General features: G+C 37.0%; 3 protein-coding genes and 2 non-coding genes across 5 annotated transcripts in view; all 5 read right to left on the reverse strand.

Moving 5' to 3' along the window:
- Window positions 1–10,688: 10,688 nt before the first annotated feature.
- Window positions 10,689–10,794, reverse strand: LOC150063912 (U6 spliceosomal RNA). The gene has a single exon (XR_016535293.1). It is a non-coding gene; the product is annotated as a U6 spliceosomal RNA (small nuclear RNA).
- Window positions 10,795–20,790: 9,996 nt separating this feature from the next.
- On the reverse strand, window positions 20,791–20,895 carry LOC150063913 (U6 spliceosomal RNA). Its single transcript, XR_016535298.1, has one exon. It is a non-coding gene; the product is annotated as a U6 spliceosomal RNA (small nuclear RNA).
- A 14,814-nt stretch (window positions 20,896–35,709) lies between these two features.
- Marcol (MARCO like) lies at window positions 35,710–45,836 on the reverse strand. Its single transcript, XM_090332185.1, has 5 exons — window positions 45,788–45,836; window positions 40,060–40,310; window positions 39,391–39,714; window positions 37,229–37,350; window positions 35,710–35,755 (listed from the first exon to the last, which is right to left on the reverse strand). The coding sequence occupies exons 1-5, from the start codon at window positions 45,834–45,836 to the stop codon at window positions 35,710–35,712; spliced, it is 792 nt and encodes a 263-aa protein (XP_090188311.1).
- Window positions 45,837–52,068: 6,232 nt separating this feature from the next.
- On the reverse strand, window positions 52,069–57,754 carry LOC150063915 (serine protease inhibitor Kazal-type 12-like). Its single transcript, XM_090332187.1, has 5 exons — window positions 57,736–57,754; window positions 57,571–57,651; window positions 55,543–55,568; window positions 52,556–52,683; window positions 52,069–52,114 (listed from the first exon to the last, which is right to left on the reverse strand). Exons 1-5 carry the CDS (start codon window positions 57,752–57,754, stop codon window positions 52,069–52,071), a joined length of 300 nt encoding a protein of 99 aa, XP_090188313.1.
- Window positions 57,755–67,359: 9,605 nt separating this feature from the next.
- The window catches only part of LOC150063916 (serine protease inhibitor Kazal-type 6-like), a 13,757-nt gene continuing 9,027 nt past the window's right edge, over window positions 67,360–72,089 (reverse strand). The window contains exons 3-5 of the mRNA XM_090331082.1: window positions 71,529–71,600; window positions 69,155–69,270; window positions 67,360–67,405 (exon numbers count right to left, since the gene is read on the reverse strand). Of these exons, the coding sequence (XP_090187208.1) occupies window positions 67,360–67,405; window positions 69,155–69,270; window positions 71,529–71,600 (234 nt within the window). The remainder of the gene's footprint in view (window positions 67,406–69,154; window positions 69,271–71,528; window positions 71,601–72,089) is intronic.

The following is a 72,089-nucleotide window of genomic DNA, read 5'->3' on the forward strand; positions in this document are numbered from 1 at the left end:
AGCTGGGGGCAAAATGAGAAAGAACAGTGACGTCCTACTCTTACCAAAAAGAAAAAAAAACGTCTATCTAGAAGCTTCAATGAAAGAGATAGCTTAAAAAAAGAGAAATCTGGGCCAGGAATTTTGCCTAGTGGTAGAGTGCTTGCCTAGGATGTATGAAGACTGGGGTTCGATTCCTGGGTACCACACACATGGAAAAAAGCCCAGTGGTGCTGAGGCTCAAGTGGTGGAGATCTAGCCTTGAGAAAATCCAAGGACAGTGCTCAGGCCCTGAGCTCAAGCCCAGGACTGGAAAAAATAAAAAAAGTGGAGGGGGGATCTGAAATTGAGTCTTCATCATGCTAATCTGAAAGGAGGAGAGAGGGAATTTAATGATTCCATGACTGTAATCTCTTGATTGCCATATAAATTTTTATAGATTTGTCAAATAAACACTGAGTCTTGACTATGCATGGTAGATGAAATTTGAACTGAATACTCTAGTACTTCATTCAATTGGGGTATGAGGCTGATTGGTTAGTCAGAAAGAAAATAAAGATTTAAATTTCTCCATTATTCTAGAATTGTTTAATAATAATTGCTACTATTTCTTGTCCCTTTGCTTCAATTGTCTTCATCTATTCCAACTTACCTGGTTGCAACAAGTTCACATGTCTTATCTATCTTAGGATCTGTGACTATACCTGTAACTTCTCTCCCTCTCATACTTGGGGGTACATGAGATCAACCTGTTCCTGTACCTCCTGCTGATGGAATACCTGATGAGAGGTGTGTGACAGTCACTTCTTGTTTTACTATTACGGGGAAGGTACAGACGATCTGTATCTAGTCAGGCTTGTTCCAACTATCTTACTTCCATGAAGTTCTTCACTCAAAGATTGAAAACAAAGAATCAATTGGAAGACCAGGGCTGAAAAGGGAATGCAAAAAGATAGCTAAAGTTTCGGAGCTGTTAGGCTTTAACCAAGCATCTCTTTGTGGGAGGAAGAGCAGGAAGAGGGAAGGGCAATTAAAAGATAGCCTTAGTGGAATCCATTGGCATGAGTAGTATTCCAGATTAGCCCTTTCTAAGGAAAATACTCTTTCAAATCATTTTGTTTTTTCAAATATAGCCAGGGTTCTTGTGTACATATTCAAAGATTTGGGGGAAAATGTAGCTGCATCTCAGGTCTTCACAGAAGCTCCTATCGGTAGGCTTTTCATTGATATTTGATATCTTGATGCATACATTGTGGGGCTGGAGTTCAAAAAGAGAGAATCCTCTACCTTAATTCAGAATCTGCAGGATTGGTGAAATTCAGTGTGAGTAAGATATTTCCAGAATTGGACTCTGGGCAATTTTTGTTTACAAACTGGAAATAGGCAATGTGCCATGTACAACTGTAATAAGAAATTCTGACAGATTTCTTCTGCACATTCCATCTTCATTGTCACTGTGAATCAAAGGCATTTTCATCAATGACATTATGTCTTTACTCTGATGAGTACATTTTCCGGTCCTAGATAGAATATATCACATATATCCCTGAAGTGCAGGAAATTGTTTTGACATAGGAGTGGGGGGATTGTTTTTTATGAACTTTACACTTCTTAAACTTGTTTTTCCATATTATAAATGTCTTCTTAATATTTGTCATTAAGTGTCTTTTATTCATTGTATTAGAGAAATAGATTGATGGCTTGCAATGAATTGTAATATTTAATATTGTCTCTACTGCTAAATTATAGGTGTCTGATTACTTTTCATTGTTAATAATTTTGAATGCTTCACTTCAATAGGCAAAATGTAAAAGTTAAACACAGAATCTATTCTGGAGTGCTGATAGTTATTATTCATTCAGTTTATGAGTCTGTGTCTGAGGAAAGAACTCATTTATCCTCTGATGTTGTCTTTTTTTCTTAAAGCTTGATTGGCCATGAATTCCAAAATGAAGTATCTGAGGTTGAAAAAGGCCATGATATTAGAGCAAAATATTTTCATATGTCAAAAACTTAAGTCAAATCATTTTCTTTCATTCTGAAAAATCATTTCTTCAGCAATTCTGTATTTTTAAATTAAGTTTATCTTAAACTAAAAGTAATATGGGCACTATCTTTTATTTCACTATGGATTGATTTTTAAATAAATCTAATTCATTTGGATATATTTGAGAATATTTATTATTTATTATTAGCAAGAAGTTTCACTTAAATAGTATCAATTCCTTCATAAGTCTTGCATACATCTATGCTACCTTTGTGGAATATACATTTTTATAACTAAAGAATTTATCAACATTGACTTTTACATCATATTTCAAATGCCATGTTTAACAAACAAGTATTCATGAAGGGAATTTCTATATACAATCACTGACACTTAGATTTTAGAACATAATTAAAATTAATCTGAGGGTTTGTATGTCATAGGTACATATTAATGTATGTAATAAAACATTATTTCTACAGATTATATAGCCCATTATAAATTTTTATGTCTATGTGGTGTTTATATCTCCAAGAGTATGTCTCCTACACTGGATACCCAAATATTGAGTCATCTCTCTTGAACTGTTCGGATCTAATATCCAAATATTAAGGATACCATGTGCCTTTGATCCTTTAGTCTTGACTTATCTCACTCAACCTGATTCACTCTGGCTTCATCCACTTTCCAATGAATGCCATTATTTTATCTTGTCAGTTGGCTATGTAGAATTCATATATATATAAATAAATATATATATATATATGGCATTTTTTTGTATCCATTCATCTGTAGTGGGGCCATCTGGATTGTTTCCATCACCTGGCTATTGTGAATAGTGAAGAGATGAACATGGCTGAGTAGGTGTCCTTATCATATCCTGGGTTATGATGTTCAGGATAGATGCCCAGGAGTGCTATGATGGGAGGGAAGGGAAGGTCTATTTTCAGTTCTTTAAGAAACTTCCACACTGCTTTCCAGAGTGGGTAAACTTGTTTACATTCCCACCAGCAATACAGTAGGGTTCCTCTTTTCCACATCCCTGCCAGCATTTGTTGTTGTCTGAGTTCAGAATATTGAACATTTAATTGTGGTAAGGTGATATCTTAGGGTTGTTTTTGCATTTCCTTTATGACCATGGATGTTGATAATTTTTTCATATGTTTTTCTGTCACTTTAACCTCTTCTTTTGATAAGTCTCTATTAGCCTTGCCCATTTAGTGATTGGTTTGATGGGTTTAGGGGTAGTAATGTTTTGTGTGAAAATTACATGTATACATATAGGATATTTTAAGCAACTTTATCCCTTCTATTCTTCTTTTTCCTACATTTTCCCCCCATTACTCCCATCCTGTGGGTCATGAGGCTTGAACTCTGGGCCTGGGCTCTGTCCCTGAGCTTTTCAACTCAAGGCTACCATCCTACCCCTGAGCCACAGCCCCACTTCCTGTTTTCTAGAGATTAATTGGAGATAATGTCTCAAGTTCTTTAGAGCCTGGGCTGGCTTTGAACAGGGTTCCTCAGATCTCAGCCTCCTGAGTAGGCCAGCTTTTCCTACCTTTTTTAAAAAATATATATTTTAAAATAATTTTTTATTGTGATTAATAGAAGGTGCATTACTTCATAAACATTGATACCCTTTCTCATGACATGGTCCCCATTTCCCTCCCCCCCTCCCCCCACTTATCTTGATTTCCCCCCTTCCCTATTCAATTTCAAATAACCAATTAAGCACATATAAAATATATCAGATAACAAGGTGAAATATTGTAACAATATGAGATAACCAAGGGATGGCAAAAGAGGTGAGAGATAATACAATACATTAAGGACAGCAGTCATTCATTATATGGCTTTTGTTTCCTTATCCTGGAGGTCCTTACATTTAGTGTCATACTATATGGCCTTATGTATCTAGATTTTGTTCTATTGTAAATCTCTGCTTAGGAGAGCCCAATATTTCTACTGCTTATGACAAATGAGGGAGACTATTGGGCCTATGTTCCTTTGAGTCTGGCTTCCTTCACTTAATATGATTTTTTCTAAGTCTTTCCATTTCCTTACAAATGGGGTGATGTCGTTCTTTCTGACAACAGCATAGAATTCCATTGTGTATAAATACCACATCTTGTTGATCCACTCATCAACTGAGGAACATCTGGGTTGGCTCCATATCTTTGCTATGGTAAATAGTGCTGCAATGAACATCATTGTGCTAGTGGATTTAGTATGCTCTTGTTTCTGGACGATTGGGTAAATGCCAAGTAGTGGAATTGCTGGGTCATAGGAGAGCTCTATGTTTAGTCTTTTGAGGAACTGCCATACTGCTTTCTATAGTGGTTGAACAAGTTCACACTTGAAATCAACCTTGTGTAGGATATTTTATGTTGTCTTTCTGCACATATATGCAGTCTACCTCCATTCTATAAATCAAATATATATATATATATCCGTATAAAACACAACATTTAAATAATCTAATATTCTATGTAATTATTAAAAGCTCTGGTATGGAATTTGTTCTTTTATAATTTTATTTTATTGTCGAGGTGATCTACAGAGAGGTTATAGTTATACATATAAGGTAGTGAGTACATTTCTTGTTGAATTTATCCTTACACCTAGAGTAAGGAAGTTGTGAGTTAGAAAGTCTGAATATGCTATCAGGTCAATCAGTGGTAGGGTTTTCAGATGCCAAAGGCCTTTCCAGAAATCAGAGGAGAGAAATTTAAGAAACTTGAACATATCCCACCTCCAAATCCTGCAGAACAGGTAAATTTATTTAACATAGAATTTGTGACATTACACAATGTGGTCTTTATCACTGTGGAGTCTTCCTCTTCTCCTCTTTCTACGATTTTCTTCTGCATTCTAGCCAGGATTCTTTAGTCTTAGTGTGATCTTGAACACTCATTCAGGTGATTTTCAAGTATACTATTTTCTAAAGAAAACTCATTGTTTTGGTAGTGGAAGTGGACAGTGGTAAAAGATCTCCATCTCACATATATTTCTGGTAGTACATTTATGCTGTTGGTTCAGAAATATTTTCATTTGGGGAATGTGTTTAGAAGGAACATGGTAATTCTATGTATGTAGTTAAAAGCTTTTGTAAACCTACATTTGCCCCAAAATAAAAAGCTTAATAAAAGTGAAACCTTCAATTCAATTCATTGTTTCTGGTGTTCCAGAATAATAATGACTAAGGATCTATCCTGTAGGGAATTGCAGTTCTCTAAAATAGGTTTTGTTTTGTTTTGTTTTTAGAAAACTATCCTTTTGTCCTTTCCAGCTCAGTAGTTTGAAAAGCTTTTATATCTCTTCTTCATCTTAGGATCTCTAAGTACACATTGCCTTCTCTCTTTGTTCTTCATATGTCTAGATATGTTAGATTAAATTGTTCCAAGCCTCCTATGGAGAAATAAGTGAGGTATTTGAAATCCTGCAAGAGGAACACATTATAACTTGGTCTTATCTCTGATGGGCAATCAGTTGTACAGACATCCAGTTCCTAACCAAGCAATTAATAAAGGAGGCAGGTTCCTCACCAAGCAATTAATAAAAGAGGCAGCTTAGCTGAATGGAAGAAACTGAGGAGGCAAAAAGCCACTGCATCCAGAGCTGCTGCTCTTTCTCCTCTCGTCTCCAAGTAGGTGAGATGGAAACTTTAGAGGGAAACGTAGACTATAACAATGCTATCAAGATTTCTCTATATCCATTCTTTACATAATAGATTCCTAAGTGTGTGTGTGTGTGTGTGTGTGTGTGTGTGTTTGTTCTGAGGAAAAACTGAGACTCTACTGTGAACATTGTCTCAATTACAGTCCAGTGGCTAAGCCAAGGGTTGTGAGAACACACAGACTTTGCTGACATGTATGATGAGGACTTTTCATGGCATTCCCTTCATATATCCAAGATGGTTTCTATGCATATGTTGTTTTCTTTGCTGATGGGGAGAATTGGAGGAAGAGGTTATCATAACTAAAAAATCACTCTTCTATGAGACAGCCAGTTTCTCCATCTGAATCATTTTACATAGAGAAAGATGGTCTAAACATTACTAAAACTTTCTTCCATAGATTTGTTAAAAATGACTTTTTCCTTGTGCTGGATGAGATTTCTTTACATCATTGCTCTGATGTTTCCTCTTTATTCTGGTGAGTGAATTTTCTAGTCCTGGAGGGAGTGGGGGTGTAGGACACATCGAATATACTCCCGAAAACTTGAGCCTTTTCAGGGATGGGAACTGGAGGTTCGAAGTCAGAGCCAGGTATGTGCTTGCTAGGCAAGCAGTCTACCACTAGAGTCACTCCTTGTTGGGTTGGTTATTTTCAAGATAGGGTCTTGCTTTATTTCCAGCCTGGATGGTGGTTTTCCTATTTGTGCTTTTCTGAGTCAGAGGCTCACACCACTAGGTCTAGCCATTAGTCAAACTGAAGTCTCATGATTTTCCCCAACCCACTCCCATGCCATGCTTGACTGATTTCAACATACATTCTCCTAATTTTCACCTCTAAGTAGCTAGTATTACAGATGAGAACCAGACCAGCTGGATCTACTGGATCTATATCCCCCCCTCTCATTTTTGCCTGTTCTGGACTTGTTTTGTGGGCCAGAGCACTCCTTTTCTTCAATGCTGATACTCCACCACTTGAGCCACAGAACCTCTACCAGCTCTCCTATGATAAAATGGATGTAAGATCTCATAGACTTGCCTATCTGAGCTGACTTTGAATCATTCTCCTCAAATCTCAACCTCCCAGGTAGCTAGCATTACAGTCTTGAGACAATTGAGCTGAGGTGGATGTCTTTCAAATTTGAATTTTAAATATTAACTTGGTAGGTTGAATCGGGCATGTCTTAAAGCTTCTTAAGCATTGCAATAGTGAATTGTCTTTTGCTCACTTTCCATTTGAGAGACCTGTGGCCAAAGAAGTGAATTAGAGTCGATAGAAGAAGCTTTTCATGATGGCACATACTTAGAGACAGGAGGACTGCTTGAGATGATGATGAGTTCAGTGTGGTCACCATAGTAAGACCTGACTCTTCAAAGAATAAATTAAAAAGTAGTAGGTAGTGTTTGATACACTTTATCATAGAATAAAGATAATTTATTTTGTTTCACTTTAGAAGTCAAAATCCATAGTCGTTGAGAGGCATGGGAAGTAGCAATGTCTTATAGTTCTAGAATTCCTGCACACACTGAGTTGTTGCCAGCTCTGAGTAGCCTCTGTCAAGAACTTGCAATAAGGAAAGAAATAGTTGATTCTTCTGCTGACAAGTTATCATTCTTCCAGTTCAAGCTGGCTCTCTAAGTTGAGAATAAAGTCACTGGCTTGGTTCTGGTGACCTACACCTTTAATTCTAACTACTCAGGACACTGAGATTCAAGGGATCATGCATGGTTTGAAGTCAAAATTATTTGAGAAACTGGGCATGCTAGGATCACACGTGTAATCGTAGCTACTCAGGAGGCTGAGACATGAGGATCTGGGTTCAAAGCCAGTTAGGACATGAAAGAATGTGAGACTCTTATCTCCAATTAATCACTAGCAGAAAAATCAGGGCTGCAGGAGTATCTCCATTGACAGACTACTAGCCAAGCTGAGAAAGTAGCATGTTTGTAAACTTCTAGTCCAATAATTATGCAACATATAGACCTTTGCTATTTGGAAATGTGAGAACATCTCACAGAGGCTATATTATTCTCATGCTTCCTTTCCTGTTTTGTGCTGTCTGCAGACACTTCTTTCTCCCGTGCAGTACGTCCACGTGAAGGGGTAAGTTAACAGAGGATCTTGGATATTGAAAAGTGTAAACTTCTAGTTGTCTTATAATGTCTTATAATGTAAATATTAATAGCAAACATCACCAAATAAAATGTACAGTAGAATGGTCATGAGAAAAAGAAAATACCAAACAAAATTAAAACTCATTTTTGTATTGCTCTTGTATAAACATGAAGAAATGGAATTAAGCTTCTATAATTCTATAGCAATATATGTAAGGTAAGATATTGCATTATTAACAACTCCATTAGTGGGCATAATCAATTGTCAAAGACCTAAAATAGTTTAGAAAGTGATGGGATATGTAGAATTATTATTTGAGCAAAGCAAGAAGATTTAGAATAAAATACCTAATTATTAGTGATGAATTCTATGATATTCTCATATGTTCATATACTAGATATATTATACAGTGGGGAAGGCAAGGAGTTATATTTCTCAGCAACTGAAAAAGCTCACAAAGAAGTTTAATGTCATATTTAGCAAAAAATACACATTTTTATATATTACCCATAGTGCCAGGACTAAATTAAGATCTACATCTATATATGTATATGGTTTTACATGTATATGCATGTATATATAAGTAGTGACAGAAAGACAAAAAGAATGAAGTCTCATGATTAATTATATTCTAAAGTAATGGGGAAGATTTCAAGAAGAGAAATAGAAGTGCCATATCTCAATGATCAAATTGCCCTCATCTTGCTAAGTAGAGGTTATTTATGCAACTGAGGAGGCTGAGATCTGAGAATCATAGTTTGAGGCTAGCCAAGGTAGGAAAGTATGTGAGAGTCTATAATTGTGAAGAAAAACCTAAAAATTGAGGAATGGCTTAGACAGTAGAACAGTAGCCTTGTGCATAAAAGCTAAGTTAGCTTGTGAAGACCTAAGTTCAAGTATTGGAATAAATAAAAAATAATTACCATCATCCATTCGTATGAGTAAAATAACAATTTTTGTATGGCAGGTAACTCAACTACTTTTAAGCTTTATGATTGAATATGTCCTACTTTAAGCTTTATCATTGAATATGTTCTACTTTTATATATAATATGTATGAAAAGTGACAATACTTTACATCTATCTCTCTCTCTTTATGTAATAGTTTATGTAAAATCATCTGATAAGCCTGGTGCTGGTGGCTCATTCCCATAACCTTAGCTACTCAAGAGGCTGGGAGCAGGAGTACTGGGTCACAGCCAGCCCAAGCAGAATGTTCCTCAACCAACCAAATTGATAGAAGTGGAGGTATATGGGAAAAGACAAGTAAGAGCTCAAGGTTTAGAGATCAAGCTCCAGTACATGCACGAATATGAAATAATATAATAAACTAAGCTGACAAATCTTGTGTTGCTTCTCTATGTTTAGCGTATGGATTGCTCTGTCTATGAAACCCACCTCTACGCATGTACCAGACAATATGACCCAGTCTGTGGATCCGATGGCAGAACCTACAGCAACGAATGTATTTTCTGCAGCCACAAGTTGTAAGAACATGTTATTAAGCGCTGATCTTCAAATGTACTAAGGAACCAGCAGGAAATGATAGGAAACTAAGATGATCTAGGAATAAAACATAGACTAAATAACTACTGTCTCTAAAAGTAAACTATTTCTAAAAGTAAAAGAGCTCACTTCTACCTTCCATTTAAATTGCCACTTTTACAAGTCATTTGCTGCTTGAATTTTCTGTAGCACATGGTCTGCGCATGTATAAAATCAGTTCATCAAACTTACTTTAATCATTATGACTTATGAGAGGCAGGCTAGTAAGATTCCAAGACACTTTGTATTCTCCAATCTCCACATGCCGTGACAGATAACAGGAAGAATAATTGATCAGGAAACCTGAAAACTCTGAAATTGATCACAGTGGAGTCTAGTGCTGTGACAGGGCCTTGCTGGTGATGTACTTTGTCTCCCAAGCTTGGTGGTAGCTTAATGATATTCCTTCAGATTCAGACTCTGAGACTCTTCCATGGGATCCCAGATGAGGGGAATGAAGTCCAGCCAGAGGGCATAGGAAGGCTCTAGCAATTTGGAGAAAATGAACAGAAGTCTGCATTTCTGCCCCTGCAAACCTCCCCAATACGAAGCATTGAAGTAATCTCTATGCCTGTTTCTCTTTCTTTATAGAGATGGCCAAGGAGATTTAAAAGTGACTCAATATGGTCGTTGTTGAATTTTGCATGGCCTACACATTCTTAGGGCTTTGATTGTAATTCTATTTCAACCTGGATCCTACCATCAATCAGCTGGAATCTTCTCAAATCAACACGTTCAATTCCTAAACAACTAGTGAAGGCACCTCTGTGACAAGAGATGGGATATGCATTTACAGAACCTTTCCAACCCCAAAGCTGGTGATTGTGCATAGATTTTTGTGGATCTTCAATGGTTTGATGATAGTCTGAGAACTAATCCTAAATTTCTGTTAGACAAAATAAAACCTAATATAACTGATAATCACAGACATTTCATCCAATAAAATGGAAAAACAATCCATTTTTTATGAATTTAATTTTATTTTCAGAGTGATGTACAGAGGGGATACAGTTACCTATGTAAGGTAGCAAGTACATTTGTTTTTTTCTAACATTATTACTACTTCCCATGTTTTTCTTCCTCCCACTCTACCCCCACATTCCTCTCCCCTGCCAAACTGTCAACTTCATATTTTTTTAATCTTTAAGTAGGTGTACAAAGGAATTGCCATTTAACAGAGAAGTTCATGAATACAATACATGGCAAATACCAATTCTTTCTACATTCTAACTCTTTTTTTCTCCCAATCTATGCCTCCCCTCCCTTTTCTTATTTTTGGAACATACATACTGACTGCCTGACACAATTTTCAACTGCCCTCAAGTGTATTCATCTATACCTCACTCCTGACCCCATTAGCACCACTGGGTTTTTCTTGAACATTGGCTTAAATTGTTGGATGCTTCATGAATTCATACTGTGTCATTGTGCAGAAGCCATGTGAATCTTCTCTGTATCCTTCCAGTTTTGGTTATGTGGTGCTTAAGTGAGCACTCTGTGTTTGGTAAACATCCTTTCTCTGTTGGACAGTTAGTTTGGAAAGATGAATACTTTTGATAACTTTAAATAAAGGATGACTTAAATGAAACATATTCAGAGATGAGTAAATAATGCATAAACATTTATCAAAAGAATATACCCCTGGGATCCTCTTTCTCCTAAAGAGTGTGACTCTCAGGGCTAGATCTGGGAACTTAACTTTTTTCCCCTTTTAATTCCCTGTCTTTGGTACTGCAAGAATATTTCATTATTATTCCATTATCTTTAGTTAGTTGCCCAAAGAACTTTCTATTTAACATGTCAGTTTGTGAGTATAATGTATCTTGCTCAATGTCATCTGTTTCATCATTTTTCCCTCTCTCCCAACCAGACTTTTCCCTCCATTTAACTGCTTCCTTTCAAACCAAATCTTTAATTTTCCTTCTTTATTTTTGATATATAGTCACTTGTTGACTGCATTCTCCCCTACTTATTTCTCTATTTGACCCCACAGCCCCCCTTTCAATTAGCCATTACTTGGTGGTTATTTTGCTTTGACTTAAGAATGTGGAATGCTTCATAAGTTTGTAGTAGGTCAGTGACATCATTGAGCAGTGGCTAAGTTTGGTGTCTATACTATTGAAGCTAGCATTCCATGTTTGTTAAGTGACCTTCATCTTGGACAGTTAAGATAAATGAATACTTTTTTATTGTATTTAATAAAAGGGTAACATGATATTTGCCAGATAGAAGGTGCATTAATTCACATACATTGATACCCTTCCACATGTCTTGGTCCCATTACCCTCCCCCCCCCACCTCCCTCTTGGTTTTCCCCCCTTCCCTGTCCAATTTCAAGTAACCAAATACAAATGTATCCAATATATCAGATAACAAAGTGAGATATTGTGTCAATATGAGATAACAAAGGAACAGCAAAAGAGATGAGAGACAACATAGTACATTAAGGACAACAATCATTCATTATATGGCTTTTGTTTCAATATCCTAGAGGTCCATTCAATTAGCTTCACATTATATGGCCTTATGTATCAAGTTTTTGCTCTATTGCAAATCTCTGCTAGTAGAGCCCAAGGTTTCTACAGGTTATAATGAATGAGGGAAACGATAAATGAATACTTTTAACTATACCTAAAGAAATGTTTATTTAAACAAATGCATTCAAAGATGAATTAGAGAGATAATTATTTATGAAAAGTATATACCCATGTTCCTCTTTCTCCTATATTGTCTGCTAAGGAGCAGGAAGGATAGTGGGGATTTCCAAGTGTTTCCTGTCTTCCAAGATGGGTAGCCCTGGGGAATCAGCTTCCTCCAGCGAATCCTCACAACACTGCCCACCTGAATCAGCTCTCTCAAAATGGGGACTATTGGAAGTGCCCATCCAGACTTCAAAACCACAGAGCTTGTGTATTTGGAGGAAGATCTTCCTCTGGTCGCCATACCCACTGTGTCTGGAGGCCTTTGCGGTCTGGGAGAGCAGGCTTCGTGTTGAGCAGCTCCATCTGGACCGTGAAAGGACTGATTGTCTACCCAGATGTCATTGAGAATTAGCACACAGGAGATTAGAATCCTGGCTGGGCTGGAAAAAGGACCCTGGCTTGTCACTACCCACACTCTACTGCTCATTTGATTTCACTTCCTTTGGTTCCTCTTTGTAATGGGTCTCCTCCACCTAACTCGGCTCCATGGACAAGGCCTTATGACATCAGAGAGTTGGAAGTCCACACAGGAGGGAAGCCTTTCATAGACTTAATTGACACTGAGCTGATGTTTCTGTTTGATCTGACCTACACTGGCCCCCTCCTAGCCAAAAGGAGAAGACTGTCCTAGCTGCAGGTTGTAGGCATGCCTAAAGTTACTCAGAAAAGTGTTGCCGTGCTGAGGTAGTTGCCCCAGGTGCATCATTTGGGCATCTTTCAACTCTTTGTCTTGCCTGACCTTGCCGCAAACCTGTGGGACTGTGACATGCTAGCTCAGATGGGTGTTACATGCATAGTGCCTGCCCAGTTGTAATTCAACATATGATTTATCAAGGGTGTATGATGGGATGCTTTATCTGGCACTCCAAGGGAATGGAAAGTTAGAACCTTACCAACCTGTTGCAAGCTCAAACAGACAGGGGTTGGGTTTTCCATAGTGTCACTGATAATGACAGCTTCAATGCAGAATCTCTGTGTTGGAAGGCCTCAACACCTGTATGGGTAGATGAGTGGCCTTATCTAAGAAAAACTTGAAGCTGCCAAGGCTCTGGTTCATGAGCAATTGCCACAAAGCCCTTTTGAACCTTCCACTAGTTCCTGGAATACCCCTGTCTTTGTTATTTTTTTTATTGTAATTAATAAAAGGGTTACATGATATTTGCCAGATAGAAGGTGCATTAATTCACATATATTGATACCCTTTCACATGTCTTGGTCCCAATTACCCTCCCCTCCCCCCCGCCCCTCGTCTTGGTTTTCCCCCCTTCCCTATCCAATTTCAAATAAACAAATACAAATAAATCCAATATATCAGATAACAAAGTGAGATACTGTAACAATATGAGATACCCAAGGTACAGCAAAAGAGATGACAGATAACATAGTACATTAAGGACAACAATCATTCATTATATGGCTTTTGTTTCAATATACTGGAGGTCTTTTCAATTAGCTTCATACTATATGGCCTTTTGTATCAAGGTTTTGCTCTATTGCAGATCTCTGCTAGGAGAGCCCAAGGTTTCTGCTGATTATGACAAATGAGGGAAATCATTGAGCCTAAGTTCTTTTGAGTCTGGCTTACTTCACTTAATATGATTTTTTCTAAGTCTTTCCATGTCCTAACAAATGGGGCGACGTCGTTTTTTTCTGACAGCAGCAGAGAATTCCATTGTGTACAAATACCAGAACTTGTTGATCCACTCATCAACTGAGGGACATCTAGGTTGGTTCCATATTCTTTGCTATTGTGAATAATGCTGCAATGAACATTGTTGTGCTAGTGGATTTAGTATGTCCTTGTTTCTGGATGGTTGGGTAAATGCCAAGTAATGGAATTGCTGGGTCATAGGGGAGCTCTATGTTTAGCTTTTTGAGGAACTGCCATACTGTTTTCCAGAGTGGTTGAACGAGTTTGCACTCCCACCAACAGTGTAGTAGTGATCCCTCCTGGCCACATCCCCTCCAGTATCTGTTGTTATTAGTTTTCCTGATCCTGGCCATTCTAACTGGAGTGAGGTGGAATTGTAGAGTTGTTTTGATTTGCATTTCTTTTATGACCAGAGATGTTGAGCATTTCTTCATGTGTCTATAGGCCATTTTTGTTTCTTCTTCAGAGAAGACTCTCTTCAAGTCTTTGGCCCATCTTTTAATGGGATGGTTGTTACTTTGGAGGTTAGTTTTGGATTGATTCAATTTTTTGAGCTGTTGATATATTTTAGATATGAGGCCTTTTCCATTGTTTCATTGGTTTAGATCTTCTCCCACTCTGTAGGCTTCCTAATTAGTTTACTAGCTATGTCCTTTCCCATACAAAAGCTCTGCAGTTTAATGCAGTCCCACATATCCAGCCTTTCTCTTATTTGCTGTGATTCTTGGTCCTTATTAAGAAAGTTTCGACCTGTGCCAAGGAGGCCTAGTGTATCTCCTATTCCTTCTTGTAAAGTTTTCAGTGCGTCAGCTTTTACCTCCAGGTCTTTGATCCATTTGGAGTTAATTCTAGTGCAGGGTGACAAAGAAGGATCCAACTTTAGTTTTCTGCAGGTGCTTAACCAGTTCTGCCAGCACCACTTGTTGAAGAGGCTGTCTTTCTTCCATTCTATTTTTTGGCTCCCTTGTCAAAGATTAGGTGGCTATAGGTCTGTGGTTTAATATCTGAGTCCTCAGTTCTATTCCACTGGTCTTCAGGCCTGTTCTTGTGCCAGTACCAAGCTGTTTTGAGAATTATAGCTCTGTAATAGAGTCTAAAGTTTGGAATTGAAATTCCTCGCTGTTCTTTCTGCTAAGAAGTGTTTTTTCTATACGGGGTCTTTTATTATTCCATATGAAATTTTGGATTGCCTCTTCTATTTCTTTAAAGAATGACATTGGGATATTGATGGGTATTGCATTGAATTTGTAGATACCCCTTGGCAACATTGTCATTTTCATGATGTTGATTCTTCCAATCCAGGAGCATGGGAGGTTTTTCCATTTCCTCAGTTCTGCTTTAATTTCCTTTTTTAGGGTTTTAAAGTTTTCATCAAAAAGGTCCTTTACATTCTTAGTTAAGCTAATTCCTAGGTATTTTATTTTCTTTGAGGCTATTGTGAAAGGAGTTGCTTTTCTGATTATTGCCTCGTTCCTCTCACTGTTGGCGTAGAGGAAGGCAGTTGATTTTTGAGAGTTAATTTTATAGCCTGCTACTCTTCCAAAGTTTTGAATCAGCTCAAGGAGCTTGGGAGTAGAGTCTATAGGATTCTTTAAATACAGAATCATGTCATCTGCAAAGAGGGATAGTTTTACTTCCTCTTTCCCTACTTGGATCCCCTTTATGCTTGCCTCTTTCCTTATTGCACTGGCTAGGAATTCTAATACTATGTTAAAGAGGAGTGGAGAGAGTGGGCATCCTTGTCTCGTTCCGGATTTTAGAGGGAATGGCTTTAGCTTTTCAGCATTAAATGTAATACTAGCAGTGGGTTTGTCATTCACAGCCTTGAGGAATGTTCCATGGATTCCTAGTTTTTCCAGAACTTTTAACATAAAGGGGTGTTGGATCTTGTCAAATGCCTTTCCTGCATCTGTTGAGACAATCATGTGATTTTTGTCCTTGCTCCTGTTGATGTGTTGAATTATGTTAATAGATTTGTGTATGTTGAACCAACTTTGCCTCCCTGTGATGAATCCTGTTTGATCATAGTGTATAATTTTTTTGATAAGTTGTTGTAGACGTTTGGCCAGTATTTTGTTGAGATGTTTTGCATCGATGTTCATCAAAGAAATAGGTGTATAGTTCTCTTTTTTTGATGAATCTCTGTCTGGTTTGGGGATGAGGGTTATACTGGCTTCATAGAATGAGTTTGGTAAAGAGCCTTCATTTTCAATTTCGTTGAAGAGCTTGAGGAGTATTGGTGTGAGCTCCTCTTTGAAGACCTTATAGAATTCAGCTGTGAATCCATCTGGCCCAGGGCTTTTCTTAGGTGGAAGTTCTCTAATTGCCATTTCTATTTCAGAGCTTGAAATAGGCCTGTTTAGTTGGGTTAGTTCTTCTTGGTTCAGTGTGGGTATGTTAATATTGGCTAGGAATTCGTCCATTTCTTCTAGATTCTCAAATTTGTTGGCATAATGGTTTGAGAAGTATTCCCTGATGGTATTCTGGATCTTGGTAATTTCTGTCGTGATATTACCATTTTCGTCTGCGATTTTGTTTATTTCGATATGCTCTCTTCTTTTCTTGGTAAGATTTGCTAAGGGCTTGTAAATTTTGTTAATTCTTTCAAAGAACCAACTCCTTGTTTTGTTGATTCTTTCTATAGTTTTTTTGGATTCCAAATCATTTAATTCTGCTTTGATTTTAATAATTTGCTTTCTTCTACTGGGTTGGTTTGTTGCTCTTTTTCCAGGAGCTTAAGGTGAGACATTAACTTGTTGGTTTGTGATTTTTCCAACATGTTGTTGTAGGCACTCAGCGCTATAAATTTTCCTCTGAGTACTGCCTTTGCCATGTCCCAAAGGAGTTGGTATTTTTTGTGCTCCTTATTGTTAAATTTCATAAACTCTTGGATTTCTGTTCTGATCTCTTTGATGACCCATTGGTGATTCAACAATGTGTTGTTCACTCTCTATGAGTTACAGGGTTTTCGTTGGTGGAGATTTGTGTTCAGTTCCAATTTGATTCCTTTGTGGTCTGAGAGCATGCAGGGAATAATTTCAGTGTTTCTGAATCTGTCCAGGTTTGTTTTATGGCCTAAGATGTGGTCTATTTTGGAAAATGTTCCATGTGCTGCTGAGAAAAACATATATTGTGTTGTTGCTGGGTGGAATATTCTGCAGATGTCTGTTATATCTAGTTGGTCTATATAGTTGTTCAGTTCTAAGGTTTCTCTGTTGAGTTTTTGCTTGTTGATCTGTCCATAGGTGAGAGTGGTGTGTTAAAGTCACCGACAATCACTGTGTTTCGATCTATGTATGGTTTCAGTGTAAGTAAAGTTTGCTTGATGAAGTTCGGAGCGCTGGGATTGGGTGTGGAGATATTTAGGATAGTTATGTCTTCCTGGAGGAAAGATCCCTTTAGTAATATGTAGTAACCTTCTTTGTCTTTTCTTACTAATTTTAGTTTGAAGTCTATTTCATCTGATATGAGGATGGCAACCCTAGCCTGTTTATGGGGGCCGTTAGCTTGATAGAGTTTATTCCAACCTCTCACTTTCAAAAAATGTTTGTTTTTTTTGGGTAAGGTGTGTCTCTTGAAGACAGCAGAACGATGGATCTTGCTTTTTGATCCAACTGGACAGTCTCTGCCGTTTAATTGGAGAGTGAAGTCCATCGATATTGAGTGTTAGGATTGAGAGATATTTATTAGTTCCTACCATTTTTAAAAGCTTTTATTAGGGCCTGTGTCTTGACAGTTCTTGTGGTCCTTAGATGGTATGATGTTTAGGTGCCATTTCTTTCCCTATATTGCATTTATTTTTATTTTCTAGTTGTAGAACATCTTTCAGAATATTCTGTAGTGTTGGTTTTGTTGCTACATATTGTTGCACCTTTTCTCTAGAATGGAATGTTTTTATTGTTCCCTCCGTTATAAATGAGAGCTTAGCTGGGTACAGTATTCTTGGTTGGTAGTTATTTGACTTAAGGGCATGACATATATGCTTCCAGTCACTTCTTGCTTGCATGGTCTCTGCTGAGAAATCTGGGGTTATTTTTATTGGTTTGCCTTTATAGGTTATTGATCCCTTTTCCCTGGCTGTCTTTAGGATCCTTTCTTTGGTCCTATTGATCCAGTTTGGATTACAATGTGGCGGTGGGATGTTCTTTTCTGGTCAGGTCTGTTTGGGGTTCTAAAAGCTTCTTATATCTGGATGGGCCTGCCCTCTGGATATTTGATAAGTTCTCTGAGATGATTCCCTGAAGTATATTTCCAATACCATTGACCTCTTTCTCCAGACCCTCCTCAATACCAATTAGCCTTAAATTAGGCTTCCTAATTGTATCTTGGACCTCCTGAAGCGCTCTCTCATATTTCCTAGATTTGGATTGACTCATTTTCTGTTCTTTCTCTATAACAACTAAATTATCTTCAGCCCCGGAAATTCTCTTTTCTGCATTGTCTAACCTACTATCAAAGCTATCTACTTTATTCTTCATCTCCCTTTCTTCTAATTGCTCATTTTTGATGCTTTGCATGTCTTCTTTTAGATCATGTATGGATTTCTTTAGCTCCTTGATTTCCATTTGAGTGGTTAGCTCAGTAGCTTTATTTTCTTTGGACATTTGCTGGAGTTCTGTCACCTTTTTATTTGTGGATTTTATGAATTCATCCATTTTTTTTGAAAAACCTTTATTATGGCCTCCTTTATGGCTTCTCCTTTTTCACTTATCACCTTGTTTATGGTTTCCTCTTGTTTAGCTATGGCTTCCTCCCTTATCTCTTTCTTTATATTTTCACATTTTTCATTAATGATGTTTATCAATTGCAGTTGAATACATGCACACTAAACCAGCATAACAAAAATATTAAATAATCAAGAACAAGTTGTTGTTTCTATTTTGCAATTCATTTGGGATGCCATTTTTTGAAAGATTTTATTAACAGTGACTTTTACATCATACTTCAAATGTCATGTTAATAAACAAGTATTCGAAAAAGGATTCTCTATTTGCAATCACTGGCACATTAAGTTTAGGACATAATAAAAATTAAGCTGAGAGTTTGTGTGTCATAGATACATATCTATATAATAAATTATATGTCTATAGAGTATATATTCTATGGTATATTTTTATGTCTATGTAGTTATGTTTATATCTCCAAGACCATGTCCATAACATTGGGCACCTGAATATTGAGTCATAGTTCTTATACTAATATCCACATATCAAGGAGACCATGTACCTTTTGTGTTTTTGGTCTTGATTTATCTCACTTAACATGATTTACTCTAGCTTCATCCAGCAAATGCCATTATTTTATCTTGTCTGTTGGCTATGTAGAATTCCATTGCATATATATATATATATATATATATATATATATACTACATTTTTGGGGGTATAGATTCATCTGTAGTGGGGCATCTGGGTTGTTTCCATCGCTTGACTATTGTGAATAGTGCAGAGATGAAGATAGCTGTGCAGGTGTTCTTATCATATGATGTTATGATGTTCAGGATAAATGCCCAGGAGTGGTATGGCGGGATCGTGGGGAAGGTCTATTTTCAATTCTTTTTTTATTGTAACTAATAGAAGGGTTACATTATATTCACCAGATAGAAGGTGCATTACTTCAAAAACGTTGATACCCTTTCTCATGTTTTGGTCCCCATTTCCTTTCCTTCACCCCCGCCCTTCATTTTGTTTTCCCTTCTTCCCTATCCTATTTAAAATAATCAAATAAACATATATACAATATATCAGATAACAAGGTAAAATACTGTAACAATATGAGATAACCAAGGGACAACAAACGAGAGATAACTGTACATTAAGAACAACAATCACTCATTATATGGCTTTTGCTTTTATATCTTGGTGGTCCTTTCATTTAGTGCCATCCTATATGGCCTTAGGCATCTAGGTTTTGTTCTATTTTAAATCTCTGCTAGGAGAGCCCAAGGTTTCTATTGATTATGACAAATGAGGGAAACCATTGAGCCTATGTTCCTTTGAGTCTTGCTTTCTTCACTTAACATTTTTTTTCTAAGTCTTTCCATTTCCTTACATATGGGGCGATGTCCTTCTCATTTTCAGTTCTTTAAAAAACTTCAAACTGCCTTTCAGAGTGGCTGAACTAGTTTACATTACCACCAGCAGGGCAGTCGGGTTCCTCTTTCTCTATAACCCCACCAGCATTTGTTATTGTCTGAGTTCAGAATGTTGGCCATTCTTGTTGGGGTAAGGTGGTATCTTAGGATTGTTTTTATTTACATTTCCTTTATGACCATGATGATGAGCATTTTCTCATATTTTTTTTTTGCCATTTTAACCTCTTTTTTTTTGATAAGTCTCTCTTTAGTTCCCTTGCCTATTTAGTGATTGGTTTGTTGGGTTTCCGGGGTGGGGGGGGGCAGGGATTAGTTTCTTGAGTTCCTGTAGATACTGGATATTAACCATTTGTCTGATCTGATGTATCATTGGTAAATATCTTTTCACAGTTGGTTGGCTGTCTTTCTACTTTAGTAGTTATGCCTTTGCTTTATAGATATATCCAGAAAGATTTAGAAGTGACTCACTATGATCACTGCTGCATTTTGCATGAGCTGCATTCTTATGGCTTTTATTGTAATTGTATTTCATCCTGAACCCTGCCATCAACTGGAATATTCTCAACTCAACATCTTCAATTCCTAGACAAGGAGTGTCACCAACTCTGTGACATAAAATGGAATTTGAATGTTGTAGAATCTTTCCAACCTGAAAGGTTGTGATTGTGCAGGGATTTTTGTTTATCCTCAATGATTTGATGACAGTCTGAGAAATAATTTTAAATTTCTTTTAGACAAAATTAAACCTATCATAGCTGATAATCATCAATATTTCACTCAATAAAGTGACTAAACAATTCATCTTTCCTTTTTTTAAAATTTTTTTATTGTAATTAATTGAAGGGTTACATGATATTTGCCAGATAGAAGGTGCATTGATTCACACACATTGATACCCTTTCACATGTCTTTGTCTCCATTTCCCTCCCCCCCACCCCATTCATCTTTCCACTGCCTCTCCACTGTCTTCATCACACCTCTCTCCTGACTCCACAGCACCACTTTCAAGAATCTGCCCACTGGGTTTTTGCTGAGCATTGGCTTAAAATATTGAATGTTTCATGAATTTATGGTGCAGCATTGTACATAAGCCATGTAATCTTCACTGTATCCTTCCAGTTTTGTGTATGTGATGCTTAAGTGAGTGCTTAATGTTTGGTAAATGGAGAGTTAGTTCAGAAAAATGAATACTTTTGATTACTATACCTAAAGAAATGTTTAAACATGTTCAATGATAAGTAAACAATGCATAAGCATTTATTAAAAGTATACAAAAACTGACACCTTTTCTTCTAAAGTGCCCGACTCTCAGAGAGAGAGCTTGGAACTTAAATTATTTTTTAAATTCTCTTTCTTGGTACTGAAAGTGTATTTTATTATTTTTAATATTATAATTTTATTATCTATGAAGTTAATTTCTTATCTATTTTCCCCAAACTCCACTTTTTCCCTTTTCTTAAATGAGTCTCTCTTTTTTCAGAACATTCGCTTGTTTGAAAGCTTTATTGGTGTTCTGTATTTTTGGAACCTGTGGCTACTTTCATTTCGTCTCTCTCCTCCTAACACATTTGTACCTAGAAAGGTAAGTGGGATCAAATTGTCCCTTGCCTCTTGACGTGGGATGGTCCACTGTTATGTATGTGGTAGGTGTCTTTTAGGACTTCACAGCCTCCAGAGAGCACACAGAATACCTGTTTTATATCTTTTCTCACCGACCAGTGAAAAAGTCTTAGTTGATAGGTTACAGTTGAAAAGCAGTATGGAAGAGAGCCACAGTCTCAGAGCTGCTGTTCTTAAAGCATTACCTCTTTGGGGCAAGTAGTTGGGCAGGCCTCTGGAGAGACACCACTGCTTCAGTCACTCCTTATGTCTGCATAGTTTCTGCAGGAAACCGAAGTAAGAATGTGATTTTACATGGAGTAATCCTTGCATAAATAAATATAGGAGAAGTCAAGCATCACCCCCTGCCCAATTGACACATGGAAAAAGTATCTCTAATTTGATACGTGGCAATCACTCCAACTTTCTCATACAGTTCACGTGTGTCAAAGGAGAATTGCACTCCTGTTCTCAATACAATGCAATGAGGTGAATGTTCTGGTAGAAGTGATTGATTTTGGAGAATTTATTTTATATGATTTCCTATGGCAGGGACTCATGACTCTTGAGACTGAAAAGTACATCTCCAAAATGCCATGAAAAATCAAACCTGTGAATCCCAGGCTACAAAAAGTGTGTTTGGGACACATCTCATTCCAATAGGAACATTCCAACTAGACACTATCCTCCAATCACTCCTAGACATTTTAAGACAGCTTAACAAGTCAGACCTTCTTCAGACTCTAGAACAGTTTTCCAAGTTCCACCAGAACACCTTTCTGATTTTTTTCATGTGGTGGTCTGAAATTCTTTCAGCATTCCTGCCCTTGTCACTTGATTCAGTTCATACACTATTTCTACTGTGTTTCCCAATGCCATCTCTTTCTTAGGGGTCATGACTGTTGTGTCTAGTTCTCTCCTTTCTTGAGGATGAGCAGGTTCCTCAGCTGGGTCAGATCTGAGCAGGCAGTGAGGACACAGCCTGTGGATCAAAATCCACTTGTTTTAGAATTGTGACTGAGTTCCATTACTTTTAACCAAGTCATACCTTTTTCATTGCACTGGCATATTATTTGACAAATTTCCAGAGGAATTATTCTCCTCCTCCTCCTCCTCCTCCTCCTCCTCCTCCTCCTCCTCCTCCTCCTTCTTCTCAGAACATTCATTGTAAGAAGAGGTCAAGCTGATCCTTCTACACTGGTTCAATGGTTACTGACCAACCTTACTCCCTTTATTATGCTCCTTTATCAACTCCCCATTTATAGAACTAGTTCCATGGATTTCATTATTCTAAGTTTATTCATGCATATGAACTTCTTCAACCTCCTCATTTATAGCTTTTGTGAGAACATTCCCTCTCCTGTTGTGTCTATCCCCATGTGATCTTGCTTTATTTTCCCCTCATTTATGTTCTCCTTTGCCCAAGTGTGTATGAATCAAACAATGGTTTTATCATAGCATTTCAGATGTGCATATATTGAAGTGTTTCTGCCGAGCAAAGGAAACCATGACCAATAATCAATGCAATGGGGGAAAAATCTTTGTTCACTATTCACTAGACAGATATTGAGTTTAGTAATATAATGTAGACAGTGATCAAAAAAACTGAAAGGAAAAGGAATAAATAATCCATTCAATAGACAGGCAAGGACAGTTCTTAGAAGACATACATTCATGAAGAAATCTTCAACATCATTTTCCTTGAAGAGAATGCCTGTGAAAATGATTCTAAGACTCCATCTCATCTCAGTTTGAATAGAAATCATCAAGGAAACAACAAATACTGATGAGGCTGTGACAGAGGAAGGAACCCTGTTACACTGCTCCTGACAACCAGTCTAGAAGTCAGGAGGGAGGTTCCTTAAAATATCAAAATAGACCCACCTCCACTCCTGCCTCACTGCCATTAGGCATATTTCTGAAGGAAAATCAATCCATTTACAAGAAAAATACCTGTGTATTCACGTTTATTGCAGCGCAAGTCACAATAGTCAATTGAAGAATCAGCCAAAATGCCTACCAACAGAGGAGTGAATAAAGATGTACATATTTTCTTCAACTTCACCATTTTCTTATTTTTTTTTTGTTTTGTGTGCCAGGTCTAGGGCTTGAATTCAATGCCTGTATGCTGTTCATGAGCTTCTTTTGCTCAAAGCTAATTCTCTACCACTTGTGCCACAGTACCACTCCTGACTTTTCCTGAGCAGTTTATTGGAAATGAATGTCTCACTGACTTTCTGCTAAGGCTGGCTTCGAACCATGATTCTCAGGCTCCTGAGTAGCTAGGATTACAGGTGTGAACCAACAGGGATGTGGTAGTAACCTTACTGTATTTATTGGTATACATTTAAAAAAAATTCACCATATATCAGTATCAATGCTTACAAGATGTGGCATAGGGGATCTTTAGTCTACAAAAGGAGGAAACTGTCCTATGTAACAATAGAGAGCATTCTGAATGAGAACATTATGATAAAGGAAATAAGCCAGTCATAGAACAAAAACTTGATTTTTAAAATAGATAAAACAAAACTGTGTGTGGCAGTACATTCCTATAGTTCTATTGTCCAGAAAGCTTTCAAAGAATCTCACAAGTTTGAGGCCACTGTTGGCACAATGTGGGTTCTTGTCTCAAAAACTTAAAGCAACAATAAGCAAAAGGAAAAAGTGAGCTGGTGGCTCTCTCACTTTAATTGTAGTTACTCGGTAAGCGGAGACTTGGAAGAACACAGTTTGTACCAACTTAGGCAAAAAAACCATTCTAGACTCTATCTCTTATTAAATAGGGGAAAGCAGGATTAGAGGCATGGCTTAAGTGGTAAAAACCAGTCAAGAAAGCTGAGTGACTATGAGTTTCCGAGTTCAATTCCTGTGCATGTACACATGCCGATAAAGGAAGAAAGGCAGTAGGGAGAGGATTAAGAGAAGAGATATATACTTCATCTTCCCTAATTTCAATTATATGATTCTAGAGAAGTTCAACCTCATAGGAAGAGGAATAAAATGGTAGCGGCCACAAAATGAGATTAGTGGGTCATGAAGAATTGCTGTTCAATGGCTGCAGAGACTGAGTTAAACCACACAAGGTTTTAAAGATCTGATCTACTTTGTGATTGTATTCAATACTTAAACATGAGCTAGGGGATTAATTTGGTTGATGTGCTTGTGAGTCTTCTAAATTCATTACCAAACAATCAATAATCTTGATTAGGGAGATGATCCACCCCTAACATTCATATTTGTCCAATGATTTTTAAATTATTAAGAATTTAGGTCCAATCCAGGTGAGGTGGCTCACACCTGTAATCCTAGCTAGTCAGGAGGCTGAGATCTGAGGATCAAGGTTCAAAGCCAGCTTGGGCACAAAAGAACCTGAGACTCTTATCTCCATTTAACCTTCAGAAAATGGGAAGTGGTAGCCTTGAACTGAAAAGCTCAGGGACAGTGCCTAGGCTGAGCTCAAGCCCCATGACCCACAAAAATAAGTAAGTAAGTAAGTAAATAAATAAATAAATAAATAAATGAATGATTTGGGTCCTTGTTGAATTAATGTGTCAAAAATCCCTTTCAACATGACTGATCAACCCCTTAAGTTTAAATTTTGCTTTTTAAAAAATGTTTATGAGTAATATGTTGTGATATACTGAGGAGTTACAGTTACCTCATTTAATGAATCCATTTATTTTTTGCACAGTCTCTTGGCTTCCTTTGCACACTCCCAGTTTTCTCCTCTATTCCACCAAGTTTATAAAACTAATTTTCAACATAATGTCTAGTATGCATCATGCTGCATTTGTGCATCCTTTTTCCTTCCATTTCTGTATTAAAATTCAATATTGAGGTATATTCTTCCTACTTTTGCATAGCCTGACCTCAACCTGTTCAAATTTCTGCCTGTGCCTTCTGAGTTGCTGAGATTACAGCCAGGAATCATCTCCTCATTTCCTATTCACATAGCTCTTTAGGATCTCTATGCAGACTGTTAGGGATCTGTAATCATCTTTGCTTATACTTTACTTTCTGATCCCCCATGTGATCTGTTCTGAAGACTATTTCCAATGAGCTTGACCAGAATGTACATGCAGCTGACATTGGTGGAATAACCTGTGTGTTTGTGAGGTGGGTTTTTATTGATCTATGGAATCCTTCTGTGTGTGTGTGTGTGTGTGTGTGTGTGTGTGTGTGTGTGTGTGTGTGTGTGCTGTCATGCTGGGATTGAATTGCTAAATTGAAGTATTAAAGTTCTTACATAATTATGTTGCTGTAGTAAGTTGTATTTACACATCTTTTTTCCTGAATGTATCTTTCACTAGTATAGTCTTTGTGGAGTTTATGTACAAGAAAACTATAATACAATAAGCAATTTTAAGTGACTAGCGATGTACATTTTTCCCGTAAGGAATTTTTTTAATTTGTAATTTTTATTAAAGAATTTATTAATATTGATTTTTATATCAAATTTTAAATGATGTATTTAACAAACAAGTATTCAAGAAGGGAATCTCTATATACAATCACTGGCACTTAGATTTTAGAATATAATTAAAATTAGGCTGAGGATTTGTATGTCATAGATACATATTAATCTATTAAGAAAGAAGACTCCACATGATGTACATTTTGTTGCACACAGAATGTATACTTTTCTTTCTCTGCTACCACTCTCTATATTATGATGATCTTGTTCTGTCCATTTTCTTGTTTGCTTTTGCTTTAAATTTTACCCTTTTGTTTATTGTTGCTTTAAATTTTTGAGACAAGAACCCACATTGTGCCAACAGTGGCCTCAAACTTGTGAGATTCTTTCAAAGTGTTTTGAATGCCAACACTACAGGAATGTACTGCCACACACCATTTCATTTTATCTATTTAAAATTGTGACTTATCTATATATTTATTTATTGTTTTATCAAGCTGGAAAGGACCATTGTTTTCTGTATTGCTGGCTTTTGCGAGTTCTACTCTATATCGGAAAGAAGTTTATCATTAGATGCATGGCTTACTCATTTTCTACCATTCTGCAGCTGTGTTTTTACTTCCTTGGTGATATACCATAAAGCACAAAATCTTTAATTTTGGTGTAATCCAATTGATACTTTTTATGTTATTTGTATTATAGAAATAAAATTATCTAACTCTAATTAGGAAGACTTAGTCCTCTGTGTTTTTTTTTCTAAAGGTCTTTTTATTTTAGATTTTTCATTAAGTCTACCATTTAGTGTAAGTTCACCTTAATACATGGCATCAAGGGGTTGTCATGATTTTGCATGTGAATATCACATTTTAGGGACACCATTTGTTGCTAAGAAATACAATCATCCATCTGAGTACTCTGTACATCTTTGTCAAATGTCAATAAGTGGAGACTGAGGCAGACGAATCACAAATTTGAAGTAAGACTAGTGAGACAGTTTTGAAAACAAGAACAGAAAAAAAAACCCAAAACAATTAGATCCAGGCCCTGGTGGCTCCTGCCTGTAATCCTAGATACTCAGGAGGTTGAGATCTGAGGATCACAGTTAAAAGCCAGCCTGGGTACAAAAATCTGAAGACTCTTATCTCCAGTTAACAACCAGAAAACCAGAAGTAGCAGTGTGGCTCAAGGTGGTAAAACAATAGCCTTGAGCCAAAAAGCTCAGAGACAGAGCCCAGGCTCAGAGTTTAATCCCCACAACAGACCAAAACAGAACAAAACAAAACAAAACAAAAAAACAAGAAAAAACACCCCAAACAAACAAACAAACAAAAACGAAACACAGTTAGTTGCCAATAACATGAAGATTTACTTCTGGACTCATAATTCTAGTCTAATACTTTGCACCTATCAATTCATGTTAATATATCATCTTGATCATAGTGGATTTTTATTTTTTTCATATATTTTTATAGTAATTAATAGAAGGGTTACATTATATTCACCAGATAGAAGGTGCATTAATTCACATACATTGATACCCTTTCTCATGTCTTGGTCCCCATTTCCTTCCTCTCTCATCTTGTTTTCCCCCCTTCCCTATCCAATTTCAAATAATGAAATACAAATATATCTGATATATCAGGTAACAAAGTGAGATACTGTAACAACATGAGATAACCAAGGGACAGCAAAAGAGATGAGAGATAACATAGTACCTTAAGGACAAGAATAATTCATTATATGGCTTATGTACCTTGAAATGAGCTCTTGATTTGGTTATCTTTTTCAAAACTCTCCTAGAAATTTCTAGTCTTCAAAAATTCCAAAAAGATTCAAAGCTACATAATTCACTGTATTTATGGAAGAGAAAAATATCACATATTGGCTTCAATTAACATAGAAAAATATCTATGCTTAAAAACAATTCTGTAAGTTGGGAAAGGAAGGAAGCTTTTTCATTGCATAGAGTCATCTTTGACGCAGCCCAAACTAATATCAAATTTTTCATTTTAAGCTTGTGTCTAGCAAAATTATAGTCATAGGACTGAAGAGAAAGTTTATAGAATACAAATATATTTTTGTCAGCAATACTTCTGACTTTGTATGAGGAACCAGAATATGCAAGAAGGTCAAAAAGTAAACTCCCAAAGAATCTACAACTCAATTACTAAAAGAGCAAATTAACAGAGTAGAAAATTCCTAAAGAGAGTAGAAATTGCCAAAAATGTATGAATAAATACTTCACATCCATGGCTCTTTCATCCCTGGGGGGAAGGAGATGAGATTATGAGAGTGAGACTAATCCAATCGGATTGAAATTCAGTGTATTGTGAAATACAATAATGAAGCCTCTCTGCAAACACTCAATGTGTGAATGACATCCATGTGAACAGGTCCTGTGAGAGTATGAGTTCTACTAGAAAGAGACTAAATGAAGAGAGGAAGGAGACTGAATATATCAAAATAGGAAACAAAGCTTGTTGAAAGTGTTTTGGGAAGCAGTGAAAGAGCAAAATGAAGAGTGACAGGGAAAAGTCTGATGAAGTCAAACTGAATGGAAATATGAATACATCATATTTAATCATCTTTAAGAAGTTGTACAAAGGGGGTTAAATTAAACATACCAGTTTCTGAGTGAAATTGAAATGCCCAATACAATGAATTGACACTAATAATTAATCTCAGGTCTGATTTATGGATGGTTTCCTATGGTGGGTGGGGGGAGGAGGGAGAGAGATCAACAGAGGAAGAGAGAGAAAAAGAGAATGAGAGAGGGAGAGAGAGGGAGAGTGAAGTGAGACAGAGAACTTAAGAGACAGCTACAGGGACAGAGACAGAGAAAAAAGAGAAAAGGAGAGATGAAGACAAATAAACATGGGAAAGAAAGGGAGACAGAGGTTTTGGCACTGAAAAAGACAGGGAGACAAGAGGGAAAGGCAAAGAGAGACTGAATGAGAGAGAGCTCAAGGCAGAAGACTTCAAGGACATTGCTGTTTTGCCAATGGAAGTGTACATTTTCTGGTAGGTTATGTTGTCAAATAGGGAGTAACACATTTGGCAGTTCAAAGCTACATTTCATTTACTAGTGTATGTTAAACTGTTCAAACAATGAAATCACATTTAATACCACATCTGAAAATAAACTCACAAGCTGGTTGATGTCACAGGACTTTACTGTTGTCATTCTCTAAGATTGAGCTGTGGTCTGCACATTGTGTATAAAGACCTGCATGGAAAGTACCAGGAATCAATGTACAGCACTGGAGTTCTTGTAAGTGGTACAGTAATGTCTGCAACCATCTCAGGAATTAAAGTCACTGTAGCTATTGTGTCAGCATTCAGTTGTTCCATGCCTCCTGTAGTGAAAGAAGTGTGGTACCCCAAATCATACACAGAGACCACATAATACCACGCAATGATGTCACATCTCTATCAATCTTACACCCATCAAGCTTGTCACCCACAGATTAATGAAGGAGGTTCCCTAGTTTGATAGAAGCAGCTGAGGAGAGACAGGCAAAAAAGGACACTGTATCCAGAGCTTTTGCTCTTTGTCTGCTCTTCTCCAATCCAGGTAGGAGAGATAGGAAAAACTGGAAGAGAATCCTAAACTAAAGGTTCTGCAGATCGGACCTTGCCAAACTAGATTCCTTAGGAGAAACAGAACTCAAAGGTAAATATTTTTTGTAAGTCAGGTAGTGGCTAAGACAAGGTTTGGAGAGCATACAGATTTTCTGTCATGTGCAATGAGGACTTTCATTGAGTGCTTTTCATATGTGATTTTATTTGCAGTTTGAGGAAGAGGTCACCAGGTGCATGTCACCATGGCTGGAATGAATCTCATGAATTGCCCCCCGCCTCCCACCATTGTGGGTGAGATTTCAACCCACTGTGTACTAATTTACATCTCCATGTACCTGGGGTTACAGACTGGAGCCACAGAACCCTGTAGAATGTCTATTTTTTCAGTCAGTCCTGGGATAGAATTCTGGGCCCATTGCTCAAGGCTGCTTTTCTACACCAGGAAACCCAGATCCACTTCCAACTTTTTCTGTAATTTCTACTCAGAAGACAGGGGCAGGAGGTTTGCTTGAGATGATGAGTTCAGTGTGGCCACCATTAAGACCTGACTCTTCAAAAAGTAAATGGAAAAGGAATAGGTAGTGTACAATACATTTTTTGTTTAGCCTAGAATATTGGTATTTATTTTGGTTTCATTTTAGAAGTCAAAATCCATTATGCAGAAAGGTATAGGAAGTAAAATTGTCTTGCCATGTTAGAATTCCTCCAATGTGGGTTGGTTGTTGCTTGCTAGCTCCTGGTTCCCTCCATCAAGAGCTTGTGTAAGGAGAGAGCTCACTGACTCTCCCACTGACAAGCTATTTTTTTCTTCAAGTTCCTGATAGCTCTAATTTAAGAATAAACTCACTGGCTGGGTGCTGGTGGTCCACAGCTATAATCCTAGCTATTCAGGAGACTGATTCAAAGGATCATGCATGATTTGAAGTGAGAAAATTTGAGAGACTTCATCTCTAACAAACTAGCAAAAGGCAAGGCTGCAGGAGTGTCTCCATTGATAAGAGTACTGACCAAAGCAGTAAGGTGAGAAAGAAAGTACCATGATTATAAACTTGCAGGCTAGAAAGTATGCAAAATAGTTCATAGAGACTTTTTCTACTTGAAAATGTGGGTACTTCTCATACAGGCTATATTATTTTCCTCATTTTTTTCGTTTCATGTGTTGTACTGTGTGCAGAAATTTTGTATATTCCTGTAGCATATCCTCCTGAAATGGTAAGTTACTAGAGATGATTTGCATATTGAAACATGCAAATTTTACTTTCTTATAATGTAAATTTTTATTACAAATGTCACCTAATAAAATATGCAGTAGAATTCAGTCAAGAGAAAAGTAAAACACAAAACTAAACAAAAATCATCTTTGTATTATTCTTGTAAAAACATCAAGAAATTGAAGTAGTCCTCTATAAAATCTTTAACATTATATACATAGGAAAGATATTGCATTATTGAAAATCCCATTATTGTTCATAACTAACTAAAAATACGTAAAATAGTTTAGAAAGTGATTAGCATTATTATTTGAGCATAGCAAGAAGATTTAGAATAAAATAATTTAGAATAAATTATGAAGAGTATATTATGTGCTTTTCTCATATGTTCATATACTGGGTTATTATATAACAGTGAAGACAAAGAGCTGTATTTCTCAGGAACTGAAGAAACTTCACCTAGAAGTCTAATGTCATATTGAGAAAGTATACACAATAATGCTTTTTTTTACATATTACTCATGGGATTACACTGAATTAAGATCTATATCTATATTTGTATATGGTTTCAATGTATATGCGAAGGCATGCATGTGGGAATATAGAAGTGGTAGGAGACAAAGAGAACAAAGTCTTAAGATTTATAATGTTACAAAAACAATGAAGAAGATTTGCTCTTAGCATGTAGAGAAAGTTTGTTATTCTAGTCCAGGGGCTTCAACTCAGGATTTGAGCTTTCTCAAGACTAGTGCTCTACACATGAGATATGGCACCAGTTCTGGCTTTTTCTGTGTATGTGGAACCAAGGAATTGAACCTAGGTCTTTCTGCATGCTAGGCAAACACTCTACCACCAGCCCACATTCCTGGTTTGCATGAAGAGAAAAGGAAGTAGCATATCTCAATTATCAAATTGCCCTCATCTTGCTGAGTGGTGATGGTTTATGTAACTGAGGAGGCTGAGATCTGAGAATCATAGTTTGAGGCCAACCCAGGCAGGAAATTTTGTGAGAGTCTATAATTGTGAAGAAAAACAACAAGAATTGAGGAGTAGCTTAAATAGTAGAACAGCAGCCTTGTGTGTAAAAGCTAAGTAAAGTAAAAGTGTGATGACCTAAGTTCAAGTCAGTATTTGCACAAATAAAAAATAATTACCTTCATCCATTTGTATGACTAAAATAACTATTTTTGGCTGCAGGTAATTCAATTGTTACTTTTGCTTTTTGTTAAAGACTAGCCCTCTACCTACGATTGGCTTTTTCTGTGTATGTGGTACTGAGGAAACAAACCTAGTGTTTCCTGCTTGCTAGGCAAGTACTCTACCACTAGGTCACACTCCTAGCCCTAACTCAATTATTTTTAAGCCTTGTGATTTAATATGCTCTACTTTTATGTCTAATATGTATGAGAAGTGATAATACTTTACATATACATAAGACTTAATTTAAAATCACCTGGTAAACTTTGTACTGGTAGCTCATACCCATAACCCTAGCTACTCAAGAGTACTAGGGTTAAAGTACTGTGTCAAACCCAGCCCAAGTAGAATGTTTATAAGAATCTTATCTCAATCAACCAATAATTTCCTAGAAGTAAAGGTGTACATGAAAAGTCAAATAAGAGCTCAAGGTTTAGATATCAAGCCCCAGTATCTGCATGAATGTGAAATAGTATAATAAAATAAGATAATCTAACAAATCCTTTGTTGCTTCTCTATGTTTAGGGGTGGATTACTTTGTTTATGAACCCACTTGAACGTATTTACAAGACAGTATGACCAAGTCTGTGGATCTGAGGACACAGCCTACAGCAAAGAAAGGATTTTCTGCAGCCACATGTTGTAAGAACATATTATTAAGCACTGATCTTTGAATGTTCTAAGAAACCAGCAAGAAATGATAGGAAACCAAGATCATCTAGGAATAAAACGTAGACCAATTAACTATTATCTCTAAAAGTAAAAGAACTCACTTCTACCTTCCATTTAAATTGCCACTTTTACAAGTCATTTGCTACTTTAATTTTTTATGTAAATATAGCACATGGTCTGTGCATATATAAATCAGTTCATCAAACTTACTTTAATTGTTGTGACTCATGCGAGGCAGGCTATTAAGATTCCAAGACAGTTTGTATGCTCCAATCTCCACATGCCGTGACAGATAACAGGAAGAATAATTGATCAGGAAACCTGAAAACTCTGAAACTGATCACAACGGAGTCTAGTGCTGTGACAGGGCCTTGCTGGTGATGTACTTTGTCTCCCAAGCTTGGTGATAGCTTAATGATATTCCTTCAGATTCAGACTCTGAGACTCTTCCATGGGATCCCAGATGAGGGGAATGAAGTCCAGCCAGAGGGCATAGGAAGGCTCTAGCAATTTGGAGAAAATGAACAGAAGTCTGCATTTCTGCCCCTGCAAACCTCCCCAATACGAAGCATTGAAGTAATCTCTATGCTTGTTTCCCTCTCTCTTTCTTTTTTTAATGTTACCCTTTTCATTTTATTATTTATTATCGAGGTGATGTATAGAGGGGTTACAGTTACATTCGCCAGATAGTAGGTGCATTATTTCTTACTCATTGATACCCCTTCTCATGGTTTTGTCCCCATTTCCCTCCCCCATCTCCTCCCAATCATCTTATTTTCCCCCTTCCGTTTCCTATTTCAAATAAAAATGTAACTGTATATACAATATGCCAAGTAACAAAGTCAGATACAGTAACGATAGGAGATTAACCAAATGCAGCAAAGAAGAAGAGAAATAACAGTACATTAAGAACAACAATCACTCAAGATAAAGCTCTTGTTTCCATATCCTAGAGGTCCTTTCATTTAGTCTCATCCTATATGACCTTATGTATCTAGTTTGGTGCTATTGTAATCCCATTCGCAATAGCCCCCCCCCCACAAAAAAATAAAATACTTAGGAATTAACTTAACCAAAGATACAAAATATGCCCCCATGAGTCCTGTATATAAAAATATTTGCTTAAAAAATGAAACCAAATTGGGCCAGGAGTTTGGCCCAGTGGTAGAGTGCTTGCCTAGCATGCACTAAGACCATGGTTCAATTCCTCAGTACCCGATGTATAGAAAAAAGCCGGAAGTGGTGCTGAGGCTCAAGTGGTAGAGCTCTAGCCTTGAGAAAGTCCAAGGACAGTGCTCAGGACCTGAGCTCAAGTTCAGGACTGGCAAAAAAAAAGAAACCAAATTGCAGTGATCTAATACATTACTAAGACGTGCCTTTCATAGTTGACTAATTTTTGGTTTCCTTGGCATGCTAGTCTACAGTCCCCGCAGAAAAATTCAGATTCTTGAGTAATTCTAATGATTTGTTTGTTATATTCCTTTTTACAATAACCCAATGGCTACTTCCAGTCATGTTTTTTTTTAATCTCCAGAATAATAGTGTTCTGGTATTATATGCCAGGGGCTTGAACTTAGGTCCTTATTATTACTGGGCAAGCACTCTATCATATGAGCCATACCTCAAGGCTTTTTACGCTTTCATGATTTCTTTTTGTGTTTTGTTTTTTTGCTTTTGGTCATTTGTGCACTTGAACCCTGGGCCTGGGCACTGTCCCTAAGCTCTTTAGCTCAAGGCTAGTGCTCTATCCTGTTGAACCAGTGCCACATTCATGATTGCTTTTTTTTTCAGACAAGTTTTCACATTTTTTTTCTGGGAGAGTTTTAGACTGTGATGTTCCTACTTAAACCTTCCTTTGGTTTGTGTTATAGGTGTGTACTGCCATTTTCAGCAGATACTTTTATTTTCTTGTTCTAGAGCTTCTAACACTATGCTTAACAGATTTGGAAGAACAAATATCTGTGTTATATGCCTGCTCATAGAGAAAAGATGTCTTAGTCTTTTGCTATGAAGGTAGTCTTAGCTGCTTTTTATTTCATATTGTGATGACAAAGGCTCCTTGTATTCAGTGTTTTTATTATGAGAGCAATTGAATTTTGTCAAATGTTTTCCTGCATCACTTCAAACACCATCACGTTTTTATTTTGTTTTCTGCCAATGAGTGTGTTACACTGATATTTGTCTGTTGACCCATTGTTTTATTCCAGGAACAACCCAGTGAATAATGGTGTATTGTCTTGTTAGTATGCTTCTAAGTATACTTTCCTAGCATGCCATTGACTATTTTATTATTTTTTTTTGTTTTTTTTTGCCAGCCCTGGGCTTGAGCTCAGGGCCTGAGCACTGTCCTTGGACTTTCTCAAGGCTAGAGCTCTACCACTTGAGCCTCAGCACCACTTCCAGCTTTTTTCTATGTATGTGGTACCGAGGAATCAAACCCGGGTCTTCATGCATGCTAGGGAAGCACTTTAACCACTAGGCCAAACTCCCGGCCCCCCATTGACTATTTTATGCATCTGCATTTATAAGAGACATTGGTCTGTAGATGTATTTTCTTTTAGTTTAGTTAGACATTCTCTCTACTTCAATATTTTTAGGAGGTACCTGAGAAAGAATGACTGAGAAAGATGATTTTCCCTTTAATTTTTGGTTTAATGCTCCAATGAAACTCACTAGTCTGAAGCATCTTTTGTTTAAAGTCTTTGGTTAATGATTCAATCCTACTATGGCAAAGCCTGCTTATGTATTGCTATTTCTTCACGATTTAGCCACAAACAGCAAATATTTATGAACACAACTTTTATAAATTCATGTTATGGGTTTTTGGCATACACTCAGTCACAAGTTTCTCTTGTAAAATATGTTGATACTATATTATAAAATGCTGCAATGAACTTAAAAACAATATTTACTTGGGAGCTCCTATCAATATTCCCAAAATAGGAGATTTTATATTTTATAGACAACCTTGACAGTTTTAATCTATTAGCAGTTATAAATTGTGGGCCTTGAAACTTTAGCACTGAGAAAGACCAGAATTCATAAGGTCTGGGTACCAGGAAAGGAGATATCTTAAACAACTATAAGAAAATATAGACAAAAATATCAGAAATCAGATATTGCTCTGCAACTACTTTTATTTTTGTCAGATAAACAGGAAAATATAGAGAAGTCATTGAATCTGTAAGATTTTGGTGAATTTGCTGTTGAACTCCCTGTTTTCATTATGAAAACAGAATTGCAGGAAGGTTTAAGGTTCCAGGAATTTTGGCTCACATCAATGCCTAGCATTTCCCCTCATGCTTCAAGTTCAGTTTTCCTTTGCTCAACCTGAAGGACATAAGAGAGAAATCAAAGGCTAGCTGTTTTGGGACCACCACCCAGAGATAAATGTGACGACTGAACATTGTCTAAGAGAAAGCAAAACTAGACATTAGCTCTCTTGGTTCTTGTTGGGTACTTGGAAAATCTCTTCTATTTTCTTCAATCTTTGCTCAAATCTTTATCCACATAGGAGAGAATTGTTGTCTATTGTTCTTTCTACTTCCAACTGAATAAGGATCCTTAACCTTCATACTTATTTCTAGAATTGGATTTATGAAGTAATTACTAAATTCTTTCCTGCCCATTTCATATAAAAACTCTAAAAGCTTAAAACCTTAAGTATCTAACTCTTTAATATTTCACCTATTTGAAACATCTTTAAATAATTTTAGTTTTTTGTAGATGCTACATAATTTTTAAAGGGTTAGATTGTTTACCAAATCATGCTGTTAACATTAGGACAGAATTTAGCAGCCCACAATGAGTAAACCAGGGCTCATAGTCATTTTTTTTTTGTCCTGTGATATAATTTGTTTCTTCCCCACTGCAAAAATTAAAACTGAGAAAAGTAGTGAATTTTTATGCTTTGTTCATTGTTCTAATTCTTTTTTTTTCTTTTTTGTTAGTTGTGGGACTTGAACTGTAGGCCTGGGCGCTGACCCTGAATGCTTCAGCTCAAGGCTATCACTCTCCCCATGGGCATAGGTGTCCCTGAGCTCTTCAGCTCAAGGCCAGTGCCCTACCCCTAGAGCCACAGTGCCACTTCTCATTTTCTAGTGGTTTAATTGGAGATAGGAGTCTCAAGAACTTTAGTGCCTGGGCTGGCTTTGAACCATGAACCATGATCCTTAGATCTCAGCCTCCTGTGTAGCTAGGATTACAAGTGGGCGCCACCATATCCAGTTTTCTAATTCTTTTTGTTTGTTTGTTTTTCTTTTTTTCACTATTCTAATTCTTTTTTTTTTTTTTTGGCCAGTCTTGGGCTTGAGCCCAGGGCCTGAGCACTGCCCTTGGATTTTCTCAAGGCTAGAGGTCTACCACTTGAGCCTCAGCACCACTTCTGTTTTTTTTTTTTTTTTATTCTGTATATGTGGTACCAGCGAATCGAATCCAGGTCTTTGTGCATGCTAGGCAAGCACTCTATCACTAGGCCAAACTCCCGGCCCTCACTATTCTAATTCTTAAGGCACTGTCTGGTATGTGGTAGATGTTCAATAAATATTTAGTAAATGAATAACTCAGATATAAATTTAATATATGAATATATCCTTACTTTAACATATGAATAAATTCCTCTCCCAAGGAAGTAGCTGAATTTACAACTCAAGAATTAGATATGCTTTTATGGAAGCCAAGTCACAAAATAACAGAAAATTATACAAACCCACACAATGTAATCTTTCTTTCCTATGGATCAACTAGTTCTTGCTATAAATGAAAACAAAGTTCTCAAAAAAAAAAGAAATAAAGCTCTCTTACCTCTTCGCTTCCTTGAAAAGACAATGATTTCCATAGGTTTTGCCATTAGTACCACAAACTGGTTTGTAGATAGATTCACACATTGTATTCATGGGTGGGTTTTGGCTAAGGATACTTTTAGTCTATGGCAATATGGAAGATGAGGCAAAGACAAAGGGATCAGTTTAATTCAAACACTATTATGAAAAATATTAGATTTTCATTTATTACTAAGGAATAATATACATTATAAAATAATCTCCCAGATCTCTGGTATTTAGCCTAAGTATCCAAAGCCCCTTGCTCTTATGATGTTAGACACATGGCTTTTAGGATCTTTGAAGAGGTGTCTTCCCTTATACAGATAAGCAATAGTCAGGAGAAAGTCATACAGAAAAAGCTCAAGCATATATGGTCAAAATTTATTGACACCCTCACTCTTTTACCAGTGAAGGAAGTTTTAGCAGGAAGAAAAGATCATCTATGGAATGCCAGACACCCATGAGGATGAAGGAAAACAGGACAATAGTGACAATGATGACATAATGTACATAAGAGTATTTTTATTACTGAAACATATTTCAATATCTTCCATGATGTAAACTTTTAATTTTTTTCATGATAATTTCTTTTTTGTCTATGAAGTTTATAGTGATATTTTTCCCATTTAAAAGTCGGCATAAATTTATGAAAGTTACATGGTATCTCCAGAACCCACTGATGATGGCATAAATCTCTTTGGGAAAGTAAATTTTCATGTTACCCAAGAGACAATCACCAAAAAGAAGAAATAATTTTCTTTTGAGAGAGCGATGAGGACTGACAAGTCATCAAATTAAAAAAAGAAGTTTTTCCTTTAACATGATGACATGGAGGAAGTGTTCTAGAAAACTGTTTTAGGTTAAAGTATAAAATGGAATATTCAACCATTGTCAAAAGAAACTAGGAGTTTGCTTGACACAATGGGATCTGAGTCGGGCACTGGTGGCTCAAATATGCAATCCTAGCTATTCAGGAGTTTGAAATCTTATGAATCGTGCTTTGAGCTGGCTCAAGGAAGAAAAGTTTTTGAGACTCAATCCTCAACTAACCAGTAAAATGCTGACATATGCCTTAAGTGGTAGAGCCTTTATTGAAAAAGTCAAACAAGAACGCAGGCTTCTGAGTTCAAGCACCAGTGCTGGCACAAATACAAAACATAAAAACAGGGACTGAAAGTGTAATAAAATTCAGAACAGACCCAAGGGTCAGCTGGATTCTTCTCTGTTTGGAAAGATTATTCCAAATGAAGAATCAAATTTAACATACAAATGAGAAACTCTAATATGAACACCAGTTATCATAAGCAGGTGATATGTGTCTAATAAGAAATGATTTGCTCTTCTAGGTGTTCATAGTCTAATCAAATAAATATACAATCAATTATAAGAAATCAAATTCTGAGGTCTAGTGGCAGAGTGTTTGCCTAGCATGCTTGAAGACCCATGCTTCAATTTCTTGGTACCACATACCCAGAAAAAGCCAGAAGTGGTACTGTGGTTCAAGTGACAGAGTTCTATCCTTGAGAAAGCCCAAGGACTATGCTCAGGCCCTGAGTTCAAGCCCCAGGACTGGCAAAAAGAAAAAGAAAAGGAAACAAATTCTATGGTGGAGAATCTTTAGTATCAGGATTATACTAGTGGAAAAAAGACCAAGGTTTGTATGAAATAGATGTCATGTAAAAAAAACAATCTTAAATGCTATGATTAAGAGCTTAAGTCTTATAGGTAACTGAAACCACTAAAGAATTTTGAAATTATTAAAACAATGGATCAGAATCTTAAATTTCAAAATACCAAAACATTGATATGTAGATTATGGATTGAACGGGATTGGGCATGGAAGTTTAGCCTGATAGGGACAAGGGAATGGTTAATGAAATCCAAGTTTATTCAGTGAAGGCAGAATTGTTTGAATGGAAAACAGTGAAGCAGAGAAAGGAAGGATGGGATAAAGGTGAAGGACACTCAACCATCATCAGGACTGTGGGAAGCCAATCAGTTTCATGTTCCTCTCACCTGATTTGATCAGTCTCATGGCAAATAGCCATTGATACAGTATGGTTTCGTTGACCATTTCTAGTCTTTGAAAATAAGAATGACTGCAGCAAATGGGCTTAAGAAATAAAAGCTACTAACACTAACCTGAGTATCCATTACATTGCTGTTCAAAGGGTTAGCTACATGTTTAATTTCTTCTTGCTTGTAAAGAGATCTCGATTTTCTTTGTTGACCAAAAGACCTTGGCTTCCTCTGCTGGCTAGAAGAACCAGGCTTTCCCTGCTGGCTAGAAGACCCAGGCTTTCCCTGCTGGCTAGAGGACCCAGGCTTTCCCTGCTGGCTAGAGGACCCAGGGTTTTCCTGCTGGCTAGAAGACCCAGGCTTTCCCTGCTGGCTAGAAGACCCAGGCTTTCCCTGCTGGCTAGAAGACCCAGGCTTTCCCTGCTGGCTAGAGGACCCAGGCTTTCCCTGCTGGCTAGAGGACCCAGGCTTTCCCTGCTGGCTAGAGGACCCAGGCTTTCCCTGCTGGCTAGAGGACCCAGGCTTTCCCTGCTGGCTAGAGGACCCAGGGTTTCCCTGCTGGCTAGAAGACCCCGGCTTTCCCTGTTGGCTAGAAGACCCAGGCTTTCCCTGCTGGCTAGAAGACTCAGGATTTTCTTGTTGGCTGGATGAGCCTGGCTTTCCCTGTTGGCTAGAAGACCCTGCCATCCCTTGCTGGCTAGTAGATCCTGCTATCCCTGGCTGGCTAGAAGACCCTGTCATTCTTTGCTGGTTTGAAGACCCTGGCTTCCCTTGTAAATCCCGAGATACTGCAGGCTGGTTCAAACCACCTGGCTTCCCTTGCTGATTAGAATTCCCTGGTATCACTGGCTGGTTAGGGTATATTGGGTTTCCTTGCAGAGTCGCCAGCGCTGGTAATCCTAGCGTGTCTCCACTTCCTTGTCTATTAGATCCTTTTAGGCCTCCAGGATAACTAGATTCATAATTTCTTTTTAGAATAAGTGCAGGTTCTTCATTATCATCTACTTGGAAACCACTTGGCTTTGAAATCTGGGTTGAAGACACTGGAACGACATTATAAACACAAAAATAAAATGAATCATGAATTCATTTCCAATTTCCAAATCTAATGTGGATTTGGCCCTTGCCAGTGTTCCAAACATAAAGACTGGAGATATAAGTTGTTCTTCTGCTATTTCTTCATTATCTCCATTTGGTCTTTCTGTAGCCATGTTCCTTCCTTTCCCTAATACAGACAAAGGCCTCCCTTTTCTTTCATGATATTCTTTCTTCCTCAACCACATTTATTCAAATAATTCCCAATGAAGACACTGGCATCATGCACTCTCTTTGAAGACTGTATGTTTCTTTTTAATTTATTTTTGTAAAACTTAAAGAGAATGCTTGGTATCATGTGATCATGTCTGTGATTCATTTGATTGTGTCTATGATCATGTGATTATGTCTATGATTCATGTACTCCAGCTGTTACTCCAATTTATTTTTACTACACACATCACTCAACGTGTGGGTATGTGTGTGTAATTTCTTTTCAGATTTTATTCCAAATTAAGAATAATCCAGAAAATAATGATAATGGTTTTAGAGCTGTAAGTAACAAGGTTTGCCTTTGGACCTTGTGCCTCTAATTCTCTCTTAGTACAACTGTTGTTTTCTTTGCCTCCTCTTCATTTTATTTGATGTACAATCATGTTTCTTCTCTTTTCCTTTTCTTTTTTTTTTCCCTAGTAGTTGGGTGCTTGAACTCAAGGCCACTTACTCTTGATTGACATATTTGCTCAGCACTCCACTTCCAGTTTTGGGTGGTTTTTGGGAAATAAGAATCTCATTGGGACCGGAGTTTGGCCTAATTGTAGAGTGCTTGCATAGCATGCACGGAAACCCAAGTTTGAGTCCTCAGTACCAAATATATAGAAAAAAAAAAGCCAGCAGTGGTGCTGTGGCTCAAGTGGTAGAGATCTAGCCTTGAGAAAGCCCAAGAACTGGGCTCAGGCCCTGCGTTCAAGTTCCAGGACTGGCAAAAAAATGTAAAAAGAATCATACGAACTTTTCTATTAGATCTGGTTCTGAACCCTGATCTCAGATGTAATCTTCTTGCATAGCTAGGATAAAGGCATGAGCCACTGACAGATGGCTTCTCTCACTATCTTTATTTTTTAATTTTTTTTTTTTGCCAGTCCTGGGGTTTGGACTCAAGGCCTGAGCATTGTCCTTTGGCTTTACCACCTAAGCTACAGCACCAGGTCCCGCTGTTTCTGTGTATGTGGTTCCAAGGAATCGAATCCAGGTCTTCATGCATGCTAGACAAACACTCTATCTCTAGGACAAACACCTGCTCCCCTCTCACCATCTATTTTTTAATATAATTTTTATTGTAATTAATAGAAAGGATTACATTATATTCACCAGATAGAAGGTACATTACTTCACAAACATTGATACCCTTTCTAATGTTTTGGTCCCCGTTTCCCTTCCCTCATCCCCACCCCTCATCTTGTTTTTCCCCTCCCCTATCCTTTTTCAAATAACCAGTTAAACATATATACAATATATCAGATAACAAGGTAAATTGCTGTAACAATATGAGATAACCAAGGGACAGCAAAAGAGATGAGAGATAACATAGTACATTAAGGACAACAATCACTCATTATATGGCTTTTGTTTCTATAACCTGGAGGTCCTTACATTTAGTGTCATCCTATATGGCCTCTACTGTGCCATATCTGAATAAAATCTTAGAGATTTTATTCAGGCTTACTATGTGTGTGTGTGTGTGTGTGTGTGTGTGTGTGTGTGTGTGTGTGTGTGGAGAGCTCCTTTATATTTTTCACTTTATACAACTTTGAATCATTTTAATGTTAATGTTAAGATCTCATTTGAACTTTTATTTTTCTTTGCATCCCATTACTTATGAAACTTTGTACCTTCAAGTCAATTTAAATAAAATGAAACAAACCATTGAATACTGAGCATGCTATGTGGGTGGTTAACGCCATTGTCAGAGTTAGGAGGTAGCAATATGCTTAGCAAACTTTTTCTTTCTTTTTCCTTTTTTGGGGGGGGGCAGTTGTGGGGCTTGGACTTGGCCTGGGCGTTGTCCCTGACCTCTTCAGTTCAAGGTTATCACTCTACCACTTTGAGGCACAGCACCATTTCCAGTTTTCTAGTGGTTAATTGGAGATAAGAATCTAATTTTTGTGCCCAGGCTGGCTTTGAACGACAATCTTCAGATTTCAGTCTCCTGAGTAACTAGTATTACAGGGTGAGCCACTGGCCCCTGGCTTAGCAAACACTTAAATAGTCTGTGAGTATTATCCAGTTATTCATCTTAATAAACAATAACGTATATTTAAAGAGTACATTGTTATGCTAGAACTATAAGAGCTAGAATGAATATGCATAAGTAAAATATGTATTTATAATGTAAGTATAAATATGCAATATAATATAAAATGTATATTATATAGAAATATAAATGCTGTGTTTATAAAAGTATAAATGTAAGTATAGGCATAATTGTAAAATCTTTCCCTCGTGATGCTGGGAAGTTTTGTAGTGACTATAAACAGGCAAATAGTAATGTATGTAGTAGAGATTAGTTGTACAATGTGAGATGTGAACTACACTGTTGATCCTTAATCAAGGAGTTGACAAACTATTTTTCTCAGATATGGTGATAGACAAAAGTATACAGGATGCAGGCAGAAAGATAAACAAGGATTATTTCAGTAAATATGCCATTATTTGTACAAGTTCTTTGACTTCCAAAAATTAGTCATGAAGTCACTATCATAAATTAAAAATGAAATAATTAGACATGAGAAGAGATGGAACAATAGGTTGCTGAATTTTTTTTATTTTTGTTTCCTGATTGATGACACAGAAAACACAACCAATTCCTAAAGATGTCTCTTCCTTCCCTTTCTCCCTGCTTTACCCAGAGTATTTCCTCCCAGAACACAGTGCCATTTACTAAATGTGTTAAATTTTCCAATTATTCCAGATATAGCCTATGTATTACAAGCATGTAAGAATATCTTTCCCATACAACCAGCATATTCTGGGTTTTCTTCCTTGAAATGGAGCAATTCTTATAAACCATCTGCATTACTTTATCTTAATGGATGCATAATACCCAGTTTTTATGGATTTAGGATCATTTATTCACTCAGTATTCCAACAATATGCAGTTTGTGTCCTTCGGCAATTTAATAACAATCATTTAGTAAAAATCTAATGCCTCATTATGAAAGGGTCCCTAGGATATGGAAACAAGAGCTTTATCTTGAGTGATTGTTGTTCTTAATGTACTATGTTATTTCTCTTCTCCTCTATTGCCCTTTGGTTAATCTCATACTGTTACTGTATCTGACTTTGTTACCTGGTATATTGTATATATGTTTATTTTGTTATTTGAAATAGGAAAGGGAAGGGGGGAAATCAAGATGATTGGGAGGGGGTGGAAGAGGGGAATGGGGGCAAAACCATGAGAAGGGGTATTAATATGTGAGAAGTAATGCACTTACTATCTGGCAAATGTAACTGTAATCCATTTATACATTACACAAAATACTAGGAAAAATAAATTATAATAATTATCCCAATTAATAAAATATTAAAATTTTCATCATCTAAAAATTATAAAGTAAAAACTATAAGTATAATACAAAAGTTTTCCAATAGGTTATGATTTGAATATTTTAAGTTACAATTTGGCAAATAATGATCCTCAGCTTTGATTTTATTTTTGTTTAGTATAACTCATATATATATAAATATATACATATTACAATCTAAAATGTCCTTGGCATTGCTTTCATTGAACCTATCTTCTTCACCTCTCAAATCCCTACAACTTCTACATCTGGTTTCCACACTTTATTCTAACACCTGCGAAATGCATCCTATGCATTATCAAGATATTCAAACGGCAATGGATTCAGTGCCTGCCCTTGAATGCTACCTGGTCTAGAGAGGAACTCTAAATGTCCAGCTTTTTTCCCCACTCTAAATCCAGTTTATTCTTGTTCTTATCTTCTCACACCCACCTTGGAGCTCTCTGTTATTATTTAACTGTTAACATTTGTCCTTTTTCCACAGGGAATTTGCACGATTTCCACCTCTGGTCTATTTCCCATGTGACTGTGTTTCTCCACCTACTACCTGTGATCACTCCTGCAATCAGGGATATGAAACAAGTCTGTAGCTCCCCTAATTAGAAGAGATTCACTACCACTTCTTTATACGTATGAGATATTCAGGTATTGTACACACAATTTTTCACTGGGTGGTTGGTCAAATCAGAGGCCCTAATTTAGACACAACATGGAAGCTTGCTTTTGCTGCTGGGACTGAACTCAAGGTCTACTCATGTTAAGGACATACTGTACCACTGAGCCCCTGAAAACTTGTCATTTATTATCGTGATAAATTTGTTTCTGGAGTATAATTTAATTTTTTGAAATCAATTATGCTGAGTTATGGAATAGAGAAAACTAGTGTAAAAAATCTGAAAACCCCAACTAATGGTGTCAAGTGTGATCATCTACCTAATCCCTATAGAAAATGCAATTATTTCTATTTTTCTAAGCCAATAAGAAAAGAGATTCAGTTGGGTATCAGTGGCTCATGACTGTGATTCTAGCTACTCAGGAGGCTGAGACCTGATGATTGCATTTCAGTCAGATGGGCAGGAAATTACATGAGAATCTTATGTCTAATAAAGTACAAAAATAAAAGCTAAAACTGGAGCCGTGACTGAAGTGGTTGAGTGGTAGCCTTGTGCACAAAAGCTCAGGGATAGTGCTCAGAGCCTGATTCACGCCCTGGGATTGGCACAAAATGTACGCATTACCTTACTTTTGTAACTGTAATCCCCTGTCCATCAACTTTACAATTAAAAATTTAAATTAAAATTTAAAAAAAAGAAGGAGGAAGGGAGAAAGAGTAGGAGGAAGAAGAGGAGGGAGGAGGGAGAGGAGGAGAAGGGGGAGGAGGAGGAGGAGAAGGAGGAGGGAGGGGGAGAGGGAAGAAGAAGAAAGAAGAAGAAGAAGGAGGAGGAGGAGGAGAAGGAGGAGGAGAGAAAGAGGAAGAGAAAAAAGAAGAAGTCAATGATGACTTCAGTGCCTCTAAAGGACATGAATTTTAAAAGTCAAGTTTTAAACATGATGTAATTGGTCTTCACGATCTAGCACCACAGCACAAAAGTCTTCTCTCCTGGAACAGTAACCTGAATATGCTCATGCTCTCAGGATTTTAGACTGCAAGCATCTTTGCAGTCAAATGCCTTGCCTTTCTCTTCATTTGCATTTACTTCTCTTTGACAGCACCAAGCCCTACACTCTTGTTACATTCAGTCCCCATTCTATGTCTCTAAATCTGAATGTATTTTTCTGTCATGACTATCTCTGTCTGGTGGAGAGTTCTTATTTTCAACTCTTCGTGCTTCAACCACTCAACCTTTTTCATTCAATACTTCGAACAATGGAAGTAAAACCATCAACTGTGAGGGTCTTACCTGAGAACACGACCAGACACATGAAGGGTAGGAGAACGAGCAGTTCCATGCTTCCCCTAGATGGTTCTGACTTAACTGTCGGTGAATTTCAGCGTAACTCTTCGGTCCCTTCCTTCGAAATAAACTGAGTTCATCACTCCCGTGTTATATATTTGAAAATTTCTCCACCCTGATTGCTAAAGAGTGTCACTGTCTTCAAAAATTACAGAGTAACTTTTACTAACTGAAAGGTGTTGTTTCTGGAATGAATTGTCATTTTGAAAATTAGCTTCACGCCCAACTCCCATAAATACCCAATATTTAATATCCATTTATCAGATCCCTTTTCCCAGAACAAAAGGAAAAGGTGAAGTCTATCAAGAAAATTCATAAAATTTAGGGACTATTTTTTTATTTCAAGGGGATAGTTTATTTTCAGTAGCTATTGGTATTGATATGCCAAGTTTACATGTTTATATTAGAGGACCTCAAGGCATTTTCCCTCAAATGAGTTATATACCCCAAATTATATAGTAAAATCAAGTAAAATTGCACTGAGCATTGGTCATTAGTAGGTAATGAATGTGTTCAATGGAGAATGATGATAGGCCATGTGTTTTTATGAGGTAACAAGAGACAATAGAGCTCATGTTTGGAGAATAACATCGCAGTATTGACCTTTTCACCATGAATTACAGCAAAGAACTCATGTGAACATCATCTGGATATACTTACCCACTATCATGAAATACTGGAGCAAAGAGTATTCAAGGTTGGCCGCCCAATATTAGGAAATCTTGAAATATTTGGAATGTATCCAGAAGATGACTTGGATACTGAGGTCACATAACATAATGTAGGGTAATGGCAGTTGGAAATATGTTACTAAACATGGAGAGTTCTAGAAATATAATGTAATTTGCTTCACATTCACAAAGACATTGATATAAATAAGGAATATACTATTGGGTTTGTATCCAGCTAAATGACATATTAAGCTTAAGTAAATTTCAGCCTAGAGGAAAAGTTTTGTATTTTTAAAGAAACAATTAACATTGGGGTGAGAGGTGATGTAGATAATTCTTACAATTCCTGGCAATTCTAATTTCCACAGATTTATCATTCTAGATTGTGTTCAATTTTCTACTTAGTTCATGTAAGACAGGAATGATTTTAAAAATGGAAAAATGATTTATCTTAACCAAACTACTTTGAGCTATCAAAAGAAAAAAAGAAAGGTCTGGAAGTTTTCTATGAAAAGGCAACATTTTTTCCCTCAAACAATAGATCTCTAGACCAAATGAGATTCATACAAATGTCATTAGGAAATTGAAAGGCCATGATATAGAAAAATCAAGTATTTTCCAAAGATTTCATTTTGAAATTTCATTAGAGAAACTGAAAGTGCTAGACATTGAAAACCTCTATACAGACTGATGAGATTTCTCAAGTAGTATTGTACTCTACTAGACAGAAGGATCTACTGTATGAAATCTATTTTTATATTGAGGTTACTGGATAGAACTCACTGTAGTAAGTGTCTGTATAATGAATGAGACACCTGTACTTGCATTTGTCTCTTATAGATTCCCTGCTCTTATCTGTGTTGCCTATATATTTCCCTAATCCCTTGTCACTTCACACAGCATCTGTAATTATTGGACTGTTAGGTGCAGTTGAAGGTTAGGGAAAGCTGAATTCTTGAGGCTTGTACCTTAACACTTGAGCCACATGTCCAGCCCATTTGCTTTGAGCTTGTTTTTGCAGAGAGGAATTGGAATGAACTTCATCCATGCTGCTCTCCATCTGAGTACCTCTACCTTCTACTTCAAGGCCCACAACCCACAAAAAAAGTCTTTAACGGAAACATTTATCTTTAAATAACAGTATTTTTCTCATCTCTACAATTTCCATCCATTTTTATTTCATGTTTAGGAGTATGTCAAAATTTTTGATCGAGTCAAGTTCAGAAAATGTGTACCACATTCATATGCGATGTTTCGCGTGTGTTGGTGTGAGATACTAGCCCAAGGATTGCCTCGGCAGTCACGAGACTAAAGTGGAAATAGTAATAGCAATAATATAGTGGAAATAATTATAGAAGAGGAATCAAATTGCTCAAAAATAAAAATATTGTTGTGTGTGTGTGTGTGTGTGTGTGTGTGTGTGTGTGTGTGTCTTAGGGCTTGAATTCAGGGCCTGGGTGTTAGGCCTGAGCATTTTTGCTCAAGGCTAACATTCTACCACTTGTACCCTAGCTTTACTTCTGGCTTTTTAGTGGTTAATTAGAGAAAAGAGTTTCAGACTCTCTTGCCCAGGCTGGCTTCAAATCATGATCTTCCCATCTCAGCCTCCTGAGTAGCTAGCTTCTTATGTTACATTTTAGCCTTTCCTCTTTCTACCTTCATAAAGATATTACTCAATTTAAAAAATCAGACTTCACCACGTGTGCCAATGTTCTGGAAGGCAAAAAGGAAATCTGAAAGGTGGGGACCTCAGTTTCTGACTATGACTGTCATCCTTTTTCAAGAGAAAGCACAACTATATAGGATTCATTAGGTTATTCATTATAAAAACAATACAAGCAAGTGTGCAGTCAAACTGAACACTTAGTCATATTTTTGAAATCTATTTTTATTTCATAGGAGACACAATACCTCTTAAACATAGCTTCATGTTGCTCAAGTTTTCAGTGGGAAGCCTGCCAGTTGGTTAGCAAGTCTTATTAAATATTTTACAACATTAAAACCAAAGGCTACCTTCCATGTAACCCATACTTAATGCACAGCCCTTTGTCACTACTCATTAACTCACTGGTTTACAGTTTTGAAAAATGTTCCCACTATTTCCACACAAATGTAAGGAGGCAGATGATTGAGAAAGGTCTTTGAATCACATCGCTACTTTTGGTTTCCTGTATTTCATTCAACATACAATTTAAACAGAGATGCAAACTGAAATTCAAATGTATCCAATATTTGTGATGCATCCATTTGACATATACTCATTCTATTCATGTAGGGAACGTTAGAGTAGAAAAGTAAAAAAATAATACTATTTTATTCACATCAGCATGTAAGGAAATTAGAAATGCAACAGCCACCTCATTGATTTTAGTTGACACATGAAGTAAATAGAGAGCAACAAAATATACTGCCACATAATTATAGTAGTCCTGAAATAGGTTGGCTATCAGAGGCATTTATTGGCTTAGTTTCAAGATTTTCATCACATGGCAATCCTGGGTGTGTCTAGCTTTGTAAATTGTGGCAATAAAATTTAAGATGTAATAGCTTTCTCACCCCCCAAATGAATTCCCCATTAAAATCTAATGGTCAGCAGTGACCTTTGGTTTAACTTTGTCTTCATATTTATGAAGAAATATGTTGAATAATCTGATATGACAGCCATCATCATATCTATGATTATAACAAATCAATACTAGAATTTCTGTAACTTGTTTCTCAAGCTTTGTTTGCTATTACAGTTCACAGACTATTTGTAATTAGACTAATAGTGCTATTTTGAAGGAAAAGTGTGTTTTCTTAAGCATTGTTACAGCCGGGTGCTGGTGGCTTACACATGTAAACCTTAGCTAATCAGAAGGATTACTGAGGATCACAGTTTGAAGCCAGCATGGGCAGAAAAATCTCATGAGACTCTTATCTCCAATAAATCACTCAGAAAAAGCTGAAAGTAACACTACACTAGCCTTGAACCAAAGAAGCTCAGGTAGACCATCCAGGCTTCAGGATCAGCAAAGAAACAAAGAAAACAACCCCAAATAATAGACAAACAAGCAAAAAAAATCACAAAGATCAACACCAATTAATACTCGCCTCTCTCTGCATGTCAGTTTTTGTTCTACAAAAGTGTCTAGTCCCTTTCCTAAAAACTGAGCCAGTATAGTTTGTTTCCTCTATGAAGAAATTCTTCTCTATTGATGAAGTGTAATCTGCTTGTTTAAATTGTGATTTTTCAAACTCACAAGTATTTAATGAGAGGCTTATAACTCTGATGCCTTAAGGAAGAAGCATTCCTCCCTAGCCTGAGAAAGAGCTGATATGAAAGCATCAGGCAGACCTGACCACCGAATCAATAGTCTACCTAGAGGTCTCAAAAGAAATAAATTGTTGTGTGTTAAGGAATTTGGGCATGAAGGAAACCAGATTTTCTCATATAAATTTTTAGAAATTCTGATTTGTAAGTGAACTTTAATAATAAAAAAATAGCATCTAACAAAAAAGATAACAAATCCATAAATGTTGGGGCCAGGAGCAGAGCCCAGTGGCAGAGTGCTCGCCTATCATGAATGAAGCCCTGTGTTCAATTCCTTGGTACCACAGGCTCAAAAGCCAGAAGTGGTGCTGTGGCTCAAGTGGCAGAGCACTAGCCTTGAGCAAAAAATAACCAAGGACAGTGGCCAGGCCCTGAATTCAAGTTCCAGGACTGGCAAAAAGAAATCCATAAATGTTCAATTGCTAGCTAAGAGCCACAGCTAGCTTCTTGCTCATCTAGACACTGATTCCACAATATCTTGAATCATGTAATAGTGAAATGCTTTAAGTTGTGATTCTTTTCCATTCCACATACTCAATTGGAGACTTTGGAAACTCTCTTTTCAAATCTAGCAATTTTATAGTGTTTCTGGTTGTTTTCTCCTGCCTAAAATGTTACTACCCCTCTTGCCACACCCAGAAAACTTCTTGTATGTCAGAGGTTTTCTGTACCATCGATTATTCATTGAAATATTTAATTAGTTCCCTAAGTTGAGCATATCTATTTTATTTCATTTATGATTTCATTAGCAATTGCATATATTTAGAAATCTTGTTTTCTACCTAGTTTAAGATCTCTCTCTCAGTGTGTGTGTGTGTGTGTGTGTGTGTGTGTGTGTGTGTGTGTGAGTGTGTGTGATATTGGGCTTTAAATTCAGGGTTTGATGCTTATTAATTGGGTCCTTTACTGCTTGAACCATGCCTTTAGCCCTTTTGTGCTCTGGTAATTTTTGAGGTAAGTTTTTGTGTTTTGTCCAACACAGCCCGGACCTCAGTCCCCTATTTAAACTCCCTGTGAGAGGTAGGTTTACAGGAGTGTGCTTCCATGCCCATCTTTTTCTGGTGAAATGGGATCTTGTGGATATTTTTGATAGCTTGTAATCACAATCTTCCTGACTTCAGCCTCCCATGTAGATGGGCTTGACTGGTTTGTATAGCTGTGAATAGCTATAAGATTCTTTTTTTTTGCCAGTCCTGGGCTTGAGCTCAGGGCCTGAGCACTGTCCTTGGACTTTCTCAAGGCTAGAGCTCTACCACTTGAGCCTCAGCACCACTTCCGGCTTTTTTCTATGTATGTGGTACCGAGGAATCGAACCCGGGTCTTCATGCATGCTAGGCAAGCACTTTAACCACTAGGCCAAACTGTAATAATCTTGTTTGTGTTTGCTATATTGTTGGGATGGTATCTGGTGTACCATAAGAAGGGAATACTTATTTGTGAAATTAATAAATGTAATAATGTATTCACTGTGATTTTTCAAAGCTAAAGTGTCTCTGGACATACTGTAGTTAGTTGCTATACATTTCTTCCTCTTAATAGTGACAGAAATTTTGTGAGCTTCTCTATGCACATCTAGGCATTCACAGCATAATAATGGATCAGTGATTTAAGGTTTTTTACATCTTTCCATGTGCAGAAATTAGAATACTTTCCTTAGTACACTGATAAAGTCAGACACAAATACACTTGAGGCTTTATACACTCTAGATCCTCAGCTATCTACCTGATAACTGAGGACAATACTTAGTTTTACTTATTATTTATCTCAGGCCTCAGCATAAAGGTTGAAAAGTCTGAAACCAAACTCGGTGTGTATGTTAGAGAAAATTGCTTCACAAATATACCATATACTAAAGAGCTAATGCATGGCACATGACATAATTATTTCCTTGGGTCCAGCTTTATGATCCTTGAATTTAGACCTTCTGAAGAATTGCACAACAAATAGAGGAATCTTGGGTAGTGATGCAGTCCCTGTTTTCCAATTGTGCCATTTCATACTGAGTTGGGATATAGGATATTCTAACTTGATTAAACAAAAGTGCCTTCATTATTAGCTGAAAAAAATCCCATCAAGGTAGAAATTCTGCCAAGATGACTTTATTGAAACGTTGTATATGCGTGTGCATGTGTGTGCATGATAGCTGTGGGAAACCACATCAATGGCCAATTGGCACTGAGAAGTACTGCTTGTAAAATAAAATCAAGCCAAAGGCAGTTGTAGAATTGCAGTGTCGGAGGAATCAACATTTTCCTTCATGTTTGAAGCCAAGTTTTCCATTTTTCACCCTGGAAGGAAAGAAATGAGATACTGAGATGAAATGAAAAAGAAATAACATCATCTCAGATTAGTTGAAGAAGGAAAAGGCAATTAGATTTCCTGGGTCTTAGTTTGAGAATAATAATATGATCTAATTGTATATGACATTATATGTAAAATAATTATGTGTTCAAGCCATTCCTGGGGCTTGAACTCAGGGCCTGGGCACAGTCTCTGAGCATCTTTTGCTCAAGGGTAGCACTTACTGCTTGAGCTACAGTACCACTTCTGGCTTTTTCTGTGTATGTGGTGCTGAACAATCGAACCCAGGGCTTCACGCATGTTAGGCAAGCACTATAACACTAAGCCACATTCCCAGCCCAAGTAATAAATCTTAATATTTCCTCTGGCTCTCCCCCCACTGGCTGAAACCAAAGATGCTATAAACATGGTAGCCCCTACATGCTTACATGGCTGCTCTGCAGAATTCACAGGGGTTCTCATAAGTCTGGCCATCAGTTCCACACACTGCCTTGTGGATGTTGGCACATGGTTTTCCATCTGTAGGTGTTTTCTGCCTGTAGTTACTGCAAAAGGCCTGTCATTTAAATGAAGTCTTTTTATTTCATGGACAGTAACATTGATTTCATTTTCTTTCAAAAGAATGAGAAAAGTGTTAGTTTTAGGCACTTACAACTTCCTGTAAAAAAACACCTATTTTATGATAATGATTATTTCAAATTTACTTTTATTATACATTTAAAACAAAGGGAAGAGAAAAAAAGTCATGCAGTCTTAGTACCCAGCGTTTTAGCACTTTACTCCTCTTCCCTTTATTCATTGTATTTCTGTATATTGAATATTAAAAACAGAGCCAAGGGTGTACATATATTTCTTTTATTATATATCACCTAGCCCTTCTATGTAATGGCATACATTCTAAAAATGCATGTGTGCCATAATAATCCTTCATAAAGATGGGGCATGATTTCCTTCCTTAATAAATTAGTTCTGTGTTTCTTTATTGCCTGAACTAGGGTGATCACTTCCCATGGTCTTTGATACAAAATGTTTTTGCTTGTTTAGGTAGAGATTTAGTTTATTAAAAACGAACATATAAGACATAAAATTCTCATTTAAATTTTCTCTTTTTTCAAATGTCAATTTCTAAACATTTCTCTTTTGTTTATATTCCCTTTTGCTTTCTTTGTGACTTGAGTCAAAGCACCACTCCTGGCTTTCCTATGTATATGGTCCTGAGGAATTGTGGATGCTAAGCAAGCACTTTACTACTAAGCCAAACTCCTGGCCTCTAACTTTTTTTTTTACTGTGAAAAGAGGCTTTATTAATAATAGCAATAAAACTTAGTTACAGGTTTCATCTCCCTTATCTTAAATGTTAATATTTCAGATTTTGGATTTTTCTTGATGACTTTGGAATATTTTCTTTTTTCACATATTTTTATTGTAATTAATAGAAGGGTTACATTATATTCACCAGATTGAAGATGCATTACTTCACATACATTGATACCCTTTCTCATGTCCTGGTCCCCATTTTCCTCTCCCCACTCCCGCCCATCATCTTGTTTTCCTCCCTTTCCTATCGACTTCAAATAACCAAATACAGTATATATACAATATATCAGATAACAAGGTAAATTGCTATAACAATATGAGATAAACAAGGAAAAGCAAAAGAGATGAGAGATAACATAGTACAACATTAAGGACAACAATCACTCATTATATGGCTTTTGTTTCTATATTCTGGAGGTCCTTTCAGTAAGAGTCATTCTATATGGCCTTATGTATCTAGGTTTTGTTCTATTGTAAATCTCTGCTAGGAGAGCCCAGGAAACAGTTGTTTTATTAAAAGACTGTGGAGATAGGTATGCAAAATAACCAAATATAATCTTAGATTACATCCGTGTCAGAAAAATGATGTTTCTGAAACATTTTGTGAAAATTGAACCAAGATGCGAACAGATTGAAATACCAAAGGAAAGAATTGGAGGTGAAAGGTATCAGTGAGTTTTAAGTAAAACAATGATGTTCAAAAGTATATCATCAAACATAATTTTCAGTAGCAGTGTGGGAGGTATTTATTGGATCAATTTATCTTTTATAATGACTGTTATTGCATCTCTTGATGCGTTCCATATATGTGTTGTATATAAATAATGTGTAGTCTCTATGATTACTAATTACTCTTTTAAGTCTGTAAAGCCATTATCCCTAATTGCAAATCGAGTCAGGGGTTTCAACATCTACTCTTTTTCAACTTTTTAAAAATTTTATTATCTTGAAGTAGTTATATAAGGAGTTACCATTTATTTCTTTTTAACGTGTTCGTGTTTTGTTTATTTATTGTCGATTTGGGGTCTTAAACTCTGGGCCTGGGTGCTGGCCCTGAGCTCTTCAGCTCAAGGCTACCACCCTACATCTTGAGCCACAGCACCACGTCTGGTTTTCTGGTGGTTAATTGGAGATAAGAGTGTCACTGACTTTAGTACTGGGGCTGGCTTTGAACCAACATTCTCAGATCTCAACCTTCTGAGTAGCTAGGATTGCAGGTGTGAGCTATTGGTGCCCACTTTAGGAGTTGACATTTAACGGGGCAGTTTATGAATAAAATGAGTCTTGCTCAATGTCAGCCCTTTCATCTTTCTCTCCCATTCCACCCAACCTACCCCCTCTTTTTTTCAAAAAATTATAGGATGGACTTTGAATTCTTGACTGCATTCTCCTTCCCTCCTCTTTTTCACTTGGCTACCCCTAATCTCAAATCTGTTTCATGAAATGCAGAAATGTGGTTCTCAAATTTGTAGATGCATCAAAATATCAGGGAGATTCCTAAATTCAGATTCCTGGTCCTCCCTATTCTTTGAGGTTCCCTTCTAATTGAATACTCAGATGAGAGGAGCAGCAGTGTGTATTTTTCCATGCATTTGTCCTGACTTTTGTGCACATGGTCCCCAGATTGAGTGTGACAGCCTTCTGAGTGACCTCGGTTCATCCTAGCTTATAACCATTTTCTTGTTATAACCATCATAACTATCACTTCCTCAAGCTTATTTTGACGTGAGATGGAAATTCTATTTACCCCACACTTTTATTGACTCTGTGCTACTACTTAGACACTGAATGAATGGAAATGTGATATCTGGCAGGTAGGAGAGAGCAGGGATTGACATTCAAGTCATAATCCACCATGAGCCTATCTGAAGTAGCTGATAACGTGATCTGAAGTGCTTCATAGTACCCTCCTCCACTTTCTCTGCCAGGGAGCACCAAAGATTTTTCTGGGACAGCCACAGTGCTTCCCAGGCCTAATGTCTCCATTGCAATGAGCCTTGAGGCTATAAGAAACAACCAAGAGAAGAGGGCAGAGGGGAGAGGGGTGGGGGGAAGGGGAAGAGGGGAGAAAGGAGAGAGAAAGAGAAAGGACACTTACTCGAACACTTCCATGGCTCACAGCCTCTGCAATGAGAGAATAGGCACTGATGAATCCAAGCAGGTCAGAATATCAATATTTTCAGTTAAAATTAACCTAAAATCTTGTTTTGATTCTGTCTGCCTTTATGGATGAGAAACCAAGGCTCAGGAATGAGGACAGCATCTCTGAGACACATACTTGTTACCCGCATAACTGAGGAGTAGCATCACAAATAAACAGTTCAACTGTTCAAGAGTTCTCATCACATTTTCTGTTTGTGTGGTTTTTATGGATTAAAAATATCGAGCCAGGCATGGATGGCTCATGCCTGTAATCCTAGCTATGAAGAAGGCTGAGATCTGAGGATGGCAGTTCAAAGCCAGCCCAGGCAGAAAAAGTCCATAAGCATGCATAAAGGTGATGTACAGAGGGTTTACAGTTACATGAGTACATTTCCTTTTGAATGGTTGTCATCCAGATAGGCAATCACTTGATTCATTCTGTGTTAAAAAGATACATAGTTACTAGGAAGAGAATGAAGCTTACAAAACTCTAAGCCATTCATCAGTGAGATATTAATGTAACAATAAATTTACAAAATAATTTTGAAATCACTGAAAAGCAATATATAATTTACCCCCATTCTCACTAATACAATCTACCACCTATTAGAAGTGTTCTATATTGCAAGTACTGCATCAGTATTGCATTTATTAAGTTCCACCACTAACAACCTCATTTTTTAATGGAAGGAAGTTGAACCATAGGAAAAATGGTAGTCTCTGGATATTCACCTTAAATGACAGGAATAAAATCTAGATATCTTAGAATGCAAAGCCAATATACTGAAGCATGGCATTTATTATTATCATAAAGATGATGAACAGAGGATTTACCTAAGTCAGGTAATAAGTACATTTCTTTTTGGACAATGTCATCCCTTCCCTCAATCACTCCCTGTTTTTGCTCTGAAGCATGACCTTTCATGAAAGGAGCACTGATGCATGGAACTGCATACTGATGCAAGAAAAATTCATTTTATTCCTATGATGCAACAAGCCAGAGAAAGTTCATGACCTTTTTGATGTTAAAGAGATAATAGAAGCAAGGTTAGAAAGAAACTTTAAAATTAGTCACTTGGGATCTTTCTATTATATTATTTACTACATTATCTTGTGATTCCTTTCCCTCCCCCTTTTTTCTCTTTCTTTTATTCTTTCTTCCTCTTTCTCTTTCTCTCTTTCCTCACCAATTTACTTTGCTTATTTGAACATGTATGAAAATATCTGGCAGGCAAAGCTTACTAGATAAAAATTGGCTTTTTTTAAATAAATTTCATTTTATTGTCAGGGTGATGTATAAAGGAGTTACACTTACATTCTTAAAGTAGGAAATATATTACTTATTGAACATTATTACCCCTGCCCATGTTTTTCTCCCACTTTCCTTTCCCCCTACTCCTTCCCAAATTGTAAAGTTCATTTCCAATATATTGTCCTGTGAATATTGCTTTTACACAGGTAGATAAAAAATTCTTAAGATGATTTCTGATAATAATATCTTTATTCTTGTAGAATGAAGCTTTAATTTAGATAAAAGTTTCTGGTTTGGCCCTTTTTTTTTCTTCCATTGTGGGGAAAAATCATCCTGTAAATAAGGATATAAATTAGGTGGGTGCTGGGAATGGACTGGACAGCATTTTAGATTCATGGTGTGCATGAGATTATGCAGTTTTTGTTAACCAATTATTATTTTTAAGGAGTTGTGCAAAAGAATTTCCATTTAAGAAAGCCACTTATGAATACAATGTGTCCCATCACTGTCACTCCTTTCCGGACTCACCCCTACCCATCCCTTCCCTCACTCTTTTTAATTTTGTATATACTGATTGCACTATCCCCCTCTTCTCGTCATCATTCATCAACTCCTTTCCTCATGACCTCACCCCCCCCCTTCTAGTACCTGCTTCCCGGTGCTTATTTTGTCAAACTTTGACTTTGTCTTTCTAAGGAATCCCACTATTTAAGAATTCATTTTATAACTTACCTGCAAAGAGAAGCAGACAGGACATGCTGACCAAAAGCAGAAAAGCACCTGATGGCTTCATGTCAAGAAGGTCCACGAGGTCTGGAGGAAATGTGCTGCAAGGTTCCACACTGAGTGCTTTGCAGATGGTTATTTGTAAGTGGATCTATATGGTGATCTAAATACCTTTACGTTTGTCCGTCATCCAGTCTCTCCACCCTGATTATGCAATCGATTTCTCCAAAGAGCAAAGAACCAAAAGCTAAAGAAGTCTGTGTCAGACTTTGTCTAAATAGTTGGAAACAATGGCCAAAAATAATACTTAGTCATAATGAAATGTATTACCTGCAAATAACACATTCAAATTTCGCCTGCTCAGCACACAGTGATAATTGTAATCAAATCACTGCTTTCCTATTTTGGAATTTTCTGCACTGGGGCCTTGAGCCAAAAAAGCGTCCATATAATAATAGCCTGAAGGAGGTCCTGAACAATTTACACTTTGTATTCATAAGCTTTGGTGTTACAATCACCAGGAAATGTTTTCAAAAAGCTGATGTGAGGAATTATGAGGTCAAAGGTGAGTAAGAGCATGTTCTAAAGGGAAGTGAAAGACTGTAAAGACTTTCAGGGTGAGTTGGAATTACAAGGCTATTTATTCCAACTTCTTCATAACAGTCTATACAAGACAGTATTTAATGTACTTATTTTAATAAATGTGTTATAAGTGGATTTTAGTCATTTAGTACAACTGCCTCCTCTCTATGCCTTTCAATTACTTCATGAACCTTTGACTCTAGGATTTTTGCCCCTATTGTTTCTTCTGTCTGGAAAAATTACCTGGCCAATATTGTGGATGGCTGGGTCCTTCTTCCCAGTATTTTCAAATGCTAGCTAATAAAGAATTATCTTACCATTTGAAATAGCCTCTTCTCAAATCAGATACTGGGCCTTATTGTCATCATAATTACTTTTCTTTTTGTGGGTCATGGAGCTTGAACTAAGTCTGGGCGCTGTCCCTGAGCTCTTCAGCTCAAGGCTACCACCATACTCTTAAGGTAAACTCCACTCCCTGTTTTCTAGAGGTTAATTGGAGATAAGAGTCTCAGGTCCTTTTGTGTCCAGGCTTGCTTTGAACTTTGATCCTCAGATCTCAGCCTCCTGAGTAGCTAGGATTGTGATACACCACACCTGGTCCATAATTACTTTTTATATCTAAAATTAATTGTGTGTGTGTGTGTGTGTGTGTGCGTGTGTGTGTGCGTGTGTGTGTCTATGTTCTTGTTCTAGGGTTTAAACTCAGAGCTTCAAGAATTAACTTGGCATTTTTATTCCAGGCTACTACTCTATCACTTGAACCTCACCTCTACTGCTTTTTGGTAATTGAATCAAGCGTCTCTGGGTTTTTTTTTTTTTCTTGTTCTGGCATCAAACTGAAATCCTCAGTTCTGAGCCTCTCAAGTAGCTAGGATTGATGAGCCTGCAACAGCTATTCAGTTGTTTTCTATCTTCTTCCTTTTTTTCTCTCTCTGACATGTTCCATCCTTTCTCTCACAGATAGGCTTAGTGTTAAAAACCTCTCTCAATTAGATCTGTTCTGTAGTTTTGGTTTATTATGAGACGGATGTTTTCAAGACTTCTGAATGGCATTTTCCTAATTCTTTGGGTGCCAGACATTGTAAATTTTCCTGTTTGAACATTGGGCATTTTGTGTTTCTGAAAACATTTTTTGTTTTGCATGTCAGTGCTGTCGTATTATTTAAACATTTCAATATATCATGGTTATTATAAAGATGAAGTACAAAGGGGTCACAGTTGCATAAATCAAGTCATGAGAATATTTCTTTCTAGAAAATATCCCACCTTCCTCCATTACCTCCCAGGTTTTCCTTCCAATTCCTTCCCACAAATTATCTATTTCATTTCCAATATAGTATCTAGTGAGTATCACTGCTGCATCTGTTCATCCTTTGCCCTTTCATTTCTATACTCTCCCCTTAAGAACAACAAAGAAGAAATTCTCTTGTTTCCATTTCCTGAAATTCATTTCAATAAATATTGTTTTATATGTTCAGAGTCATATTGACTCTGTGGTCCCCCCTACCCCCCAAGACATTACTCAGTTTTTTGAGACTTGCTTTGAAGCTTTTTTATACAGGACCACAATAACCTTTGATCCAGGGCCAGTGTTACTGTACCTCAGAGATAATGTGCTTCTGAATACTCCACTAGTTGTTATGGATTATGAGCTGGTCTAAGCACAAAATATGATTATACACGTGTTCCATTTGGGTTCTATTCTTGGCTTCAGATAGTTTCTTACATGTGCAGTGATCAGCATTTAGCAGGAGACTGTGCCCTTCTGCAGATTTCATGGTCTATTTTATTCTTATCTCATGGTGACAATAGAGGCTCTGCTCATGACTCTTCTTCCCTTACATCATCCAGGAAAGGAACCTATGCCATCTTAGCACTTGTTTCTTCCTTCAAGGAACTCACATCCCAGGCCTGATGTTCAATGCATGAGAAACATTGTTTGATACATTTGTTTTCTAACTTATTGACTAGTTCAGGCAAGAGGACAATAAACTTTTTCCTTCTCGATACTCCATCTCGCTCATAATTGGAATTCTATGCTAATAATTTTGGTTTATCTTATTGTCATCCTAAATATGGTTAGATTTCTAGACAGGAGCAGCACTAATAAAGCTAATTATAAAGGCAACTGCTTTTATTTTGTGTAAAATAGTTAAAAGAAGCTAAGAAGTTTAGAACACTGCAGTCTATTTAGAAAATGGTTCCCTAAGTCAAAAATTTAATGTCTAATGTCCCCAGCAAAGTTATTCAATATTCTTCTTTTCACTCATCTTCCATAACTCACTCTATCAGTATGTGCTCTTAAACATTTCAATTGCTTATTTTTCACTTCTACTACTACTTCAGAAAAGTTTGCTTTTTACACAGTTTTGTTCTTTTGGGCACTCAATGATAATGTGTGGGATTAGCAGATATGAGGACCTGCATTTGATTTCCAATGCTGAAATTAAAATGAAACAAGGAATTAAAACTATTTATAGATTTGTGCCTTTGACATAGAGAATTAAATTTTATTTATTACATGTATCAAGATCTCTACAATATCTTGAAACTGATCTAAGGTGTTACTTCACTGGTTTTCTGGGACCAAGACAGGTAGAAAAATGGATAAATTAAATGCAAGAGTACATTTGTCATCGGGCAAAAAGAAAACTTACATCTGGTTTAACACGATTGATTTGAGTTCTGATATTAGCTATTATACGACATCTGTGTATCTTTGAAATACAGATACTATGCCCTCATAATCATATTTATTTTAAATTAAACACATTATAAATTAATTTATTATGGATACATGTATAATTTATATAAACTTATTATAAATATATTTATTCTTTATTTGTAAGCTTTCTGGTTTTCAATTGAAAAGATATTGGGTCTGTCTCTCCAGAACTGGAAGATGTGTTCCCATAACTAACATCAGCAAGATTATGTTAACGTATTTGATGATGTATACAGAAACTTTAGATAGCTTACATTATTACTTTTCCTGAAACAATTCACTATGAAGTCTAATCATTGCATAGGAGACTCCATAAAACTGTATGAGTTAGGGGCTGGCCTAGTGGTAGAGTGTTTGCCTAGCATGCATGAAGACCTGGGTTTGATTCCTCGGTATCACATACATAGAAATAAGCTGGAAGTGGTGCTGAGGCTCAAGTGGTAGAGCTCTAGCCTTGAGAAAGTCCAAGGATAGTGCTCAAGCCCTGATCTCAAGCCCAGGACTGGCAAAAAAAAAACCCCAACAAACTGTATGAGTAAATTTTCATTTCTGGTAGAATTTAAATCAGACATCTGTGTAACTCAACACCATTTCTTTTCAGAGGATCCTAACTCAGGAGAATGGTCTGACAGACTATGGAGCATACAGACCTACAAACTGGGTTGAGAGTAAAGCCAAAAGTTCTCCATTTGGAGGAGATGGAAAAGCAAAAGAGGTGGGAGGAGGGAAATGGATACAAAAATATGGGAAGGGGTATTAATGTACGAGAAGTAATGTACCTACTATCTGGCGAATATAACTGTAACCCATCTATACATTAACTCGACAATACAAAATAAAATAAAATAAACAAATAAGGAAATCTATGACAAGGAAATAATTAAGCATGTGTGTGTGTTGTGTGTGTGTGTGTGTGTGTGTGTGTGTGTGTGTGTGTGTGCATGTGTATTGATCTCTTAGACTACACATTTTATCCCACTCAGTATTGGATAGGATGCTCACACTGCGAAGTTATACTTCTCATCTAAGCAGCCTCCTGCAACTATTTCCTGCAGAGCAGATGTGTACATTGCCTATTAGCAAGTAGACAAAGCAAATGTCTTTCCAGATGGTAGAATTTAGGAACAAGCAGCTAGTGTTCTTAGATGGGTGTCAAGGATTCATACCTGATGATGTATTCATGAATTATTGCAGTTTCACACATATAAAACTGTAAGAAGAGTTTCCAGCAAGTATGATATAATTACTGATGATGACTGTAGGAGGGGCCCCAATCCTTTCTACTCAGTACAAAAGGATTTAATGATGTCTCCTTAAGTCTATAAAATTTTCAAGGCTTTGCCTGTTCAGAGAGTATATTTGCAGCAAGATAAACTGGAATTTATTGTCTGAACAAATGATTTTCTTTGTAATGAGCACTTCAAAGAACATATTACTTTATTAAGTGAAACTATACATGGGAGAGGGGAATAATGTGAGTAAATGCTATTGCTGCTTTGACCTGAAATATGTACCTGTTCCTCTGCTTCTAATTCTTGGATTTTGTGCATTCATTCTTGCACCTTCACCCCATTTCTAAATTTTTGTGGATTTGTGTATTTTATGTTCTGGTCTTATTTTCTTTCCCTTGTATTTTAGATAAAAATTCTATTTTAGTATTACTTTTGCTGGTCTATTTGTAAAATTCTATTTTCCCATGATAATTCATTTGTTTTTGGCAGTCCTGGGGCTCAGTGTCAGGGCCTGGCACTGTCCTTGAGTATTCTCAAGACTTGGACTCTGTCTCTTAAGCCACACAACCACTTCCAGAATTTTCTGTGTATGTGGTACTGAGGAATTGAACCTAGGGCTTCATGCATACTAGGTAAGCATTCTACAACTAGACTGCATTTCCAGCCACTCATTCTTTTTTATTTTTCTGAGAGCACACTTTTTTTGGGGGGAAGGAGTTGGTAAAGGCTGATTTTCTAAATGAGTGAGGAGATTTATCACTTGGGTAGTTTCTCTTGCCTTTGATATAGTAGTTTTTGTTTCAATAATGTGTTGAAATAACTGTTGACCACATTTCTCATGATTTTCAATATCCTCTAGTGAGATGCTTCCCACCAATCTACAAATCTACAAACATTTGATTTATTACATTTCACTACACATTATGTAAGTTGAACAATTATTCAACAAGTATTTCTTATAAATTTTGTAAAATAAACTTAATATAACTATCCAATTGTATTTATTAGCACCATATGTATTTGAGTTATTGCTGTATACATTGATGATAATTCCAGTAAATGAAAACATCACATACACATACACACATAGGTAAAGTTAGTTCAAAGAAGTGTACTCTGGCTCAAGTGGTAGAGTGCTAGCCTTGAGCTTAAGAGCTCAAGGACAGTACCCAGGCCCAGAGTTCAAGCCCCACCACTGACAAAAAATAAAATAAATAAATAAATAAGGCGAAGAGAAAGCAAAGAGCATAATAGAGGAGGAACTGTATTAAAATCAAAGCAGAATTAAATGATTTGGAATCCAAAAAAGCTATAGAAAGAATCAACAAAACAAGGAGTTGGTTCTTGGAAAGAATTAACAAAATTGACACACCCTTAGCAAATCTTACCAAAAAAAGAAGAGAGCATACCGAAATAAACAAAATCGCAGACAAAAATGGTAAAATCATGACAGAAATTACCAAGGTCCAGAATATCATGAGGGAATACTTCTCAAACCAATGTCATTCTTTAAAGAAATAGAAGAGGCAATCCAAAATTTCATATGGAATAATAAAAGACCCCGTATAGAAAAAACACTTCTTAGCAGAAAGAACAGCACAGGAGGAATTTCAATTCCAAACTTTAGACTCTATTACAGAGCTATAATTATCAAAACAGCTTGGTCCTGGCACAAGAACAGGCCTGAAGACCAATGGAATAGAACTGAGGACCCAGATATTAAACCACAGACCTATGGCCACCTAATCTTTGACAAGGGAGCCAAAAAAATAGAATGGAAGAAAGACAGCCTCTTCAACAAGTTGTGCTGGCAGAACTGGTTAAGCACATGCAGAAAACTAAAGTTGGATCCTTCTTTGTCACCCTGTACTAGAATTAACTCCAAATGGATCAAAGACCTGGAGTAATAGCTGACACACTGAAAACTTTACAAGAAGGAATAGGAGACACACTAGACCTCCTTGGCACAGTTCAAAACTTACTTAATAAGGACCAAGAATCACAACAAATCAGAGAAAGGCTGGATAAGTGGGATTGCACCAGTTTATATTCGTACAATGTATGACATTTCCTTTTTTCTTCTACTTTTGTAAGCATTTATTGCCATCTTTTTTCTTAATATTTTCATTTGAACTGAGGTAAGGTGGAGCATTAGTGGAGTTTGGATTTGCATTTCCTTTATGATGAAAGATGTTGCCTATCTCTCCCATTTTTAGTTATTTTCCCATTTGTTAATTTGATTCCTTGTTCTGCTTTTGAACTTTTTGAGCTCTTTATACATCTGTGTATTTTTTGTCTATTAATGAGTATCTGGTGAAGGTTTTCTCACATCCTGTGTGTTGTTGCTTGACTCTGGTAAACTCCTTTGATGTACAGAAATATTTTAACTAGATACAGTCCCATATCTCAGTTCTTAAAGAAGAATATCCAGTGTATAGAAATATTGAAACAGGGCCGGGAGTTTGGCCTAGTGGTTAAAGTGCTTGCCTAGCATGCATGAAGACCCGAGTTCGATTACTTTGGTACCACATATAGAAAAAAGCCGGAAGTGGTGCTGAGGCTCAAGTGGTAGAGCTCTAGCCTTGAGAAAGTGCAAGGACAGTGCTCATGCCCTGAGCTCAAGCCCAGGACTGGCAAAAAAAAAAAGAAATATTGAAACAATTTACAATAAGCCCCTATGAGTCAGTTTGACCAATTCATTTTTATTACATGTATTTAATATATACCCATATATGGAGAATTCACTGCTAGTCAATCTGTAATTGCATATTAATTTCCCTCTATAATTATTCAGGCATGCAAAAGGATTTAAAATCCATTTTATTGGCATAGACCTTATAATAAACAGTAGGATTTTCTCATGACCTCTTGATGTATTTCTCTCCATTTCCTCCTGCCTTCTACACAGGTAAATTACCATTCTTAGTTTTATTCATTTAACTTCTACATAACATTTATTTAACTGTCTAACTCCTGTAAAAGATTCTACTCATTGCCACATGGCCATCAATTCACATTTCATGTGACTGAGAATTAATTGCAGACCTATAGTTCTAAAATTTTTATATGCATGTCACAGCTAAGAGTTCACCAAGTAGTGTTTCTGTCTTGGTGGTAGTATGTTGGTATTGGAGATTGAACTCAGATTCTCACTCTTGATAGAATAGCATTCTGCCCCTTGAGTGTCACTCTGCCACTCTTAGGCCTTTTGCTTTTTAGTGTAATTTCCAGTTAGGGTCCTGCACATTTTTTTGCCTCAACTTTCCTCAGTCTGTTACTCTCCTAAACTCCACTGCTATGACAGACTTCCTTCAGGCATGGGGATCTTTGCTAACTTTTGTCTGGACTAATCTCCAACCATGATTCACCTGGATGGCTAGGATTACAGGAATGAGGGATACATAGTGTGCCTACCATGTTAATAGTTTTAACATAAAAAAGTACCAGGGTTTACAAATGTCTGTCTATGTACATGTGTACTATCTCTTCTTCTCAAGGACTTTAATGTTTTTAATCTTCTGTGATTATTTTCACCTGCTTTCCTTGCATCTTTTGAGATAGCTTAGACAGAAGATGATATTTGACAAATTACAGATACAGCCTCTGAAACATGCTTTGAAATAAAGAGTGGAATGGAGAGATGAAGAAGAAATCTATGTGTGAGGAATACAGAGTCAGTGCAGCAGAAGGTGGTATGAGAGGCGTCCAGATGGGAAAAGCTAGCGAGGGAAAGAAATCTATGCAGACCTTGCAGGCAGGAATCCAGCTGAGTTTAGAAGCAGGACTTTCAGAGATGTGCACAAGTTTTCATCAGAGATAGCTATTAGTGAGTGAAAGCTGAAGAAGAGAAAATGCCTAAAGTATACATAGTCCATAGATTTGAAAATATCAGGAAAAAATTGAGATGAGGAATTCCAAAACTGATTAGCAAAATAAGACAGAACACACACACACACACACACACACACACACACACACACACACACACACACACACATACACACGCAGGCACTGATGGCTCACACTTATAATATCAGCTACCAAGGAGGCTGAGATCTGAGGATTGTGGTACAAAGCTAGCATTGGAAAGAAAGTTCATTAAGCTCCTATAGACAATTATCTACCAAAAACAAAAACAAAAAACCCCCTGAAGCTATGATTCAATTGATAGAGTGGTAGAGCGCTGGCCTTGAACAACAAAGTTCATGATCCATGCCCAGGCTCTGTGTTCAAGCCCCAGGACCAACACACAAACATACACAAATGAATGTATGTATGTGTGCATGTGATATATGTACATATATATGATATAAAGAGAATGCAAAACTGTATGTGTATGTTCATATATGTATATATATGTATAAATAGATATTGAACATAGATAATATATAGTTGTTAGTAATGTATCAATGAAGATGGTGTAATACTGAAACTATTATCAGAGCACAAAAACAAAACCCACTGCTTTTTAGCTCTTGCTACATATCACAGTTTAAATAATACCTACATCATTTTCTTTGTTTTCCCTATAAAGTCAGGAGATAGAAACATCATCTTTATTTTTCAAATAAAAAAAAACTGATAAGCGAAGTCAAATGATTTGCCCAATGCCTAATGGCTTATATCAAGAATCATGATTCACATTATGGTCAATTTTAATGAGACACTATGCACTTTATCTTTTGGTTTTCCAGTCCTTAGTCTAAATGACTGTAAGACCAACATGTGGTCATATTACCAAAGTTTTTTTTATTATGTTAACAGAGAACAAAATGGATTTCCCCAGGATTCCACAGTGAGTCTTTTGTTGATTTCGATCAGTAACTTAGATATTTTGATCAAGTTTATAGTATGTCAACTTTTCTCTGTTACATCTGTATGTTTTCTTTTCTTATGATTTCTCTATTAGCATTCTTTAGTTGGGTGGCAGGGAGTTTAATTATGACAGTTCTATGTATGCATGCAATGTGTCTTGAGCAAAGTTCCTCCTCTTTGCTTTCTCTTCACCTTCTACTGACCAACAGCTATATATTGTCTTGAATTCAAAGTAAAAACATGATCCATGCTCCTGTAGAATTTACTTTATTCACAAGTAATTCAAGTGAAATAGACATATATTGATTGAACTACCCAAGGCCCAGACACTGAAGAAGGTATGCCTCTTTAAGTGTTAAGGGATTTGTCAGAGGAATGTAAAATCAGAGGTGAGGAAAAAAAGGAGAAGCTGGTGAGCCAGTACAATTCCCTGGCTTCAATTCAGCACGTTCCATGATGCTTCAGGTTAATCTTCCCATTGCTTTTCCTTAAAAAAAACAGAGACGAATATATATTCAATGTATTATCATAAAACTTTGCCTCAACAGTTAGCCAGGTTTGAATTGTTATTAACCAAAAGCCATCTGCATTTGAGTCAGGAGATTTCTATACTACTTTTCACTAGAGGTTGACTGTGTCAGACCATGACACCTATTCTAACTCTGGAAAATGAATTTAAACAAATCTCAGAGTTTTGATAAACATTGGACATTTTAGTGCCCATTCATCATTCTCAAATATCCATATACACATATGGATAAATATAAATATATATATACACATTTATATGAGTACATACACACAAATAGGAGGGAAGAATTTGAGGGAAAAGAGTAGCAAAGAGATTATAACATCATAGCTCTGTCCTGAAGGAAAATCTAACCAAATTTATAGGCATTGGACGTTTATATGTGTATATACCCACACTTATTTCCCCACTGATTCAAGTATCATACAACCTCACCTATGTTTGGTTGAGCAACATTTGATATTAATTATTCAGTTGTGTAGAAACACATCAATATGTTCATTTATATTGATATTATTGTGTGTGTGTGTTTGTGTTTGTGTGTGTGTGTGTGTGTGTGCGCGTGTGTGTGTGTTTGAATTCAAGCCTAAGAACATGCTGAACAGAATGTCTACCACTCAACTCATTCTACCAACCCCTTTTTCTCTGGTGATTTTGAGATGGGAACATCATGTTTTGCCTAGAACATGATGATATTTCATATTTCTACTGTGGTTCCCACTCTAGCTTGGATAATAAATATCTACCATTACACTGAGCTTTTTCTTTTGAGATGGCATATCTTACACACATTGTGACCAGAATGGCCTAGAAACCTGATCCTCCAGACCCCAGCACCCCAAGGGCCTGAGATGACAGGAAGGTACCAGAGCACCCCCTTCTCCGTAAAGATGGGCTCTCACAAGCTTTTCCCTGGCCTCATTCCTTCAGACCTCCACCCTCCATGTAGCTAGGATTGTAGGGGAAATCAGCAGTACCCTGTCCTTCATGTTGATATTTTAAATTAAAAAAAGATTATGTAGCACTTGAAAGGCTGTAAGAGAGAAAGGGGCACCTATAATCATAGCTACTCAGGAGGCAGGAATCTGAGGATCAGGATTCTAAGCCAGCTGTAGCAGAAAATCCTTGAGGTTCTTAGCTCCAATTAATCACAGAAGAAGATGGAAGTGGAGCTGCAGCTCAAGTGGTAGAGTGCTCACTTGGAGCCAAAGGAGCTCAGGAACAGTGCCCAGGACCAAAGATTAACCCCAGGACTGGCAAACAAAGCAAAAGAAAACTAAGACATGATTGTCAACTCAGTTGACAAAACAGAATGATGAAATTAACAGGTGGGTCAAAATGAAGGAAGAGAGTTACAGAAGTACATTAATGTGCATATGAAAATGGTAAGGAAATAAAAACTACCAAAAAGAAAAGTAGTCTTTTATCTGACTTATGTACCTATAACCACTCTGTACATTGCTTTTATAAGAAAAAAATTATAAAAAGGAAAAACTATCAAAACTATTAAATGTAAAAGTTATAAAATGCATGGTCCAAAACTTATCTAAACTGAATCAAAATTAACTACAAAGTAATTAAATTTCTGTATTCAAGAATTTGTTATGTGGGTATGCTGTGCTTTAGAGACACAGCTTGTGTGCGAGGTATGGGTACAGTTTTCTATAATACATGAAGGAAAGCAAGACACAGTAAGGAGATACTTACGCCATGGCTTTACAGAAGGCACATTTATTGCCATATGTCTGACCGTCAGAGCCACAGTGGGGGTTGGACTCCCGAGTGCAGAAGATCTTGGGATCACGAAACTCATCGCAGTTGATCTAAAAAGTGAGTGAAATCAGCGATGATGACATTGGTGAATGGCGGTAGAGTGGTGTTCCTTGCAATAGAAGTTCTGTACAGCAAACTTACGTTCTCTCTCTCTCTCTCTCTCTCTCTCTCTCTCTCTCTCTCTCTCTCTCTCTCTCTCTTTCTCACAGACACACACACACACACACACACACACACACACACACACACACACCCCAAATAAGTATCCTGGAATAGAAACTGGCTCTCTTCGTTTAAGTTAGATACTTAAACACTGGAAACACATGATAAGAAATGCATTATCTCACTGCATTCAGAAATTGAATGCTGCCAAAAGTAATACTTTTTCTCCAACACAGATTGTTCCAGTTGATAATAGTTGGGGTAGTTAAGTAACATTTGTGTTTTAACTGTACAAATGCAATAGTGCTGCTTATGCATTCTTATAAAATCATGTGTATAGTCTCTGTGGATGCCAATGGCTCATTTCTTATTTCTTGGAATCAAAGTTTGAATGCCTTCATGCTAACTTCCACTGTTTCAGATTCTGGAGGATAGTTTGAATTTTGGGGTCCACTTCATTGATTTAGTGCTGGCCGCAGAAACTGCTGTTTACGATTCTGGAGTTGCACTCAGTTTGTTCAAGAGCATTTGTCATGATCGATCAATAAATCCGGTCATGGGAAGATATGACAGCCACTGTGCTGGTGATACACCCTTTCAACTGCAGTGGTTTCTTAAAAATCATCTGGATGATACTGTCCACTGTTCTCTCAGTGGAGTGCATGTTTGTTTTGCAAATAGCATTGTGCCATTATTTCCAGGATGCTTAGCAATACGGACTGAAAGTGAAACCCTCCAAAAACTATCTGAGTGTAATGACTTGATTTACCCTTTTACAAGTTCCATGAAAATAATATTATTCATTTTTATCAGATGAGCCTAGGGGAATCCCTAAGAAATATATTGAGTGACATTAAGAGATGGTTCCCAGATGTTTTTCTGGGACATTAACTAGCCTATCAATTACCAGTTCAGAATTTCCAACAGTTTACTGTAGCTGATTTCTAATAGATCCCCCTGAAGAAAATTGCCATCTCTCACTTGGTATTTATAGTCAAGACACTTAGACTTCCTTAAAATGGCTTTAATTTCTGAGAGCTCGATAGTTCTAACACACAGCATAAGAACAATATGTATCCCAGTCATCTACTATAGATGCCAACTACAAGTCCTTTTTTGATTTGTATGAAATGAGTATAATTTAGCTGCTTTCACCAGAAAACAGAGACAGAAACGTATATAGCAGACAGGTTAACTGGCTTAGCTATAGAAGAATGCTGTTCTCTATGTCTGGTCATAAAGTCATACTTTATACACACAATGCTTATTTCTAAAACAGTGTTTTAAAGCAATGTGTAAACATGAAAAATCACCTAAATGCTAGCAAAATATTATATACTGACAGAGGTCTAATGGTTTGCCTGGGAAAGTTTTCCATGAAGAGTCATATAATTATGTCACAGAATTAACACATCTATCATTTTTTTTTGATTCCTGAGATTATAGACTGCCCATTGAGACTTAGCTTCTCATTCTAGTGAAGACAAATGATGTGTTCACTTACTACCTAGGCTCCTAATTTTCCTATGTCCCTGAAAGAAACTTCCATCTTCTCATGCTACTGCTCCAACAGCATGTTGTTGTTGGTCATGGGGCTTGAACTAGGCCTGGGCACTGTCCCTGAGCTCTTCAGCTCAAGGCTACCACCCTACCCTGAGCCAAGCCTCACTTCCCTTTTTTGGGAGATTAGTTGGACATAAGAGTCTCAGATCCTTTTGTGCCTGGGATGGCTTTGAACTTTGATCCTCAGATCTCAGCCTCCTGAGTAGCTAGGGCAATCTTTCTTTTAAATCTTCCAATGGAGTGAAGACTGAAAATTCTGAACAACAGAATAAGGCACAAAGAACAGTTGTTTATTTTCCTCTAAAAATGTATGAAGCCTATATTTAAATCATTAATGTAAGTATTTACAGGTTCCCTTCATTTATAACTGCAGTGTTGATAAGGTTTCACTAATTCCCACAACTTTGCCTGCTAGTCAGCTGGAAAGGAATTATCTGCATTAGAGAGGCAGAGAAGACCACCACAGTACAGTATATGGCCTTCACCACAGTGGGAAAAGGGCAGTCCACATGAGAGTTAAGCACAGGCCAGTTCCACCTAGTGTCTTATCTCCACCAAGAAAAGAAACAAGAAAGTCTCTTACTTGAAAGATATTCCTTAAGCCACCTCTCCCTGGCTTTCGGCCCTCTGATCTTGTGATCCAGCCTCTTTTGTCCTTTGAAAAGCAGATATGGAAGCGGACTTGGTGGAGAGCATTCATTTTGTGAATTTCCAGAACCCACCCTGCCTCCCCAAAGCCACTTCTCTACTTCTCCAGTACCCTAGAAAGAGGCTAGGAGGGACAAATGCTTTCAATAAATAAAAATGGAACCAATTAGCTGACATATGAGCAAAGACTGCTTTAGTACAGACATTTCGCATTGTTAGCTGAATGATCCTTGAAGAGAGTGGAGAATCATGTAATAGAACTTGCTGTTTCATTGATATTTGTCCTACCTTGCAATAATGATGTCTAGGTTCCTTACACACACACACACACACACACACACACACACACACACACACACACACACACACACACACACACGAGATATACCCTGTTCCTGAATTCCAGGGAACAATTGTGGTCATATGAAAGTTGAAGAGAGTGTAAATTTGAAATTGTTCTAAACCATGTGTATAGAAAGTAACTTCAGTTCTCCTA

Source organism: Megascapheus bottae, chromosome 4, assembly GCF_031878675.1.
Source record: "Megascapheus bottae isolate mThoBot1 chromosome 4, mThoBot2.hap1, whole genome shotgun sequence".
Taxonomy (NCBI): domain Eukaryota; kingdom Metazoa; phylum Chordata; class Mammalia; order Rodentia; family Geomyidae; genus Megascapheus; species Megascapheus bottae.

Bases quoted from the DNA above. Each gene is read 5' to 3' on its own strand.
- Marcol (XM_090332185.1), bottom strand. From the start codon at position 45,836: ATGGAACTGCTCGTTCTCCTACCCTTCATGTGTCTGGTCGTGTTCTCA. The intron at 40,311-45,787 runs GTAAGACCCTCA...ATGTCGTTCCAG, and splicing joins GTGTCTGGTCGTGTTCTCAG to TGTCTTCAACCCAGATTTCA. The intron at 35,756-37,228 runs GTAAGAGAGCTT...TATGTCCTTCAG, and splicing joins CTTTTCAAGGAAGCGAAGAG to GTTGAGCAAAGGAAAACTGA.
- LOC150063915 (XM_090332187.1), bottom strand. The intron at 55,569-57,570 runs GTAAGTTATAAA...CTCTCATTGCAG, and splicing joins CTGTCTGCTTCTCTTTGCAG to AGGCTGTGAGCCATGGAAGT. The intron at 52,115-52,555 runs GTAAGCATGTAG...CTTTCCTTCCAG, and splicing joins GAATTCTGCAGAGCAGCCAT to GGTGAAAAATGGAAAACTTG.